Source organism: Lathyrus oleraceus, chromosome 7 (genome assembly GCF_024323335.1).
Source record: "Lathyrus oleraceus cultivar Zhongwan6 chromosome 7, CAAS_Psat_ZW6_1.0, whole genome shotgun sequence".
In the NCBI taxonomy this organism is placed as follows: domain Eukaryota; kingdom Viridiplantae; phylum Streptophyta; class Magnoliopsida; order Fabales; family Fabaceae; genus Lathyrus; species Lathyrus oleraceus.
In genome coordinates this window covers 517,614,689-517,686,777 of record NC_066585.1, presented here as the reverse complement: position 1 = coordinate 517,686,777, position 72,089 = coordinate 517,614,689, and positions in this window count along the sequence as shown.

Sequence of the window (72,089 nt, the reverse complement as noted above, 5' to 3'; positions counted from 1 at the left end):
GTATCAGAGTCTGGTTACGAAACCATGAATCTGATATTTGTTTTTGTTCTGTAAAATATGATTAAAGACAGAATGAATCAAAGGTTAAATTGAGATCGATCAAGTTACATATATGTGATATATGTAACCCTGATGCAAAATACATTATATATGATATAGTGTTCTTGTTTCGTTCATTCAAACCCTCAATGATTGTTTTCCTTTGAGCGATCAATGGTCGTTTGCTTCTTGATCCGACATTAGTATGGTGAAGCAATGACGTGTTGATCAATCATACTGAATTAACAATCGAGATGTGTTTGACGGTCTGAAATTGGTGCATCAGGGTTAGTGACGGCACAAGGGTTGTGTTGTCAGAGAGTTATGCGATTGGGGTTTGAACGCACAAGAGTTGTGCTTCCTAAACACTTTTTGGAACAGTGTTAACCGGTTAACGTGTATGGTTAACCGGTTAACGGAATGCGAAATAATTTTTTTTTTTGAGTTTTTTAACAGTGTTAACCGGTTAACGCATTTGGTTAACCGGTTAACGCAAGGCGGAAAACAGTTTTCCAAGACATTTTCAAACAGTGTTAACCGGTTAACGCATATGGTTAACCGGTTAACGCAAGGCAGAAAACAATTTTTTTTCAGATTTCAAGCAGTGTTAACCGGTTAACGCATATGGTTAACCGGTTAACGCAAGGAAATTTTCACCCGTTCGGCTAACTCAGTGCTTTAAAAGTGTCAAGTGTTGATACGAAAAGCGACATCGATTTTAAATGAATTGTTCATTAAAATGTGATGATCGGTCATCGAAATTTAATTTGATTTTAATTAATTAAAGGAATTAATAATAATAATAATAAAGTGTTTATTATTGTCTTGTGGTGATCGGTTATGGCCTTAGTTTTCCTTTGTTCTGTTTTGGGTTTTTTTTAAAATATGACCTGCGTGTCGTGCCTCTCTCTTAATCTCCTAAATGTAACTTCTTTTCTCATCTCACTCCCTCGTATGTAAAACGAGTTTCTTTCATGTAATGTAATGATATGAAGAAAGCAAAGAAGTCAGTGCCAAAGGAGGACAACCTTGAAGATCTTGCTTGGAGAAGCTTAGATCGTTGTAGGTTAGCTTAGGTTCTCTCATTGGCTTGGGAGAACAATTGCGCTAGGGGCCATAACTGTTTCATTTTGTATGTTGATGCATGTGAATGTATGTTGATGCATGTGAGAGACGGTTTATATGATAAACAAGCCGGTGAGATCAGAAAAATTGCAATTCCCTCAAAATAAATATTAAGTTTTAAGCTTTCCAAGTTTTAACACTCATCAAGACTAGTATCGAATAATGTAGGTTTCGCTTACGCGAGGTGCATGTTCTATATTAGTAAGGTGCGATGGGATAATTGTAATATCCAACTGTTAAAACAATGGGTCAAACTTAACTAAACAAATTATAATAAGATTATATATATGTTTAGAAGCAAGAGTTGGGAATAATCCATATGATGGATTGGAATAAGGAGTTATTCACCCAATTGAAATTTTCAAGAGTTGTATGAGATACAATTGGAAGGAGTTCCTACCTAAATAACCTAGTTTTGTGTAATCCGCGTACGCGGACTTAGAACGAAGTGAAATATGGATCTCGACCCACTAGAAAATCTTCCAACGGGATTTTCCGAATCAAATGATGAGGGTCATTTGTTTTGAATAAAATAGTGGGAGCATGTTTAATTAAAGGCCTAATTAAATATGTAAATGATACTTATATTTTCATTAATCCTTGTGTAGATTACCATGACAACAAACACCTCTAACAACATATTGCGATCAAACCTTGACAAGGAAAAATTGTCTGGGACAAATTTTCTGGATTGGTACCGAGACATGAGGATTGTCCTCAAACATGATAAAGGGAAAGGCAAGGAAGTTGCCAAACCAAACCCACTAGTGCTGCTTTGAAGCCTAGTGGAAGCATAGAAAAGGAAGGCACCTGCTTCCATTGCGGTAAGACCGCACACTGGAAGAGGAACTGCCTATAGTACCTGGAAGATAGGAAGAATGGAGTAGAGACTCCAACTTCAGGTATTTTTGTTATTGAAATTTATTTATCTACTTCTGCATCATGGGTATTAGATACTGGATGCGGTTCTCACATTTGTACAAATGTGCATGGACTGAAATGGAGTAGAGATTTGGCAAAAGGTGAAGTCGACCTACGAGTTGGCAATGGAGCAAAGGTTGCTGCCTTAACCGTAGGAACTTATGAATTGACTTTACCTAGTGGTTTAATAATTCAGTTAGAGAACTGTTATTATGTACCAGCAATTAGCAGGAATATTATTTCCGTTTCTTGTTTGGACAAGTTCGGTTTTTCATTCATAATAAAGTACAATTGTTGTTCAATTTATTTAATTGATATATTCTATGCAACTGCACAAATGAACAATGGACTATATGTCATTGATCTTGAAATGCCTATTTATAACATTAATACTAAAAGGATGAAACCTAATGAGTTAAATCCAACTTACCTTTGGCATTGTCGATTAGGCCACATAAATGAGAAACGCATTTCCAAACTCCATAAAGATGGACTGTTGGACTCTTTTTTATTATGAATCATATGAGACATGCAAATCTTGTTTAATTGGAAAGATGACAAAGTCTCCATTCACAGGAAAAGGTGAAAGAGCTAATGATCTTTTGGCCCTCATACATACTGATGTATGTGGTCCACTGAACATATCAGCCAGAGGAGGTTTTCAGTACTTCATCACATTCACTGATGATTTCAGTAGATATGGTTATGTGTATTTAATGAAACACAAATCAGAGTCCTTTGAAAAGTTCAAAGAATTCAAGAATGAAGTACAAAACCAACTAGGTAAGAATATTAAAGCTCTTCGATCAGATCGAGGTGGTGAATATTTAAGCCTAGAGTTTGATGACCATCTGAAAGAGTGTGGGATCCTATCCCAACTTACTTCTCCTGGAACACCCCAATGGAATGGTGTGTCTGAGAGAAGAAATCGAACCCTATTGGACATGGTCCGATCCATGATGAGTCAAGCCGATCTTCCAAACTCCTTTTGGGGACATGCGCTGTTGACCGCAGCTTACACACTTACCCGTGTTCCATCCAAAAAGGTTGATAAGACACCATATGAGATATGGAGTGGTAAGAGACTGTCGCATCGCGCGAAAAACCGGCGGGAAAAGAAAGAACAACAGAGCCGCCACCGTGCGTTATTTATCCCAAAAGAGGGAAAGGAAACGCTCGAAGTAAACCTGGAAAGAACATGGTCTCGCGACCAAAGAGTATGGGTTCGGGAGTCGGTTATGCGAAGGGAAGGTATTAGCACCCCTACGCATCCGTCGTACTCGACGGGATCCACGCACAATAGGAAGGAAAATGGTTGCTAAAAACACTGCTCACACACACACACTGGCTGAAAGATACACAAGAAACTGACTGAAATTGACTCGGCAGGATATCGCATCCTGGGCCTACTTAGTCTATCAGGCATAGACATCAGAGTCGAAGTAGTTCGGACTGGGGAAACGACACATGCTCGCTAGGATATCGCATCCTATGCATACGTATCTTCTTGGACGAAGAAGAATCAGAGCATTCGTAGCTCGGCTGACACGCACACAAACAAACAAGCAGACACAGGCAAACGTGGAGCCCGACTGCCAATCTCTGGACTTATGTCAGCATCCGAACCAAAACGCACTCAGGAAGGCAAACATGGAGCCCAAATGCCAATCACTGGACTTACATTGACATCCGAACCTAAACAACACAACAGACCGGAACCCAAATGCCACTCGATGGACTTACATCGGCTTCCAAGCACACAACAACACAACAGGTTGATAGGGAGTCGGGGACTCAGCCTATAACTGTCAAGCACGCATTCAAACAAACAGACAACAAATTGCTAAGGAATCAGGCACTCGAGCCTAGCAACTGTCAGACAACACACACAAAAGAAAGAAAGGGCGCCCGGAGAGATCAGCTCAATCTCCTGCCTACATACTTCATCTGGTATGAAGATCAGGGCGATGTAGTTCCCCTACGCAGGGATAAAGGACTAGCCTAACCAGATAACAGAGGGAGACACAACTCTAGGGAGACTACGACTCGAGCCTAGATGTTGTCATGCAAAATCAACCCTAAGTTAAGGTTTCTAGCTAAATGGCACAAGGGCCAACCTATCTTGAGTATGGCTCACACAGGAAGCAAGCCACACACACTTAACTTGCACAGGAAGCAAGCCAAGCAAAACCTAACTTGCACAGGAAGCAAGTCTAAACTAATCCTAACTTGCACAGGAAGCAAGTCAAACTATCCTAACTTGCACAGGAAGCAAGTCAAACTATCCTAACTTGCACAGGAAGCAAGTCAAACAATCCTACAAGCACAGATAGCACACGCTATACACAAACAAGTGGCTCAAACACGGGTTAGGTTTTAGTCAAGGGGTCATATCAACCTCAACAAACAAACCTCTGGAATGGGGTGAGTGTTGCTCTTAACCTTGCCATTGAGGGGCTAAGGTGAAGCAGATGAAAGGATGAAGTGAGGATGAGACCTCACAGCTCTTATCCCTGGCCCTGGAGAGCTCAAGACAAGAATGTGTGGGTTCAGAAAGTGGGAACCCTTCTACACATTAAAACTGACTCAACTGTACAATTGTACAAGATCTTGGGTTTGTATCTGCAATGCATCAACACAGTGGTGTGAGCAAAGCAGATGACACACTGAATAGTGGGGGATAGATTGCATATCCCTACCTTCCACCAATTGCCTCTTCACTTAGGAGGACTTTGACTCTATGCAAGGACAAAAGTAAACAATCACAAACATTGCCTCTTAAGGAGGACTTCAGACAGTTGCCTGGCCAAGTAACAGGCCAGGTCTTCCAGACTACATGGAGTAAAAGAGGCATACCTCAATGCAAATTGCTTATACAAGCAAAGCAAAGTAAAAAGTTCACAAAGAACTAAGCAACTAAAGCACCTGAAACAGTCAAGCAAAGGTTAGTATGCAACTTCAAACAAAACAAACAGAAACAGACAACAACAGTCCATTAAAGGCACATGGATATGCAAGGCACAAGGCTTTAGGGCATGTGAGCCAAGCCACCTACAAAACAAAGAGGTTAGACAACAATATTCAAGCAAGCTCAGTCAAAAGAATTGGTCTCAATGGCCATTTGATGGTCAACCTGAAATCACAGACTCAAAGGTGAGTAACAGGACCACTAGGGCAAGCCTACGGTCAAAAGTGAATGAGAAAGTCCAAACAGCAAGGGGTAAGTATCCAAAATCATGTTCAAACAATTAGGAAACAAAACCAATTGGATTCACACTCATATCAATCATCATCATCATTTCATGAACCATTTAGGTCAAAACATGGCAAACAGAAGCTCATAGAAGTCAACAGCAAGACTTGCATAAAAAGCAATCTAAACATTTTCCAAAAATCATCAAATAAATCATGATCAAACCTAACACATAGCATGGTAAGCATGTCAAATTTCATCCCATTTGGACAAGTGGAAGGCAGTCAATGAAAATCAAAAAGTCAAAGCCAATTCAAGCATGCACAAAGAAGGTCAACAAGCATGGGTCAACTTCAAAAAATCATATCAAATTGAAAACAGATGAGAAATGAATGATATTAACACCAATGCCAAGCTTGAGATGTCTAGTTATCACATATCAAATTTCATGTCCATCTAATAAAGTATGAGAATTTCACAAATGAAATGGGAACATGTGTCACACAAAGTCAACTATTGACTAGGCAGAGAAGAAAAATCTCAAACAAATGGAAAATAGTTCAATTAAATCCAAGAAAAATTCTCATGTAAACTAGACATACAAGAGTAGGCTCATGCAAAAAATCAAGTCATTTGGAGGTTAAGAAGCATGGCAATGAAAATCATGAAGTTGGACATCAATGGTGTGACACAAATTGTCACACCCTAATTCAGAAAATCATATCTCACAAACCACAAATGGTAAATTCACAAACTTTATACCAAAATCACCATGAATGTGTCTAGTTTAAGCACAAAACATTTGGGAGCCATTGGATACATTCTCATCATTTCACAATTGATTTGGCAAGGTGTACAAAATTTGGTCACATGTCACAAACCCTAAAGCCATTTAAAAACCACTCATCCAAAAATTCTGGAAAAATTATGATAAAAAAGTAGAGATCATGATGAACACAACACAAAAAATCCCATTCAATTTGGATCAAAAATGAGCAAGTTATGAATTTTGGAAGATTGGTAATCAAAGTGAAGAAATTAATTGAATTAATGTGGAGAAAATGGCATTTTGGTAATATTCTGACTCACTTATCTAAACACTGCCGTTTTGGCCCTGAAAATAAAATGTTTTCATTGGTCAGTGGGGAATGGCACAGTACACGTGAGGAAAGAAGAAAAAACTGGAAAATGGCTTTGGGGTTTACTGTAGCAGCAACATCTTCTCAAATTCGACCCAACCAATTTAACCAGAAACAGAAATTGAGTATACCAATCTCATCAGCATGCAACATACATTAATAATCCAAGCATTGTTTTCCTTAAAACACAATAACCATCATGAATCGAAGACAAAATACATTCATACATCAGTTTTCAAAACAAGAAATCTCCCAGCATACTCAACCATTTTATGTGATTCAAATTTCAAAATGATTAGCATGGTGTGATCTAACTAAAGCATGCAATAGTTTCAGGAATGGTGGAACTCGAAAAACTCACCAAATTAACAGGGCAATGGTGATACAGTTGTCATTTGATGATTTGGGGCTCAAAACAGGTGTGCCTCAAGCTTCTAGGAGATGGATGATTGGATACTTTTAGTTCAATGATGTTTGGAGCAGTACAAATCGAAGTCTGCCATTAGTGAAGGTTGTTGTAACAGCAGCTTTTCTGGTGCTTACAGTTGATGTTTGGAGTCTTAAAACAGTTCACAATGTTGCTTGAATGAAGAAACAATCATGGCCGGGCTCGATTCCTTTAAAGTTTCTTGACTGGTTTTTTTTTTAGCTGAAGTGTAAAAGATGACCTTTTTAGAATGAGTGAATTCTGCAGTGTTATGGTTGCTACTGCTGTTTCTTTTGACAGAGAATGATTGTTCAAAAGTGCTGTTTGGTGTTGTTAGTGATAGGGCAAGGCTTGGTCAAGTTGGGAGTTTTTTCATGGCAGGGTTTTGAGATGCAAAACAAGGTTGAGGTTGGAAACTGAGTGAAGGTGTTTGTGGCCTGCTCCTGCTTGTTGGTTCACAATGCTGAGTGGAATGTGCAAGGCAAGGCAGGTTAGATCATGCTGCTTAGTTTGTTGGGTTTTTGACAGCACAATAGCCAAGTGAGCAAGGGCTTTGGTTGGAAAAAAATAAGTGAAGGTTTGCTTGTGGCCTGCTACTTGTGGCAGGGTTTTTTGGTCCTCTTGAAGCTATGTGTTTGGACAGCAAAATGGCCTTGGCCAACAAGTGAAGTGTGTGTAAATAGATTGTATGAAGTTGGTTAAGTTTTGTTGGTTTTTTTTTGAAGATGCAAAGCAGAATGGCCAAGGGTAGTTTGTTGTATTTGTAAGGTTTTGAAGATGCAGTGCCAAAAGCCAGGTCAAGTTTGAGAGTGTATGCTGCTAGCTGTTGGTTGATGTTGGTAAGGTTTTTTGGAAGAAAGGCCAAGGGTGTGTGGTTCATGGCTGTTTTTTGTGACAGTACCAGCCATGCTCTTTCTTGTGTTGCAATCTCTTGTTGTGGCTGCAATTGGATGGTGGAGCTGTTGGTTTTGTGGTTTTGTGTTTTACAGGTTTTGAAAAGAATCCCAAGTGAGGTCTGTTGGGCTTTTGGTTTTTGCTCCTTTTTGTTATGACAGCCAATGGTAAATGCAAGCAAGCAAGGATGATGTTGGAGAAAATGAGTGAGAAGTGTTTTGTTTGTGGTCTTGTGGCTGCTGTAGCAGGGTTTTGATTTTTAGCAATTGCCAAGGTTTCGTTTCTTCTTCTGCTGCAGGGTGTTGTTTTGGTTAGGTTGGACAAGTTTTGTAATGATGGACAAGGCTGCTGTTTAGAAGTTCTTCTGGTTTTTTCTGTTTTTTGACAGCCCTTGTGAAATGCAAGTAAGATGATCTTGAGAGAGAGTCAATGTCGTTTGTGGTAGGGTTGGCTTGAGTTATTTGGAAAAATATGACAGACAAATGAAAAAATGCATAAGATCTGTTTTTTCAGCCAAAGTGAGGGAATCAGTTCTGTCCTCTTTTTTTTTAGGCTGTGTTAGGTTGGCTTTTGTGCCTGCTATTAGGATTGGTTCTTACAGCAAATCAGGATCAAAGTCTGCTGTCTTGTGGCAGAGGCATGGCTCATGGATGTGGCTGGATGTTTTTGACAGCTATTTTCAAAATGGCCAAAGATTATGCTCCACAGAATGGAGTTTTTTCTCTTGTGTTATGCAGCCAAAATCCTCCAAATGACAGAAAAATCTCCATTAAATCTGCTATGTCATATGGTACAAGTATGGTTCATGGACTTGGTTGTTGAAAACAATGTCCTTTTTGCCAATGTTCAAATAAGCTAGTATGGCCATATGTACTATTGGAGTATGGCTGCACAATGAGGCTCACCATGACAGAAAAAATGATCAAGAATGCTGCATAATGATGCTGGTACAAGGCATGGTTGTGGAAAGCAAGGACAAGCATGGTGCATTTGTACCTTTCTTATAATTCAAGCAACCAAGTATAGATTCACATGTGCTGCATAATTTGACTTTGCAAACACACTTAAAATGATATTTATGAGCTGTCCCAATTGGCCAAATGCTGAAAAAATGTTTGAGTACACAAGTCAACTCTTGGTCAAACTTACATTTAAATGAAAAAGGTCAAAATATGCCATTTTGATTGGTGAAGCTTTGGCTCATGAAATTTATATTTTTGGAAAGAGGGGATCAAATGTGACTTGTAGGAAAAAACCCCACCAAAATTGGTCAAACGGTTTGAGAGATATGGCCTTCTGAAGTTCAAGATTTTCTGAAATCGATTCGATCATAACTTGCCAACCACACATGGGAATTGAGAGTTCTAGGACTTTTTGGAAATGGGAGAACAAGATCTTCAACTTTCATGTTGGGCAAAAATTCATTTGAGGCTTGTATCACAATGTAAGTTTGAGGATCAAGACTTTCCATTTATGGCAGGTTTCAGTTACAGGCCCAGTTTCCATTTTGGGAAATTCATGATCTGGCTTCGAATTCTTCCATGATGGTGTTTGGCATGATATATGATGACTATTTGGACATGAATGAACTCTCACAAACCAATTCCAATCATCAAATTACTGATTAAATGGACAGTTGACCAACAGTTGACTTTTAGGGTTTCTGCCTGATTGTGCATTGACTGATGACTTCCAAACCCTAATTCCTGGAGGACTTGACTTCAAATGATGTCTCAAGTTGTATGAACTCTTGATTATTGACCATGGTGCCCAAATTCCACAAGAATGACCACCATCCACTGCTTTGACTGACAGTTGACCTTTTTTAGGGTTTTTGACTGTCTAGGCATGAACTGCTGACCTCTGAGCCCTCAATCCTTGACCAAAATACTTCAAATAGACCTCCAAGCCATGTGAACTTGTTGGACAATCCCCAAGGCCTTGGTTCAATGAGGAGTTCCTTTGCTTGCTTGGTTGACTGATCAGGAGATTAGTTTGACCTAATTCTTGATTGCTTGCTCTTGAGGCAACTGGGGGACAATGCAAATGTTATGCAAATGGACCATGATATGTTATGATTTAATATGAAATTGTATGCATAATGATAGGTGCAAATTTGAGGTGCTACAGAGACCACATATGTCTTACATGAAGATTTGGGGTTGCGAAGTTTATGTGAAACGACAAATTTCAACTAAGCTTGAGCCCAAATCTGACCAATGCTTATTTGTGGGGTATCCTAAAGAAACAAGAGGATATTACTTCTACAATCCTTCTGAGGGCAAAGTGTTTGTCGCTCGAACATGAGTTTTCCTAGAAAGGGATTTTATTTCCAAAGGAATCAGTGGGAGGAAAGTAGAACTTGAAGAAATTCAAGAATCACAAAGTATCGATACACCTACGGAGGAATTAGAGCAGGAAACACAAGTAGTTGTGTAAGAGCAACCTGCTCAAGTAGAACAAGACCAGCGTAGGTCAGGCAGGATACGTCACCCACCTGAGATATATGGATATCTGATCTAGGTGATGTATTACTCATGGATCAAGATGAGCCTGTGACCTACTTATGGAATCTTCGTTTTGATGAAACAGTTAAACTGTATGGATTCATCAAGAACGAAGATGAGCCTTGTGTCTACAAGAAGGTTAGTGGGAGCATGATCGTATTCCTGGTATTATATGTAGGTGACATATTACTCATTGGAATCGATATCCCTACCCTGCAACAAGTAAAGTCTTGGTTGGGGAAATGCTTTTCTATGAAGGACCTAGGTGAAGCAGCCTATATATTAGGAATCAGAATCTATAGAGATAGATCACAAAACTGCTTGGCCTAAGTCAGAGTACATACATAGACAAAGTGCTGAGACGCTTTAATATGAATGATTCCAATCTGGTTATGTGTTTTGCTTAAATGGTGGCACTGTGAGCTTGAAAAGTTCAACGCAAGATGCAGTTGCTGATTCTACAACTGAGGCCGAGTATATTGCTGCCTTAAGTGTAGCAAAGGAAGTTGTTTGGATCAATAAACTTGGCATAGTCCCTAGCATTGTGGATCCCATTGATCTCTATTATGATAACAATGGTGTTATCGCACAAGCTAAGGAACCTAGATCTCACCAACGATCCAAACACATACTTAGGCGTTGTGCGAAAATATGTAAAGTACCTACACTTGACAATATAGTTGACCCACTGACAAAGCCTCTTGCGCAGCAGAAGCATGATGGCCATACTGGATCAATGGGCATACGAGGTATGTCTGATTGGCTCTAGTACTAGTGGGAGATTGTTGGTGTAAGCCCTAGAGGCCAATACTTTTGGTACTTGTATCGAATTATTTATTAATAATTAAAAGGCATTTTCTTTATTATGGTTGATTAATAAAGTCCCTAGAATAGACAGTCCGTTTAATGTATTAAATGTGACTTAATCATGAGAACACATTAAACATAAGGGCACTGTTCTTAAAGTATCCGTAGTCGAGCTTTAATGTGAAGTGGGATAACATTAAAGCATTAAGACTATTATGTTTGTAGACTGATGATCACATCTCATGGATCATGGATAAAGAGTTATCAAGTCTTAAACATAGGTATGAATATTAGGAGTAATATTTATACCGGATTGACCCGCTATGAGAATACTATATAGAAAGTTATGCAAAGTGTCATAAGTTATTCTCATGGTGATAGTAGTGTATATCACTCTTCGACCTGAAACCACTATGGATCCTAGATGTAGAGTCGAGTGCTTTATTGCTGATCCAACATTGTCCGTAACTGGATAACCATAAAGACAGTTGATGGGTACTCCACGAAGCATGCTGAGGGACATGAGTGTCCTAGATGGAATTTGCCAATCCTGCGTAACAGGATAAATGTCTATGGGCCCAATATTGAACTGGACAAGGGTGACACGGTCTATACCTTGTGTTCAATATAGACAAAAGGGCAAAGGGGTAATTATACACATAATTATTATCACAGGAGGTTTTGTCAGATCACATGACATTTTCGTGACTTGGGTAGCAGTGATGTGTTGCTAGATACCGCTCACTGTTTATTATGTTAAATGCGTGATTTAATATAATTGCCAACGTCGCGAAAACCTATAGGGTCACACACAAAGGACGGATTGATGAGAGATAGAATAATTAAGGAACATCGTAAGGTACGGTGCACTTAAGTGGAAACGAAATATGGTAAGGTACCAAATACTTAAGTGATTTTGGCATATTATGAGATATGGGCAAAATACACTTAAGTGGGATTTTTGGCTTGAAGCCCACACAAGTGGTTCTATAAATAGAACCCCTTGGGTTGAAGCATTGCCACTCCACTCAGAATGAAATTCAAGTAGAGACTTGGAATTTTGTTTCCCTCTTTCTCTCACTCAAAGCCTTCATTCATAACAGCTAGCACTGCGATTGAAGGAATCCGTTCGTGTGGACTGAGTAGAGACGTTGTCATCGTTCAACGTTCGTGATCGCCCCGTGGATCTGTATGAAAGGTTTTGATCATTATCAGAGATCTGCACCAAAGGTTTGAATCGCCACAAGAGGTAACGATTCTATCACTAATCATGCCCATTCGTAAGGATCACTAAATGGAGAAATTTTAAATTCCGCTGCGCCTTGGATGACGATTCTCCTACACTTCCTGGAAGCCATAGCCATACAAAACAGAGCAAAGTTAAATCCGTAAGTCCTCGAAATGGTTAGTACAATGCCATGATGTCATGATGTTATGATGTTATGATGTCAAGTAAGTAACAAGCACAAACAAGTCACACCACAATCATTCCTAGGTTTTAAGGCTTGCATGAGTTCCATAGGTAAGTACCCTCCCCACTGAAGTTTGGTTGGTTCAACCTGTCCTAGAATAGTAACCGGGTTCTAGAAGGATCTCAAATCATTGACCTTTCCTTAAGTCCACTTCAGTGCAACACCAAGCGGTTGACCAAAATTTCCCTAAAGTCCAATCTCAAAGAGTGTAGTATCGAGTATCAACCAACCCCAGTCGGAACCGAAGTCAATTATCTCACTACTTTCTAATGGCTAGGATGAGTCAATTAGGGTTCTAAAGATCTGGTTAATGTTTTGATGACACCACGCAGACGCCAAATTTTTCCTCAAGTAAACATGAGGAACATCAGGACATCCAAAGTGTCACATTAACAATAGCCATCATTTTAACCATTCCAGTATACGTCGGACAGTCGCGATGATCTCTTGCTACTTACCTAAGGTACACTAGATCCGGGTGTAGGATCTTTCACTCAAGCATAGAATACCCAAATAATCCCTTAAAAGTAAATCAGACAAAGAAACAATTCAAAAACATAAGTGATGTTATCTTTAAGGTAACCTCTCTTTTTAAGATTCCCCAGCAGAGTCGCCAGTTCTGTGATACGGTGAACTGACTTTGTGTTTTTGGTTTGAAAAGCTATGTTGCGGATAGCAAGAGTCGCCACCGACTTTTCTTTTATCCAATAAGGAAATACGGAAAAGAACAGGAAAAACCTTGATTAGATTTTGAGTTCGGGAGGTACATTATACAAAGGGAAGGTGTTAGCACCCTTTGTATCCATGGTTATCCATGGGCTCTTAATTGCTTAAATCACTTATGTTTTCCTTGTTTGAGAAAGTGTTTGAGAAATGTGGTGTGTTTAGAAAATATTTTGAAAGGAGAGTTTAACTTTGTAATGATTCTTGTACGAATGTATACAAAGTGTTTATCTCGTTTGATTTTAAAAGATGTTTAGAAAAATATAACTCGGCGATGATTCTGGTGCGAATGTATACCAAGTGGTGATTTTCTAAAAGATGTTTTGAAAAGTGTGAGGTGTGAAAAGTATTTTAAGCTATGAGCAAGCATTTAAGAGTTATACCTAACCAAGGTCTTTATAGGTATTTGGTATCCTTAGGAGGGTAAAACTGTCCTTACTATTGAGAAGTAAGTAGTCTTATCCTTTGGATGTAAAGAGACATCGTGGGGTCGTCGATTGGTCATTGAAGGCAGCATTTGTAAGGATACCTTATCATTCTAAGAGTCGATAATCATTTAATCGTAGGCTACAACGAAGGGTCATCGAGGGACAAAGTCATATATTCGAAGGCAACGTTCGAGGGACAAGGTCATATATTCGAATGCAACGTTCGAAGGACTATGATTTATCTTGTAGGGACATTAACCTTTTGATCGAGGGGACTATGACTTATCTGTTTAGGGATGATGATGATTTAATCGAAAGGGTCTTTGCTAAGGGTATCCCCACATTCGCGGGACATGACCGTAATATCGTAAGACAACAAAGAGAGGGTTACCCAAGAGGTGTAAGTGTGGAAATGATTGGATTCGGATATGTTATCTTGAATTAATTTATCTAAGTTCGATTATTTATCTTTCCATGCAATCCTATTAGCATACATCTAGACAATTATATTCACAGTATGGAAAAATTAAAGTGCGAAAAATAAGACTACGCTATTACATGGCTTCGGGATGAGGGGTACATAATTTAAAAGGGGATATAAAATATCTAAATCTTAATTAACGAGTACAAAATTAAAAGGGCATAGAAAGTTCATGACAAATGAAATAAATAAACTAAATTTAAGAATGAATTAAGAATATTTTTAGTCTATAATAATAGAAACTTTTTTTTATGAATTTATGGAAAAACTTAGACTAAATTGATAGAAATTTTAAAAGAAAAGAGAAAAAAAATATAATTAGATTTTTATTATTCAAAATAGCCCATTTTAATTAATTAAGTGATATATGAAAATTTAATTAATAAACTAGATTAAATTATATCCTAGTTTAAATAACCACTATAATATATTAATTAGAAAATTAATTAATGAGTTTTATTTTAATAATAGAAAAATAGTGGTGAATTAATTATAGTGGAAAGGGAGTAAACATAGTAAAAAAACTGAAAAGCTAAAAAATAGGTCATGGGGGCCCAAACCCAGGACCTCTACGTTGCAGTGAGGGGGGAGCTACCAACGAGCCATGTTGGTCCATTCGTTATTTATTCGCCTTCATTAAAACATATATTAATTCTACACGCCACCATGCATGTTACAGCTTTCTCTCTTACGACAAGCTACTTTATTTTTTCTCATGCTGTTTCTTTCATGTGAATACAACAAACCTGTAACTTCATCTTATATCAAACCACACACATAAAATAAGATCATATGTAATCACCAGGCAATAAATAGCCATGCACAAATCAAGAAGCTTATATTATTTTACTCATGTATTAGTTCTCTTTACTGCAAGTGATAATGATAAAACAAACCTTACACATACATGTTAAAGACAACCAAGGATTTATATTATCACCATTATATCATCATCATCATTATTATGTAATAACAGCATGTGAAATAAACATAATCATGCTAGAAACAACACTCATATAATAATAATTAAATGGCAGATATAATTCTTTAATCATGCAAACAGAATTTCTCCAACATGCTATGACGTATCAAGAATAGATGCATATTTGAATAAAGCAATATCAACATCCACCAAACCATGAATACATCATCTCAATAATATATATATATATATATATATATATATATATATATATATTATATATATATATATATATAATATATATATATATTATATATATATATATATATATATATATATATATATATATACCAATATTATTCATGCATGAATTAAGGAGTATTGCAAGGTAATCATGCTGGATGCAAATTCCCTAATGAACACTTACTGGGGATTTGATTCTTCTGGCTTGCTCACTGTATGTGTGTTGTTCTTATTCAGGCTATGAGTGCTTTATGGTTGCTTCTCTTTTCCCTGCCCGTGAATCTTCTTGCTTCTGCCTTGCCTTGTGTAACTTCTTCTGCTGTATCTCTCCTCTTTTCCTCCTTTTTTTTTCTTTTTTTTCTTCCTCTTTCTCGCTGCCGCCATATGAAGTATTTATAATGGTGTGGATTAGGGTTTAACCTTGCTAAATATTTGGATCCCTTCCTATACTTTAGGGTTTAACCTTGCTAAATATTTGGATCCCTTCCTATACTTTAGGAGAGTTAGGGTTTAACCTTGTTAAATATTTGGATCCCTTCCTATACTTTAGGAGAGTTAGGGTTTAACCTTGCTAAATGACTTTTAACAAATAAAAATTAATTTAAATTTTAGTTACATAATTGAATTAAAATTTAAACCTATTTCTATTTTTACTTTCATCATAAAAAAAAATCAAAATTATTCTTACTTATATCAACCAAAATTATTTTATAATTTATGGGCTTTTAAAAAAATGTTACTCTCATAAATAAATTTTATTAAGTAAAAAACGTGAATTACTAAATAAATACTATTTATAAATAATGAATAAATGGAACATGAGTCACTAAATTATAAAAAATAGTTATTATAATTTAATGAGCTTTAACGAATAAAATTAATTTAAAATTTTAATTATACCATTAAAATTCAAATCTATTTTTATTTATCATTAAATTAAAACTATTTTATTTATATATATAAAATTTATTTATATCATACAGATAACCAAAATTATTATTATTTTTTATATCTGTATCACATAATAAATAAATTAAAATTTATAATTTATATGAGAATGTATGCTAATGAATGAATGCAAAATGTGAAATGAATGCCATGCATGAATCAATTTATCATAAAAATTAACAGGCAAATTTTGGGGTATGACACATTCGCACCTTCAACCACTTGGGAGAGGCTTTTGTCAAGCAGTATAAGTAAAACATGGATATGGCGCCTGATAGAGACCAGTTGAGGTCTATGTCTCAGAAGGATAAGGAGACATTTAAAGGGTACGCGCTAAGATGGAGGGAATTGGCTGCTCAGATCACTCCTCCCTTGGAGGAAAAAGAGATGACAAAAATCTTTCTGAAAACCCTGAGTTCATTTTATTATGAACGTATGATTGCTAGTGCCCCCAGTGACTTTACCGAAATGGTAAACATGGGGATGAGGCTTGAGGAACGAGTCCGAGAAGGACGATTATCAAAAGATGAAGCATCGTCAAGTAAGAGGTATGGCAGTAGTTTTGGGAAGAAAAAGGACAACGAAGCTAATGCAGTAATTAGTGGGAGACAGAGGAGGTCTCAGATCAGGAGGAGTCAACCACCCCATCAACATCATCACCAAGTATCTTCAGTCATTCCAGTATTCTCTAATAATCAATCAACATCAGTTCAACAACAACAACCGCAACAACGAACAAACACCTACAACAACAATACCAACAAGAATCATCATTGTAACACCCCAAAATTTGCCCTCCTCATTCATGCATTCATTTTTAGGTCATTTAACATTTCATATTGCATTTCATCATGTCAATCAGAGTCAGATCCAAGAAACTTTTTTTTTAGCAAAAAAAAACGAAAAAAAAACGAAAAAAAAGAAAAAAATTAATTAAATAAATAAATTAAAAAATAAATAATAAAAAAGTAAATAAAATATAATAGAAAAATCTTGGACTTGGACCTCTGTCATTTGAGCCCACAAAACCATGAAAATCAGGTTATAAAAGAGGGAGAACAGACAGAAAAAGGAAGAGAAGCAAAATACTCTGAGGTTTCCTTGGAACTAAATCCTGGAGGAAAAAGATAGTGAGAGAAGAGCTAACAGAGTTCAGAGCAACCTCCAAACCCTGAAGGGAACTCAACTGCACAGAATCACCTCTGCCTCACATAAACCCTAAAGATTGTTTTGTAAACCTCACGGGTGCAACTCAATTTCAATCAAGCTCTCCAATGAGGTTTGCCCTATTCCCATTACTTTACGCCTTCAATTTGAAATTTCTAAATGTACGAGGTATCATGGGTGAATTTGATACCCTTTTGATGCATGTGTTTGACAAGAGGTTTAGGCCTCCTACCCTTGGTTTCTTTTTGTGAACTTTTTGTGAATTTTAATGGCATGATTCATGTGGTTACATTTTGATTTGGGGGCAACTCTTGGTTACCCTATTTTGTTTCTCTAACCTGTTTGTTGAGTTTTGTTTTGTGAGGGCTCATATGACTCTTGCAGAGATGGTTTGCCTGGTGTTCCACTTTATTTGTGGGATACCGCCTGGAGGTTTCATTCCGATTACCTGTACTGACTCACTTTCTTTGATGGTGTTAGCTTGGGAGGATCTCAGGGTTTATCGTTCCTTTAATTGATGTTACCTCGGATCTTCATCCGTGTGGTACTTTTACATTTTTCCCGCATTTTACTGCTTTCCTAGCTGGAAGACCTCGATAGGAGGCAATGTTTTCTTTTGTTTATTTACTTTTGTGCCCAAAGACCTCCCTGAAGAGGCAATTGACGGATAAAAGGGATTAGTAATCAATCCCCCGTTATTCAGTGCGTCGTTCTTTAAGATCACACTACGTGTCGATGCCTTCAGAACAAAAGCCAAAGATCTTTTGTCCGGTCAGTCAGTGGAGAGGGTTCCACCTTTCTGAAACCCCACTTTTTGTCATGAGCTCACCCTGTCTAGGGTTAAGAGCTATGAGGTCTTATCCTTATTACCCTTTTTGCATGAGCATCCCTAACCCTACTAACTCATTGATTTTTCTTCTCCTAAGAACACGTTAACTCCTTCTACTACAGGCGAGTAAGTCTCCAAAGGTCGAGCATCCGGTAGATTGTGTAGTAACATCGTTCGTCCAAAACCCTATCCATAACCCTATAGTTAGCCGAACTACGACTTGCTCTGATTCTCATTCCAGATGGGATACGTAGGCATAAGACGCGATGTCTTAGCGAGCACACTCCCCCCTAACCCTTAGGAAGCCAAGTTACGAAGACTTTGATTCTCATATTCAGATGAGATACGTATGTAGTGGATGCGACATCCGTGCGAGTCATTTTCTTTTGACCCCCTTTTTTTAGTAAATAACAACACAAGATAAACCCACACCCTTTAGACAAGAACTACAAAAGTGGATCCCGTAGAGTACTACAGATGCGTAGGGGTGCTAATACCTTCCCTTCGCATAATCGACTCCCGAACCCAAGATTTGGTTGCGAGACCCTGTCTTGTCCTTTCCTTTTTCCAGGTTTACTTCGAGCGTTTCCTTTCCCTTTTTTTGGGATAAATAACGCACGGTGGCGACTCTCCTGTCTTTCTTCGCCGGTTGTTTTTTTTCGCATTCCATTTTTCAGGTTGCGACAGCTGGCGACTCTGCTAGGGACCCGGTTTCCCTAAGCGAGTCCCTCCTAGCTTTTGTAGGTTGTTTGTTTATTGGGTGTTTATTCTTTTGTACAGTTATTTATCTTTCAGCATTTACCTGCTTTATTGCATTGTGTACATATGATTGCCGTATCTGCTGGTTCTCTTTGTGAGATGAGTTCTATACCCGAACTCGAGTGCACTTAGGATAGGAGAATGGCATAGTCTTGTTGACTTGTGTGGAGTTATTCCTTAGAAAGTTGACTTGTAAGCCCATTCACTTGGCGGAGGTCATGTTGGGATCAATAATGTCACACAAGTAAGTTGTGGTTAGATATTACTTTTTCCAATATAGACCTTAGAAGCCAAGGACCTTAGTTTACCAAACCCATCTTGGCCTATTCGTAGGACGTAGTGTGAAAGTCGTTCAAGTGTAAGATTTGATACGATTGTTACGCGATACTACACTCATAAGAGTCTCTCTTGAGAATATTTTTGGAATACGAGTAGTTGTTCCTCCGATAATATCCGAAAGATGGGATTATGACTATGGGAACCTTTTGTAGAACATGTTTGGCATGTTTAAACCTTAGTACACTCCCTTTGGGTGGTTCTTAACCTAAACTCCATGCTCGTGACTTGCAACAAACCCTTGATTCATGGTTGATCCATTCAGGTATCCTTAATATCAATGAAACTTGGGTGTTGATAAGGTGTAAACCATAATCCACCAAAAATGGATGGTTGATATTAAGGATAACATGATCCATCCCATGACCTTTGTTTGGTGTGCTTTGGTTGATCCTCTTAATTTCTCTCCAGGCAGTGCAACCTGCCAGATGTTCAAGCGGATCCAACAATTCTGATTGACATGCCATTGCATTGCATAACATCATCTGCATATTTGCATCCGACATCTCATGCTTATTCATTTGCAGGGTATTCCTTTTTTAAGGGGGGGCCTTAAAATCGAATAAGCAGTGCATCGCATACCATGCATACTAACCCTTGTTTGTTTTGCAGGTGTCACCGCAGTGTCTAATGTTTGTTCCCTGTTTCAGGCAGTTGTTGGTCCCAAGCGAGTTCACAGGTACCCGACAAAGGAAAACCGTCCACGACTAGCAATGGACCAGATACAGAAAGAACTGGCTGATATGCATGAATGGATGGATCAGTTCATGACATTGATGACTGGTATGTGTCGCATCCGCGAAAAACAACCGGCGGGCTAAAACAAAAACAACACAGAGCCGCCACCGTGCGTTATTTATCCCAAAAGAGGGAAAGGAAACGCTCGAAGTAAACCTGGAGAAAGCATGGTCTTGCGACCAAAGAGAATGGGATCGGGAGTCGGTTACGCAAGGGGAAGGTATTAGCACCCCTCACGTCCGTCGTACTCGACGGGACCCACGCTCAAAAGATAGAAAAAGGTTGCTAAAACAAACATCACACACACACACACTGAAGATAACACAGTTGGGAAAAGGGGGAAGAGGGCTCGATAGGACATCGCATCCTATGCCTACGTATCTCGTCTGGAACGAGAATCAGAGCTACCGTAGTTCGACTCACGCACGCCGAAACAAACACACGCACAAAAAGGCAAACATGGAACCCGAACGCCAATAGCTGGACTTACATCAGCTTCCGAACCAAACAACCCACACTGGAAACCAGATGCCACTTGATGGACTTACACCGGACTCCAAGCACACAACAAGAGGATACGGAATGCCAATGGCTGGGCTTACATCCATCTCCTACACACACAAGAAGAAACAACCAACAAGTTACTAAGGAGTCGGGAACTCGATCCTAGCAACTGTCAAGCAAACGCACACAAGAAGAAAACAAAGGGTTTGCCCGGAGAGATCTCGCACGATCTCATGCCTACGTACCTCATCTGGTATGAGGATCAGGGCAACGTAGTTCCCCTCAACAGGGGAGAAAGACTAGCCTAACCAGATAACAGAGGGAGACACAACTAGGGAGACTAACTCGAGCCTAGATGTTATCATGCATAATCATCCTTAAGTTAAGGTTCGCTATCTACTTGTACAACAGCAAGCTAATCCTAACCAGGAAAAAGCAAAGCACGCAAGCATAATCAAAACAAATCAAACATTCACAGTTAGCACACACTATATACTGACAGATGTGGCTCAATCAAGGGTTAGACTGCCAAAGCAAGTCAACTGTATCAGGGTAAAGGTAGCTCTTAACCTTGACATTGAGCTTCAGGGTGAAGCCAGATGAAAGGTGAGTGAAGATGGGACTTCACAGCTCTTATCCCTGGCCAGGGAGAGCTCCAGACAATGAAGTGTGGGTCCAAAAAGTGGGAACCCTTCTACACTCAGGACTCTGACTCAACTGTACAACTGTACATGGATCTTGGGTTAATATCCCAATGCATCAACACAGTGGTGTGAGCAGAGGGACGACTCAACAAGAATAGCAGGGGATGGATTGCACATCCCTTGGGTTCTGCCAATTGCCTTAATCAAGGTCTTTTCCTGCTTGGGGACAAAGGTAAACAAGCACAATCATTGCCTCTTAAGGAGGACTTCAGACAGTTGCCTGGCCAAGTAACAGGCCAGGTCTTCCAGACTACATGGAGAAAAGAAATTCTACCTCAATTGGTTTATACAACCAAGCAGCAGCACAGCAAGTTCTCAAAGAACTATTAGCAACTAATGTACCTGAAATCAATCAAATACAATCAGTATACCAATCACAAAGTCAAAACAGACAAGATAAGAATCAACAAACAATGTATAATCAGACAATGCACTATGCCAAGCACAATCAACTCAAGTGAGCCAAGCATCCTACAAAATAAACCAAGTTAGTTCATAACAAGCATATAAACCAAACTCAATCAACTTGCATTAATCTCCTTAAAGCATTTGCTTCTTCAACCTGAAAATCACATTCAAACATGAGAAACAAGACCACTAGGACAAGCCTAGGGTCCAAAGGAGGTGAAAAATTCAAAACAGCAAGTGAAAATTAATCAAAACCAAGTTTTATCAAGCAAAAAAGAGAATCCAATTGGTCTCACATCAAAACTATGCACCAAATCCATTTCATATACAAAACATGTCAAACTATGCACTTTGGAATCACATTGGAGCAAACAGAATGATCACAATCAAATCAATACCAAAACAGCTCAATAAATTTCACAAAAATTCAAGCCTAAACAGAACACATTGAAAGAGTAACATATCAAATTTCATGCTATTTGGACAAGTGGAAGTAGGGAAATTAAAATCAGGAAATCATGGTATGCAAATACAACTTCAAATAAGGCCACAAATCATGTGTCAACTTCAAATGAATGCCAAACAGAATTGGTGCAAGATAAATGAACCACTCCAAAGCCAAAATAACATTAAGCATGTTAAGAATCAATTCTCCATATTTCAGCTCCATATGATATAGCATGAGAATTTCACAAGTCATGTAAGTTGAACACCCAAGAAAGATTCACAAATGGCTAAACAGCAAAGAAAATTATCAATCAAATAGGAAATGGATCAACAAATCCTACAAAAAATCATGGTTAAACCTAACATACAGATGGAATCACATGCAAAAATTCAGGGCAAATGGCATTCAATAAGCATGGAAACAAAATTCAAGAAGTGGACATAACATAGTGTGACACACATTGTCACACTCAATTTGATCACATCATATCTCTCTAACCAGGAACTCAAAATTAGCAAACTATATACCAAAATCACCAGGAAAGAGTCAAGAACATGCATGTAAAATTTCACACATTTTGGATAAGGCATCATTATTTCATGAAGGAAATGGTAAAACATACACATGAAGCATACATGATCAAAGGCATTAGGCAAAGTCAAAAAATCAGCCAGGCACAACTTTGACTATCATACCTAAAAAAAAGTAGAGAAAATTTGGAGATGAACACAAAAATCCTCACTCAAATTGGATCATCCATGAATATTCTATGAATTTTTTAAGATTAGTGATGAAATAAAATAAACATTTAAACAATTAAAATGAATTAAAGACTGCAATGGCAGTTTTGTAAATATTGAGCGCTAGCGTTGAAACGCAACGTTTCATTAAACGCCGTGGCGCGCTCTGACTGGCTGGAACCCGCGGGAAACAAGAATTCAAACGAAAGCCAGGCGGAAACGGATCAAACAAGCATTTGGACGCGTTCTTGAGACATTCATCATGTTCATCATTTCCAGAAATCAACACGAACAAATTTCAACCAAATTCAACAATCTTTATATCAATGGAATCCTCATTCAATGTACATCATGGATATGAACTTAATTTGACCTAATTCTAACTACACAGCATGAATCGATCAAAACAACATTTGAACATCAAACTTTAATTCCAGATTTCTTCCTTAATACTCAACCAAAACGCACGATTCAAGTTTTATTCTACTCTACACTAGGAGATCTATCAAAGCCATGTGTTAATTTCAAGAATTGGAGAATTCAAGATCTCACCTTATGAATGTGCAGAAGCTGCAATCGCGTGTTTCAAGGTCCAAAAGATGAAAACAGATGTTGATTGAAGCTTAGGAAGGTGATTGAAGGAGGTCTTGTAGCTCAATTGTGCACCAGTTCCAAAATCCTTCAAGATGCCATGGATGAACTTGATGATGACAGTTCCAATTCTTCAAGCTTGGCCACGATTTTGCTCCAAACAGATGATCAACACTACCTGTAGATGATGGATCACACAAAAGCAAGCACGATAGATGATGAATTTCAATGAAAAAAGTGAAAAAAGTTTGAAAAATTGTTGAAGAAAATTGAGAGAATTTGGTGATTTTTGAGTTTAGATCTGAAAAGTGAATTGTGATTATCATTTTCTGTTATGATTATCATCTTATACCATGTCTTAATCCAAGTGTTAATCACAATTAGGCAAATTGGAAGTGAATTAGCAAAATGAGATTTCAAGTGTTTTGGCCAAAATGTCCTTTTCCAATTCAGCCAATGTAACAGTACAAAACCAGTTGGAGCAAGTCACATTTGATGTTTATGATGTGTTGGAATGAGTTTTGTATGGAAATCACATGTATTTTTCAAATTGGCTATTTTTCCCACCAAAATACAAAATGAACACTTGAAAAATGGACTTTTGCTATGATGATTTTTGATGAAATGTGATGATGCATCATGAAAGTACATGTCAAATGGAGTTTGCTCAAAGAAAGATCACCCAATTTGGCCATTCCATTCAAAAGTTATGCCACTTTGAAATTCAACATTTTCTGAAAATGATTTGATCACAACTTGCCGACCACACATGAGAAATTCATGTTCTTGGACTTTTTGGAAAGGTGAGAGCAAGATCTACAACTTTCATGTTGGACAAAATTTCATCTGAAGCATTTTTGGAAATGTAATCTTGAGGTGAAAAAATTTCCATTTTTGGCAGTTTCCAATTACAGGTCACCTGCTATTTTTGGAAACTTTTCATCTGACTTTATTTTCTTCATTCTTGATATCTGAAATGTCAAATGAAACTTGTTTAGACATGAATGAAGTGTCTCTAACCCTCTCCCACCTCCAAATCCATCATTTCAAGCACAGTTGACCACAGTTGACTTTTTTGACTGATAGATGAATTTGGCTATGGACTGATCAAGTTGAGCCTCAAACTCCTGATGACATGGCTCAATGATGTAACCCTAGCTTCCATAAGCTCCATATAATCATGAAATGATCCCCATATCCATTCTAGACCCCATCTCCTTGCCAAGCCCTGATTGGCCCAATGCAGATGATTAGGGTTGACTAGTGGTCAAAACCCTAATCTCAAGGCATCTGATCAATCTCTTGGTGATGACAAAACCATGATGATGATGATGTACCATTTCAACCAAGATGATTCTCAACCTCCTTGAGGAACCATGAAACCCTAATTGATGCCACACATCCTCAGATGATTAGTGATCAGTCCAATGAAACCCTAGCTTGCATCTTAACCTCTCTTATCTTCTGATCAAGACTTAGGAGGATGACTTGCTTGTGTTGCCACATGATATGCAAATATGAAATTCCTAATGACCTACAAAATGATATGCAATATGTTAAGCTAGTCCTAAGAGAGGAGGGCAAATTTTGAGGTGTTACAGTATGGCAGAAGGCCAAGAAAAGCTGAGGGAATTGGTTGAGCAACCGAGGCCCGATCCAGAGGTGGAAATACCAAGTGCTGAGGGGAACCATGGTAACCCTGGGAACGCTGATAACCCTGTGAACACTGGAAACGCGGGTAACGCAAATGTTGATGGAAACCCGGGTAATGTTGGCAACACGGGACATGTTGGGAATGGTATTGGCGGAAGGTACAATGTGAACCAAGGGATTCGGATTAACGGGCGCCCCGTTACTGAAGATTGTCAGTATGATCAATTTTCTTTGCACGACGAAGCTCACGAGACCACTCGCCGTATGGATGAGCTTGCTGAGAAGCTCAAATCTTTGGAGTCTCAAAATTCCTTAGGTTTTGATGTCACCAATCTTGGTCTGGTTCAGGGAGTAAGGATCCCTCACAAGTTCAAACCCCATACTTTTGAGAAATACAACGGGGCTTCTTGCCCTCGCACTCATCTCCAATCTTATTTGGGAAGGTTGGGAGCTCACACTAAAGATGAAAAGCTGTGGATGTACTATTTTGAAGACAGTCTAACTGGAGCTTCTCGTGAATGGTATTCTCATTTGTCTCGCACTACCATCAAGAGCTGGAAAGACTTGGCAGAGGCTTTTATCAAGCAATATCAATACAACTTGGACATGGCTCCAAATCGGACCTTGTTGCAAGGAATGTCTCAGACTACCAAGGAAACCTTTAGAGAATATGCTCAGCGTTGGAGACAGATTGCTGCATCCGTCCAACCCCCTATGTATGAAAGGTAGATGGCGGACATGTTCATGAACACTCTTCAAGGCAATTATATCGAGAGATTGGCTGCTTGCCCGTCAATCAGCTTTGCAGAGATAGTGATTGCTGGAGAAAGGATCGAGAGTCTGTTGAAGATGGGCCGAATTCAAGACAACAGTGCTTCCAACTCATCAGTTCCCAAGAAACCGTTTGCTGGTAACGATCAGCGAAGAAGAGAAGGTGAGACGAGCATTGTATATGCCGACAGAGGCAGGGGTAGAGGACGCCCTAATTATTATCAAGATCAAGTGGCCGCAATCACTATTCCAACACCTGCTCCTCAATAGCAACAACAACCGCAGTATCATCCGCAACAGCAACCCAGGTACAACAATCAACAACAAGGAGGTAATCCGGGTCAGCAGAGACCCTATCAACAACGTCCAAGGCAGGCGGACCGGGTCATTGAGCCAATCCCAATGCCTTATTCTGTATTACTTCCCAAGCTGATTGACATGAATCTGGTTACGTTGAGAACTCTGGCCCCACCGGTCGATCCCAACAATCTGCCTAGAGGTTATGATGTCAACGCCAGATGTGCTTTTCACTCCAACGCACCTGGCCATACTAAAGATAATTGCAAGGCTCTCCAGCTAAAGGTTCAAGATTTGAGAGATGCCTAAGCCATCAATTTTTCTCCGGTGTCTAATGTTATCCAAAACCCGATGCCAGCTCACGGCGGGCAGAGGATTAATGCTGTTGATAGTGGGGAAACTTTGAATTCGGTTTCTGATGTGACTAAAGTGAAGACTTCGCTATCGGTGGTCAAAGACCGACTCTTGAAAGGACGGATTTTCCCGGGCTGCGGGGAAGAGTGCAAAAATTATCAAGATGCCGAGAACGGATGTGACAGTTTGAGAAGAGGTATTCGGCAACTGATAGATGAAGGTTGTCTTCAGTTCGATCAGACTCGTCCAGTGAAGAATGATGTGTCGACAGTAACATTTTATTTCACTCTTGAAGAAATATATGTTCCTGAGAGACCCGCTCCGATTACAATATATTTCCCAGAAAGTCCAACACCAATTAACTCTGACAACCCTCAACTGACTTTGATTGGTCCGATCACCATCACGGTACCAGGACCTGTTCCGTATGAGAAAGATAGTGCTATCCCGTGGCACTATGGGGCTGATATCTACTTCCAGGGGCAGAAAGTTAACGAAGAAGACTTTGACATTGGTAACTCCGCTGTAGACAATATTGGAGGAATTGGTGGCTTCACTCGCAGTGGACGCCTATTTGCACCATCTACATTGCACACGAATACTGAAGCTGATGCGGCTGCCAAGGCTAAAGGAAAACAGGTAGCCACCGAAGAGGTTACTACTGAAGAAGCTCCTCCTAAGACCGCATTCGAGAAGGAAGTGGACGAGTTTATGAGGATTATCAAGAAAAGTGACTACAAGGTAGTCGACCAGCTAAATCAGACACCCTCAAAGATCTCCATTCTCTCATTATTGATGTGCTCTGAGGCACACAGAGCAGCCTTGTTGAAAGTACTGAATATGGCCTATGTTCCACCAGAGATAACTGTTAACCAACTGGAGTCGGTAGTTTCAAATGTACACACTAGCCATGCGCTAGATTTCACCGATTATGACCTAACATCTGATGGCAGGAATCATAACAAAGCCTTGCATATCACAATGGAATGCAAAGGGACGGTGCTTTCCCATGTTTTGGTTGATACAGGTTCTTCTCTGAATGTTCTCCCAAAGAAAGCCTTAATGAAGTTGGATTGCGATGACGCCACCCTGAGGCCGAGTAATTTAGTTGTAAGGGCTTTTGATGGCTCTAAGCGAGCTGTTTGTGGCGAAGTTGAGTTGCCAGTTAAGATTGGACCGCAGGTATTCAAAAGTACCTTTTATGTGATGGATATCCAGCCTGCCTATCGATGTCTGCTAGGTCGACCCTGGATTCATGCTGCCGGTGCTGTTACTTCTACTTTCCACCAGAAGCTCAAATATGGACTAGAAGGTCAGATCGTCACCGTCTGTGGTGAAGAGGATATTTTTGTTAGCCACCTGTCTACATTTAAGTATGTGGAGATTGATGGCGAGATGCATGAGATGCTGTGTCAGGGCTTCGAAGCCATAAACATCAGTGAGGTCGCGCCCGAAAATGTCTTTTTACCTGAGTTTGAGAAGGTCGGGACTTCTATCTCTTCATACAAGCAAGTTGTTGAAGTAGTTAAGGCTGGTAATGCCCAAGGCTGGGGCAAATTTGTGGAGCCAATCATAAAAGAAGACAAGTTTGGATTGGGGTATACTCCGGGGTCTCAGAAGAATGAAGCCAGTACTTTCTCCAGCGGGGGTTTGGTTTCTCCCCACACCGTCAATGCTGCAGATGAAGACAAGGCTGACAGCGATTGTGACTTAGATAGCTGGATTCGCCCGTGTGTCCCAGGAGAAAAGCTCGACAGTAGGTCGTTTGAAAAAGTCGTCCGGTTTACTCTACTGAAGGAGTAATTTTTATTGTTTTCCTTTTATCACATGCATAACAAAGTCTTACACTTTGACCAAGGTGTAATGACTCATCTGTAGAGCCATCCATTTAGTTACATTTCGCAATTATTTTCATCATCAATAAAGGACAGCTTTTGCAAACAATTTTGTGTTCTCTTTCTTTCAATTATTTTTACTTTACAAAAACGGCACTGTTTCTTTTTCATGTTTCTTTTTCGTTTTCTTTCCAAAAATCCTCCATCATGATCACCCGGATCTCACTGCTAACGACACTGCTATGGCCAAGTATGACTTCGACAATCCTATCTATCAAGCCGAAGAAGGGGTTAAGGAAGATTGTGAATTGCCTGAGGAGTTAGCCAGGTTGTTGAAACAGGAGGACCGAGCTATCACACCTTATCAGAAGCTGGTTGAGACCATCAACATTGGTACCGAAGACGACAAGAAAGAGATCAAGATCGGGGCCAGTCTACAGGCCGAGAGGGAAAGACCGTTGATCATGTACTTGACAGTGTTAGAAAGGTCAATGGGTTGTGTGCTCGGTCAGCATGACGAGTCAGGTCGAAAAGAGCATGCAATATACTACCTTAGCAAAAAGTTTACCGACTGTGAACTAAGATACTCACTGTTCGGAAAAACTTGCCGCGCTTTGGCATGGGCTGCTCGCCAACTAAGACAGTATATGTTGACTCACACGACTCTATTGATATCAAAGATGGATCATGTCAAGTATATTTTTGAAAAGCCAGCAGGGTTGCTAGGTGGCAAATGATGCTGAGAGAGTATGACATCCAATACATTTCACAAAAAGCCATCAAAGGAAGTGTCTTGTTAGACTATCTTGCCGCGCAACCGATTGATGATTACCAACCTATGAGGTTCGACTTTCCTGATGAGGACATCATGTTTCTCAAATCGAAAGATTGCGAGGAACCACTCCCGGAGGAGGGGCCTGACCCTGAATCCAAATGGATTATGATGTTTCATGGGGCGCTTAACGTCAATGGTCGCGGAGTTGGTGTAGTGTTGATAACACCGGAGGGGGTTCATATGCCATTTTGTGCCAGAATAACTTTTCCCTGCACCAACAATGAAGCCGGACGAAGCAGAATGGGTCCGTTCTCGATACAATCAGCTAAGCCTAGTTGAGGAAAAGAGACTAGCAGCTATATGCCATGGCCAGCTATATCAGAGACGGACGAAGAGAGCGTTTGATCAGAAAGTGCGCCCTCGGGAGTATCGAGTCGGTGAATTGGTACTCAAAAGAATTCTTCCTCCTAACACAGATCACAGGGGCAAATGGACACCGAACAACGAGGGTCCATACGTGGTTAAAAGAGTTTTCTCTGGCGGAGCTCTGATGCTAACAACCATGGATGGCGAAGACTTCCTGTCCCCTGTCAACTCAGACGCAGTTAAAAAATATTTCGCATAGAATAGACCCGCTGGACAGTAAAAATAATAGTCCAGGCAAAAAAGGGGCATCCCGACGAACCAAAAAAAAGAATGAAGAGGTTCGGGCAAAAATTAGGGATATAAAAAAAATATTGTACACCCGGTGAGTCGAAAAACCGAAAGGCGGCTCAGGCAAAAAAGGGTATCCCGATGGATTGAAAACCCAAAAGGGAGGTCCATGCAAAAGTTAGGGAATAAGCGAATAACTGCAATCTGAGTTCATCCGTGTTATATCACCGTTTCATTCAATCCGGCAATCTTCGAAGGTTAAAGATCGTCTAACCATCCACTTCAGAAAGCAAGATGAGAAGAGCGTCTTGAGGACATACGAGCCATAGCAGAGTCGAAACTCAGTGGGACCCCATTTCCACATTGCCATTAGGATAGTTTCTCTTGTTCAATTTATAGCGATCACCTCTTTTCAGGGATCAACTTCTGATATACTCGCCTATTCCTGGCACAAATTTTTCAACCAACAAAATTCGAATAATTCAGTTAAAAAGCCTCTTTATTTTTCATTTATCAGTTTGTTTGCAAAAGATGTCTGAATTCTTGAGGAAACATATTGCATCTGAATATAATGGTGGCTTTTACAGGTGATTTGCACAGGAAAACATTTAAAATTGCTTTGAATGTGCTTAATCCCGGACGGTGAATTCAAACCGAGTAATCCCCCGGGGCATACGTGTATTTTTTGGTTACAGGTCACAGGAACCGGATGCCAAGCCGTGAATCCTCATCCCCAAGCGGTTGACAAAGTCTCTCCTCAGCAGAGCAGGCTCCCCAGTAGAGTTGACAGTATCCAGACTGTATATCCCCAGCGGAGTTGACAGTGCCAAACTGTATCTTCCCAGCAACATCGGAGTAGTTGCATACCCAACAGACAAGAGGGTGGTGTTCCCAGTGTTCATCTCATTCCCCAGCAGATTATTTCTAACAGATTTGTTCTAATCCCCAGCTTGAGGACGATTAGCAAGTTCATTTTCCTAGGAAGTGCCTTCCTCACAGACTCTCCTCACAGAGCCTCGCCAAGAAAAGTTTCCATAGTTGATACTTCCCCAGCAAGGTCAACTTTTCAAAAAAAATGCCGATTTATTTTCGGTGGCTCCCCGGTCCCGGCAGACGGATCGTTCCCCACAGAGCATTCAAGGATTGTCACCAGACATGTGGTTGCCCGTTTCATCAAGAAAGAAATCATTTGTCGCTATGGGATTCCCGAAAGAATCATTACTGATAATGGTTCTAATCTCAACAACAAAATGATGAAGGAGTTGTGTCAGAACTTCAACATTCAGCATCACAATTCTTCCCCTTACCGCCCTAAGATGAACGGCGCTGTTGAGGCGGCAAATAAGAACATAAAGAAGATTGTGCAGAAGATGGTCGTCACGTACAGAGATTGGCATGAGATGCTACCCTTCGCTTTGCATGGGTACCGCACTTCAGTACGTACATCGATCGGGGCAACCCCTTACTCCCTTGTGTATGGTATGGAAGCAGTCCTACCTGTTGAAGTGGAGATTCCTTCTCTAAGAGTCTTGTTGGATGTCAAGCTAGACGAAGCTGAATGGATTCGGACAAGGTTCAATGAGTTGAGTCTTATCGAAGAGAAGCGAATGGCAGCCATTTGTCATGGGCAGTTGTATTAGAGTCGGATGAAGAGAGCCTTTGATCAGAAAGTGCGTCCTCGTTGTTTCCAAGTCGGAGATTTAGTTTTGAAAAGGATCCTTCCTCCTCAGACAGATCACAGGGGCAAGTGGACTCCTAACTATGATGGACCGTATATTGTCACCAAGGTTTTTGATGGTAGGGCTTTAATGCTTGCAACTATGGATGGTGAAAACTTCACTTCCCCTGTGAACTCAGACGCAGTTAAAAAATACTTCGCATAAAATAGACCCGCTGGACAGTAAAAAGAATAGTCCAGGCAAAAATGGGCGTCCCGGCGAACCAAGAAAATGAAAGGGTTCGGGCAAAAATTAGGGATTAAAAATGAAAAGATCGTACACCCGGTAAGTTGAAAACCTGAAAAGGCAACTTAGGCAAAAATGGGTATCCCGGTGGATTGAAAACCCGAAAAGGGCGATCCAGGCAGAAGTTAGGGATTAAGCGAATGACTGCGTTTTGAGTTAGTTCTGAATCTCATCTCATGTCGATGACTGGAAATTTTCGAAAGGTAGGAAACAGTCCGATCACCTTTTCAGAAGGCTGATCATCTGGAGGATCTTGAAGACGGGCAAGTCATAGCAGAATTGGAACCCAATAGAAATCCATTTCATATTGCCATTAGATTAATTTCTGTTTTTATCTTTTGTGCGATTACCTCTTTCCAGGGATTGCTTCCTAATGTAAATGCCTATTCAGAGGCCATTCAATCAATAAAATCATGTTATTCAGTATATCTCTGTTTTCATTTTCATTTTACTGTTTTGTTTGCAAAAATGACGTCCGAATTTTTGATAAACATTGCATCATGACACATAAGGGCTTTACAGGTACAGGCTTAATAAACATTTAAAATTGCTGTAAATTTTAAGTGCTTTGGATCGTCTATTCAGAACAGATACCCCCGGGGCATTTCCTTAAAATCCCCTGCAGATGATCGTGAATATCTTCCCCAGTGAAGTCGCCAATAGACGAATTCGGTGTCTTGACCCTGCAGAGCTGATCAGAGTGTTGGATTCTTCAATCCCCAGCAGTTTCTCACCACCGTACTTCCCCAAGCGGTTGTTTCAGGACATACACTCCCCAGCGGAGTTGACAGTGTCAGACTGTATCTTCCCAGCAGAAGTGGTTGCTCCTTAGAGTTCGATGCCAGATCGATAATCCCAATGCCAGATCCATGGTTTCTTTCCTTGAAGCAGAACCTCGGTACCGTATCAGTGTTTGCTCCCCCTGCTGAGTCATCTCTCGCAAATCGTGGTTGCCAGAATCATTGTAGCTTTCCTCAGTAGCAGGCTTCCAATGCCATTCTTTCCCCGATCAGAGTCTCGGAATGGCTAGTCATCTCCCCACAGAGTTCATTATGGTGTGTATCTCCAGCAGCCTGGCCAGGGCCCAGAGGATGGTGATCATTTCCCCAGCAAATCCCCCTGCCTCAGCTTGGCATTCTACCCAGCATTTCGCATCCCTGCATGTAGAATCATATGTCATTGCATCCTTCCAAATCGCGTAGCATTTCCATTTTCATGGAGCATTACGCCATTGAAAAATTCAAACATACGCATGTAAGCATAAAACATTCTCGGTATCCCAAGTGATTAGCCAGAAGTTGTTTCCAGTGCTCAGACTGAAGATTGCTCATGACTTACCTTTGTTATCTCCAGCAAGTGTCATTGGCCCATGCGCCGCCTCTATCATCTTTCCCTATTTCTGCCGATGCCGACAGGCATGAAGTTTTTCGGTATTCAGACCGAAGTGGCATTCAGGCCAATTTTCCGATGTTCAGATCGAAGTGGCATTCAGGCCAGTTTTCCGATATTCAGGTCGAAGTGGCGTTCAGGCCAGTTTTCCGGTATCCAGACCGAAGTGGCGTTCAGGCCAATTTTCCGATGTTCAGATCGAAGTGGCGTACGGGCCAATTTTCCGATATTCAGGTCGAAGTGGCGTTCAGGCCAGTTTTCCGGTATCCAGACCGAAGTGGCGTTCAGGCCAATTTTCCGATGTTCAGATCGAAGTGGCACTTAGGCCAGTTTTCCGATATTCAGATCGAAGTGGCATACGGGCCAGTTTTCCGATATTCAGATCGAAGTGGCATTTAGGCCAGTGTTCCGGTATCCAGACCGAAGTGGCGTTCATGCCAGTTTTCCGATGTTCAGATCGAAGAAGTTTCCGACGATCAGGTCGATGCAACTTGTGGCATTCAGGCCAGTTTTCCCGGTATCCAGACCGAAGTGGCATTCAGGCCAATGTTCAGGTATTCAGACCGAAGTGGCATTCAGGCCAGTTTTCACGATGTTCAGATCGAAGTCATCTCCAGTATTCAGACTGATGAGCGGCATTCAGGCCATGGTTATTTCTGTGTTACCATTTATTTTGGTATCCAAGTTAGCATTCTTTTTCGGTATTCGGACTGACTCTCACCGTACCAGACGGATTCTTCTTTCAAGGAATTGTTACTTCACTTCACTTCAGTGCAAATTTTTGGGCTTTTATTGTATTCAATCCCTTGATACCTCGAAAGTGCGAAAGTCGCAACTATCTTCTTTTCGGGTTCCCAGTTGATTGAATAGGGGCAGCTGTAACACCCCAAAATTTGCCCTCCTCACTCATGCATTCATTTTTTTAGGTCATTTAGCATTTCATACCACATTGCATCATGTCAATCGGGATTAGCTCCAAGAAGCTCGGACATCATCCAGGACACTTTGTGAGTTTTATTCAAATGGTCAGTCAACACAAGGAAAAGACTTGAGGTACTACCAACAGGGCCAGATGAGGCCTATTCACCGTGCAAATCGCCAAGCTGGAAGAAGCGAGAATCTGCTGCTGAGCTGTCATGCTCGCTAGGCGAGCAGATACTTCACCTAGCGAAGAGTACTGTCATGCTCGCTAGGTGAGCAAATCCTTCGCTAGGCGAAGGACGCGCATTTCAGAAAATATCAAAAAGTTTTGGGCCTGAGCTTTCCTCATTCAAAGCCCATAAGCTGCGAAATTTGGCCTATAAATACCAGAGTAGTCAATGAAATAAAGGGGAACACTGGCTGAACAGAAAAGACCAGAGACTGGAGAAAGAGACCTAGGAACTACTCTGCAGCAACCTTCAGGCAGCTCTGAGAAGTTCACTCCGCCTCACACGAACCCTAGTGCTACTTTGCAGATTCGGCCGCACCATTCAATCCTAATCAGTCTCTCTCATCAGGTATGCCTTTGTTCCTACTACTTTACGCCTCGAATTTGAATATTGTGAATATATGAGGTAACATCTGGTTTTGCCCACGGGTTTACATTTGTGTATGAATATGTATAACAATATCTTGAATGTTTTAATCATTTTCGTTTATGAGTTGGATACCACAGGGTTTCGGATCATAGAGATCGAACTGTTATCAAGGAGGAATCCAAAACCCGCAGGCCTTTGCTAGCCGCTTCGCTAGGCGAGCCTGTAGCGAAGCTTCGCTAGGCGAAGCAGTCGCGAACGTGACAGTATCTGCTTTTTGTTCTGTTTTGTTCTAACCTGTTTTTGGTGTTGCCATGCCATTGTTTTCCCGGGATCTCACCTTGTTTGTCTAACCTTTTTGTCGAGTTTTCGTGAGGACTCATACACTCTTGCAGGGATACCATTCGGAGGTTTATTCTGACTACTCGTATTGACTGATTTTCTTTGATGGTCTAGCTGGAGAGATCTCAGGGTTGCTAATCTCTTAGTTGCTGAAACTTCGGATCTTTATCCGTGTGGTAATTTTTTCCCTTTCTCGTACTTTATCGCTTTCTTAGCTGGAAGACCTAGATAGGAGGCAATGTTTGAGCCCCTTGGTGGCATTTTACTTTGAGATACATGTTTTGTGTTTTGTATTCGTATCCCCACAGGTAGCGCGGTTCCTTCATCAAGGACTGCCTGTTTGCCCTCGAGCATCCCAAACCCTAAAACCCATAACACACGTTTACTCCTTCTACTACAGGTGAGTAAGTCTCCAAAGGTCGAGCATCCGGTAGATTGCGTAGTGACGTTGTTCGTCCAAAACCCAATCCATAACCCCGTAGTTAGCCGAACTACGGCTTGCTCTGATTCTCATTCCAGATGAGATACGTAGGCATAAGACGCGATGTCTTAGCGAGCACACATCCCCCAACCCATAGGTCAGCCGAGCTACGAAGACTCTGATTCTCATATTCAGATGAGATACGTATGCAGTGGATGCGACATCCGCGCGAGTCATTTCTCTTAACCTTTTTAGTAAATAAACACATTAGGTAAACCCACACCCTTTAGACGAAAACCACAAAAGTGGATCCCGTAGAGTACTACGGATGCGTAGGGGTGCTAATACCTTCCCTTCGCATAACCGACTCCCGAACCCAAGATTTGGTTGCGAGACCTTGTCTTTTCCTTTCCTCTTTTCAGGTTTACTTCGAGCGTTTCCTTTCCCTCCTTTGGGATAAATAACGCACGGTGGCGACTCTTCTGTCATTTTTCTTTCGCCGGTTGTTTTTTTTCGCACTGTGTTTTTCAGGTTGCGACAATACCGCCTGGAGGTTTCATTCCGATTACCTGTACTGACTCACTTTCTTTGATGGTGTTAGCTTGGAAGGATCTCAGGGTTTATCGTTCCTTTAATTGCTGTTACCTCGGATCTTCATCTGTGTGGTACATTTACATTTTTCCCGCATTTTACTGCTTTCCTAGCTGGAAGACCTCGATAGGAGGCAATGTTTTCTTTTGTTTATTTACTTTTTTGCCCAAAGACCTCCCTGAAGAGGCAATTGACGGATAAAAGGGATTAGTAATCAATCCCCCGTTATTCAGTGCATCGTTCTTTAAGATCACACTACGTGTCGATGCCTTCAGAACAAAAGCCGAAGATCTTTTGTCCGGTCAGTCAGTGGAGAGGGTTCCACCTTTCTGAAACCCCACTTTTTGTCATGAGCTTACCCTGTCCAGGGTTAAGAGCTATGAGGTCTTATCCTCATTACCCTTTTTGCATGAGCATCCCTAACCCTACTAACTCATTGATTTTTCTTCTCCTAAGAACACGTTAACTCCTTCTACTACAGGCGAGTAAGTCTCCAAAGGTCGAGCATCCGGTAGATGGCGTAGTAACATCGTTCATCCAAAACCCAATCCATAACCCCGTAGTTAGCCGAACTACGGCTTGCTCTGATTCTCATTCCAGATGGGATACGTAGGCATAAGACGCGATGTCTTAGCGAGCACACTCCCCCCTAACCCTTAGGCAGCCAAGCTACGAAGACTTTGATTCTCATATTCAGATGAGATACGTATGCAGTGGATGCGACATCCGTGCGAGTCATTTTATTTTGACCCCCTTTTTTTAGTAAATAACAACACAAGATAAACCCACACCCTTTAGACAAGAACTACAAAAGTGGATCCCGTAGAGTACTACAGATGCGTAGGGGTGCTAATACCTTCCCTTCGCATAATCGACTCCCGAACCCAAGATTTGGTTGCGAGACCCTGTCTTGTCCTTTCCTTTTTCCAGGTTTACTTCGAGCGTTTCCTTTCCCTTTTTTGGGATAAATAACGCACGGTGGCGACTCTCCTGTCTTTCTTCGCCGGTTGTTTTTTTTCGCATTCCATTTTTCAGGTTGCGACAGCTGGCGACTCTGTTGGGGACCCGGTTTCCCTAAGCGAGTCCCTCCTAGCTTTTGTAGGTTGTTTGTTTATTGGGTGTTTATTCTTTTGTACAGTTATTTATCTTTCAGCATTTACCTGATTTATTGCATTGTGTACATATGATTGCCGTATCTGCTGGTTCTCTTTGTGAGATGAGTTCTATACCCGAACTCGAGTGCACTTAGGATAGGAGAATGGCATAGTCTTGTTGACTTGTGTGGAGTTATTCCTTAGCAAGTTGACTTGCAAGCCCATTCACTTGGCGGAGGTCATGTTGGGATCAATAATGTCACACAAGTAAGTTGTGGTTAGATATTACTTTTTCCAATATAGACCTTAGAAGCCAAGGACCTTAGTTTACCAAACCCATCTTGGCCTATTCGTAGGACGTAGTGCGAAAGTCGTTCAAGTATAAGATTTGATACGATTGTTATGCGATACTACGCTCATAAGAGTCTCTCTTGAGAATATTTTTGGAATACGAGTAGTTGTTCCTCTGATAATATCCGAAAGATGGGATTATGACTATGGGAACCTTTTGTAGAACATGTTTGGCAGGTTTAAACCTTAGTACACTCCTTTTTGGTGGTTCTTAACCTAAACTCCATGCTCGTGACTTGCAACAAACCCTTGATTCATGGTTGATCCATTCAGGTATCCTTAATATCAATGAAACTTGGGTGTTGATAAGGTGTAAACCATAATCCACCAAAAATGGATGGTTGATATTAAGGATAACATGATCCATCCCATGACCTTTGTTTGGTGTGCTTTGCTTGATCCTCTTAATTTCTCTCCAGGCAGTGCAACCTGACAGATGTTCAAGCGGATCCAATAATTCTGATTGACATGCCATTGCATTGCATAACATCATCTGCATATTTGCATCCGAAATCTCATGCTTATTCATTTGCAGGGTATTCCTTTTTTAAGGGGGGCCTTAAAATCGAATAAGCAGTGCATCGCATACCATGCATACTAACCCTTGTTTGTTTTGCAGGTGTCACCGCAGTGTCTAATGTTTGTTCCCTGTTTCAGGTAGTTATTGGTCCCAAGCGAGTTCACAGGTACCCGACAAAGGAAAACCGTCCACGACTAGCAATGGACCAGATACAGAAAGAACTGGCTGATATGCGTGAAAGGATGGATTAGTTCATGACATTGATGACTGGTATGGCAGAAGGCCAAGAAAAGCTGAGGGAATTGGTTGAGCAACCGAGGCCTGATCCAGAGGTGGAAATACCAAGTGCTAAGGGGAACCCTGGTAACCCTGGGAACGCTGATAACCCTGTGAACACTGGAAACGCGGGTAACGCAAATGTTGATGGAAACCCGGGTAATGTTGGCAACACGGGACATGTTGGGAATGGTATTGGCGGAAGGTACAATGTGAACCAAGGGATTCGGATTAGCGGGCGCCCCGTTACTGAAGATTGTCAGTATGATCAATTTTCTTTGCACGACAAAGCTCACGAGACCACTCGCCGTATGGATGAGCTTGCTGAGAAGCTCAAATCTTTGGAGTCTCAAAATTCCTTAGGTTTTGATGTCACCAATCTTGGTCTGGTTCAGGGAGTAAGGATCCCTCACAAGTTCAAACCCCATACTTTTGAGAAATACAACGGGGCTTCTTGCCCTCGCACTCATCTCCAATCTTATTTGGGAAGGTTGGGAGCTCACACTAAAGATGAAAAGCTGTGGATGTACTATTTTGAAGACAGTCTAACTAGAGCTTCTCGTGAATGGTATTCTCATTTGTCTCGCACTACCATCAAGAGCTGGAAAGACTTGGCAGAGGCTTTTATCAAGCAATATCAATACAACTTGGACATGGCTCCAAATCGGACCTTGTTGCAAGGAATGTCTCAGACTGCCAAGGAAACCTTTAGAGAATATGCTCAGCGTTGGAGACAGATTGCTGCATCCGTCCAACCCCCTATGTATGAAAGGTAGATGGCGGACATGTTCATGAACACTCTTCAAGGCAATTATATCGAGAGATTGGTTGCTTGCCCGTCAATCAGCTTTGCAGAGATAGTGATTGCTGGAGAAAGGATCGAGAGTCTGTTGAAGATGGGCCGAATTCAAGACAACAGTGCTTCCAACTCATCAGTTCCCAAGAAACCGTTTGCTGGTAACGATCAGCGAAGAAGAGAAGGTGAGACGAGCATTGTATATGCCGGTAGAGGCAGGGGTAGAGGACGCCCTAATTATTATCAAGATCAAGTGGCCGCAATCACTATTCCAACACCTGCTCCTCAACAGCAACAACAACCGCAGTATCATCCGCAACAACAACCCAGGTACAACAATCAACAACAAGGAGGTAATCCGGGTCAGCAGAGACCCTATCAACAACGTCCAAGGCAGGCGGACCGGGTCATCGAGCCAATCCCAATGCCTTATTCTGTATTACTTCCCAAGCTGATTGACATGAATCTGGTTACGTTGAGAACTCTGGCCCCACCGGTTGATCCCAACAATCTGCCTAGAGGTTATGATGTCAACGCCAGATGTGCTTTTCACTCCAACGCACCTGGCCATACTACAGATAATTGCAAGGCTCTCCAGCTAAAGGTGCAAGATTTGAGAGATGTCCAAGCCATCAATTTTTCTCCGGTGCCTAATGTTATCCAAAACCCGATGCCAGCTCACGGCGGGCAGAGGATTAATGCTGTTGATAGTGGGGAAACTTTGAATTCGGTTTCTGATGTGACTAAAGTGAAGACTTCGCTATCGGTGGTCAAAGACCGACTCTTGAAAGGAAGGATTTTCCCGGGCTGTGGGGAAGAGTGCAGAAATTATCAAGATGCCGAGAACGGATGTGACAGTTTGAGAAGAGGTATTCAGCAACTGATAGATGAAGGTTGTCTTCAGTTCGATCAGACTCGTCCAGTGAAGAATGATGTGTCGACAGTAACATTTTATTTCACTCTTGAAGAAATATATGTTCCTGAGAGACCCGCTCCGATTACAATATATTTCCCAGAAAGTCCAACACCAATTAACTCTGACAACCCTCAACTGACTTTGATTGGTCCGATCACCATCACGGTACCAGGACCTATTCCGTATGAGAAAGACAGTGCTATCCCGTGGCACTATGGGGCTGATATCTACTTCCAGGGGCAGAAAGTTAACGAAGAAGACTTTGACATTGGTAACTCCGCTGTAGACAATATTGGAGGAATTGGTGGCTTCACTCGCAGTGGACGCCTATTTGCACCATCTACATTGCACACGAATACTGAAGCTGATGCGGCTGCCAAGGCTAAAGGAAAACAGGTAGCCACCGAAGAGGTTACTACTGAAGAAGCTCCTCCTAAGACCGCATTCGAGAAGGAAGTGGACGAGTTTATGAGGATTATCAAGAAAAGTGACTACAAGGTAGTCGACCAGCTAAATCAGACACCCTCAAAGATCTCCATTCTCTCATTATTGATGTGCTCTGAGGCACACAGAGCAACCTTGTTGAAAGTAATGAATATGGCCTATGTTCCACCAGAGATAACTGTTAACCAACTGGAGTCGGTAGTTTCAAATGTACACACTAGCCATGCGCTAGGTTTCACCGATTATGACCTAACATCTGAGGGCAGGAATCATAACAAAGCCTTGCATATCACAATGGAATGCAAAGGGACGGTGCTTTCCCATGTTTTGGTTGATACAGGTTCTTCTCTGAATGTTCTCCCAAAGAAAGCCTTAACGAAGTTGGATTGCGATGACGCCACCCTGAGGCCGAGTAATTTAGTTGTAAGGGCTTTTGATGGCTCTAAGCGAGCTGTTTGTGGCGAAGTTGAGTTGCCAGTTAAGATCGGACCGCAGGTATTCAAAAGTACCTTTTATGTGATGGATATCCAGCCTGCCTATAACTGTCTGCTAGGTCGACCCTGGATTCGTGCTGCCGGTGCTGTTACTTCTACTTTCCACCAGAAGCTCAAATATGGACTAGAAGGTCAGATCGTCACCGTCTGTGGTGAAGGGGATATTTTTGTTAGCCACCTGTCTACATTTAAGTATGTGGAGATGGATGGCGAGATGCATGAGATGCTGTGTCAGGGCTTCGAAGCCATAAACATCAGTGAGGTCGCGCCCAAAAATGTCTTTTCACCTGAGTCTGAGATGGTCGGGACTTCTATCTCTTCATACAAGCAAGTTGTTGAAGTGGTTAATGTAACACCCTTCTAAAATACCCCAAATATTTAATTAAAATAACAATATATATATATATATATATATATATATATATATATATCAATCAGAGTAATATGCAATTAAGGGTGTCACACAATCACTTCACACCATTATCCATAATATTTAGTCATGCTCATTATTTAACTCAAAACATAAAGTATTGCACAATACGCAGCGGATAGAGATCAAATCGATCATTCAAAACATGTAACACACTCCATGTAAAATTATTCAACAAGGTAAAACATCCCGTCCCGATGTTACATCTATCAGAGCATGACCCACTAAGGAGACTACACTAGACTCCAAGCACTAGCTTCTACTCAATCACTGCTCGTTACCTGAAAAATAGTTGTAAGGGTGAGTTCCTCAATCGATATAATAAGCATTATAAAATATCATGTCATGTTAAGTAATTTAACACATTAATCACCCTAATCACATCACACATTCAGTAACGGCACATCAACTCAAATATCATACTCGATACCAATGCAACTCATACTCAATATCAACACAAACACACGTATAACATTGGAATACATCCATTCATATTATACGCCATACATATATTATGCAATGAGACTCCATGCATGCGGTACCGACTATTCGTGAACATATAGTTCAACTTCACCGACCAAATCCAGGTACGGCTACCAAGCTCACTAGTCCCACTCATTTGAGACCTAGTGACTCACATCACTAATTCCTCACCATGGGAATTAGCTACCACCCCAAGGGCCATGCTATGCACGTTAATCACCTAGCATGCAAACATCAACAACAATCTACAATGATTTACTCACTAATTCCTCACCATGGGAATTAGCTACCACCATAAAGGCCACAATATGCATGCTAATTCACCTAGCAATGCAACATCATCAACAATAATCCACAATGGACATATGCTCACACTCTAAGCCATAAAATAGTCCATTCACAAACACATGCATAATATATACACTCATAGCATTATGCATACCATCATACATCATCAACACATTCATCAAAACATCATATCGTGTCAAATAATTAATCACAGTATTAGCACAATCTACTAATACCTATACTGCTCAAAACAGCGGGAATAATCCCTACTATATCACACACCGATATAGGCCACCCATCACATATACACATAACATTTAAAATATCCATTTTTCTTCTTTTTGACAGTGTTAACCGGTTAACGCCCTGGGTTAACCGGTTAACGCAACACAGAACACACTTTCTGGCAAAACGCAATAGTGTTAACCGGTTAACGCCCTGGGTAAACCGGTTAACGCAGCACAAACACGCTTCCTGCCCAAAACTTAACAGTGTTAACCGGTTAACGCCCTGGGTTAACCGGTTAACGCAGACAGAACAGCAATATCTCAGCAATCACAACAGTGTTAACCGGTTAACGCCCTGGGTTAACCGGTTAACGCAGACAAAACAGCAATTTTTCACAATTCAACACAGTGTTAACCGGTTAACACCCTGGGTTAACCGGTTAACGCAAGACAGAAAGCTGTTCCTGCGCTAACACAAAGCAAAATGCAGAATTCTCCGCATTTTCCGCTGTTGGAGGACTTCCGGACCTCCGATTCCAATTCCGTAACAAGCTATACGTCCAGCAAATTACGACTCACACGACTATCGATTCGATTACAGTTTTTAACTTAGTTTATCCAACGTAATTTTCAGCATTCACGATCCCAATTAGGGTCAATTCAACGGTTTATCACTACCCATTACATGCTAATCCACAATACCCATTAAACGACGATAAACCCCCCTTACCTGAGTTAATCCGGCGAATCTTTTAGCTTCAAGCTCTTCCTTCTTCAACCTTCTTCCTCTTGTTCTACCTCTTTGCCCTTTCTCCACTTTCCACTTTTCAGCCGTGTAGGTGTTTAATTGGCTGCATTATATGGTAAAACACTAATGTCTTGATTGATGTCATGACATGCATATGTGACTACTTTGTAGTTACTGCAGGACTAGCTAACACAGGATTTATTGAATGTCAAACTGGACGTTGTGACATTCATACCTGTCAACAGATACTAAGGAATAGAACATCAGGAGTTCTGTTAGAACTTAGTATTCACTTGCAGTCTGGTTATCAAGGAAGAACCAGACCTGGCATAAGGCCTACTGACTGAATGTCAAACTGGATGTTGTGACATTCATCATTGACAGCAGCTACTGAAGATTGGGCAGAGTGGTGTTCTGCTATACTTCAGCATTTTACTTAGTTTGTTCTTCAAGAGAATAACAGAACTAACTTAAGGCCAACTGTGTAAATGTTAAGTTGGACACTTTGACATTTACTAATGTAAGCTGGTATTGTAGTATGGTCATTTTGATCATGTACAGGTCAGCAGATTTGTACAGTCTGTTTTCTGGAAAAACAGACTCAGCATATGGACCTTGATGTCAAGCTGAATGTCGTGACATTCATTCCTGACAGCATATGCTAAATTGTAGGTTGTTCAGTTTTCTGTTACAGCTTTCTCAGGCTATTCTTTAGGAAGTCAACAGCTTAGAGAAAATCCAGGAAATCAACAACCAAGCTACATTCAATGAACCTAACAAATAGCCTATTTGTTAGCAACCTAAATATTGAATTTGTGGGAACTTATGTGACCTAAAATTCAGGAAAATACAGGTGCAAAAGCCCAGGTGCTGCAATATAAAAAGGAAGGCATTCCTCCATTCAGTTTCAGTGGGACAAGGAGCAAGAGGCACTAGCTCTTGGAAATTCCAAGGCCTTGAATGCTTTGTTCAATGGAATCAGCAAGAACATCTTCAGGCTAGTTCACCACTGTGAGCTAGCTAAGGAAGTTTGGGATACTCTCAAGGTAACTCATGAAGGTACTTCCAAGGTGAAGATGTCCAAACTTCAGATGCTGACAACCAAGTTTGAAAATCTGAAGATGAAGGAGGAAGAGACTATTCATGACTTTCACATGAATATTCTTGAAATTGCAAACACCTCTGGTGGACTAGGTGAGAAAATGACTGAAGAGAAACTTGTAAGAAAGATTCTCAGGTCCTTACCTAAGAGGTTTGCTATGAAGGTCACTGCCATAGAGGAGGCTCAGGACATCAGCAATATGAAGGTAGATGAGCTCATTGGTTCTCTCCAAACCTTTGAAATGGGCTTAGGTGAGTATGCTGAGAAGAAGAAAAGCATAGCCTTTATAACAAATGCTGAAGAGGAGTCAGAAGAAGGATATACAGGAGGTGATGAAAGTATATCAGAAGCCCTAGCCATGCTTGGGAGGCAATTCAACAAGTTCATGAAGAAGATTGATCAAAGAGGCAGACCTAATGTCAAGAACATCCCGTCTGACATTAAGAAAAGATCAACTTCTGAGGAGAAGTTCAACCATGGGAAGGGAATCCAGTGTCATGGCTGTGAAGGGTATGGACACGTCAGAGCTGAATGCCCTACTTACCTCAAATTGCAAAGTAAGGGGCTAGCTATCACATGGTCTGAAGGAGATTCTGAAAGTGAGTCTGAAGGAGAATCTGCCAAACATGTCACTGCACTAACCAGTATGTGTGTCTCTGAAGATGACACAAGTGCAGATGAGCTGACAATTGATGAACTTGCTGCAGCATATCAAAAGCTGTGTACCACCAATGCAGAAGTGCGTGCACAAGGAGAAAAACAGAAGAAACTCATCAAGGAACTGGAAGATGAGAGACAGAAACAACTGTCTGCCATAGAGGGGCTAAAAGATGAGATAGCCCTGCTGACCTCCAAGCTGAACCAGATGACCAAATCCATCAGAATGATGAATAAGGGAACTGATACCTTGGAAGAAATTCTAAAGGTGGGTCAGCAGTCTGGAACCAAATCTGGGCTAGGATTTGAAAAAAGAGCTGAACACAAACGCCCAAAGGCTAGAGTTCAGAAGTTCAAGCCGATGTCAAAGCCAATGTCTCAACATCGAGGAGCTAGGATGAATGATCATCAGAAGAGAATATACCAGAATTGGAGGTGTCACCACTGTGGCAGGCTTGGACATATAAAAGCCTTCTGCTACTGGATTCATGGCTTCCCTAACAGAGCCTCACATGTCAGACCTAAGCATAACACACGTAAGCGATGTGTTCCCATTAAGAAGCAACAATGGTATGCTAGGATAGCTCACACTGCCCTAAGGGCCTCTTCCAGAGAAGACTGGTACTTTGACAGTGGATGTTCAAGACATATGACTGGTATGGAAAATCTACTGGTAGACATTCAACCTCACACCACCAGCTATGTGACTTTTGGTGATGGGGCCAAAGGAAAAATAAGAGGTGTGGGCACACTGGACTGTTCTGGAGTGCCAAAACTGAACAATGTGCTGTTAGTAAGAGGACTAACTGCAAACCTCATCAGCATAAGTCAGCTGTGTGATCAAGGGTTTCATGTTCAGTTCACTAAGGAGCTGTGCATCGTGACAAGTGGTGACAATCAGGAAGTTATGAGAGGAACCAGGTCCAAAGACAACTGCTACCTGTGGGAACCTGATCTCTCTAACTTTTCCACAACATGTTCCTCAGCCAAGGAAGAACAGGAGGTAAAGCTGTGGCATAGAAGACTTGGACATCTCCACTTACGGGGAATGAAGAAGATCATATCCAAGGAAGCAGTCAGAGGAATGCCAAAGCTTCTGATTGATGAAGGAAGAGTCTGTGGAGAATGCCAAGTGGGCAAGCAAACCAAGATGTCACACCCAAAGCTGGGATATTCCACAACCTCCAGAGTTCTGGAGCTGCTGCACATGGACCTAATGGGACCTATGCAGGTTGAAAGTCTTGGTGGGAAGACGTATGCCTACGTGGTGGTTGATGACCATTCCAGATACACGTGGATAAGCTTCATCAGAGAGAAGTCAGATGCATTTGATGTCTTCAAAGATCTGTGCATAAGACTTCAAAGGGAAAAGGACAGTTGTGTGGTCCGGATTAGAAGTGATCATGGTACTGAATTCAAGAACTCCAAGTTTGGTGAGTTCTGCTCGTCTGAAGGAATAAGCCATGAGTTCTCCTCACCTATAACTCCTCAGCAGAATGGAATAGTTGAAAGAAAAAATAGAACTATTCAAGAATCTGCCAGAGCAATGATTCATGCAAAGAAGCTCCCTATGCACTTTTGGGCTGAAGCAATGAATACCGCGTGCTATGTTCACAACAGAGTCACCTTGAGAAAAGGAACCTCCTCCACTCTGTATGAAATATGGAAGGGTAGAAAACCCACTGTGAAGTACTTTCATATTTTTGGAAGTAAATACTACATCCTCACAGATCGTGAACAGAGAAGGAAGCTAGATCCCAAAAGTGATGAAGGCGTATTTCTGGGATACTCCACTAACAGCAGAGCCTATAGAGTGTTCAACTACAGGACCAATGTCCTGATGGAGTCCATAAATGTCATTGTGGATGATAAAGAGGAAGGAACCGATGTCATGGAGGATGTTGAAACATTCCTTGATAGTCCAACTGACAGTCCAGTCAAGCCTGAAGAAGTACAGGAACCTCCTCCTGAATGTGAAGTAGAAGCACCCACCAAAGTGCCATCTATCAGAATTCAGAAAGACCACCCTAAGGATCTTATCATAGGGGATCCCACCAGTGGTGTAACCACCAGGTCAAGAGGAATAAACTTAAATTCCTGCTTTGTTTCCAAGGTTGAACCAAAGAATGTGAAAGATGCCCTGACTGATGAATACTGGATCATTGCCATGCAAGAGGAACTCGAGCAGTTCACAAGGCATGAAGTATGGGAGCTGGTTCCAAGACCTGAAGGGTCCAACATCATTGGTACCAAGTGGATCTACAAAAACAAATCTGATGAGAAAGGAGTAATTACTAGAAATAAAGCAAGACTAGTAGCTCAAGGATACACTCAAGTTGAAGGAGTAGACTTTGATGAGACATTTGCTCCTGTGGCTAGACTTGAGTCCATCAGATTGCTGTTGGGTGTAGCATGCATCCTGAAGTTTAAGCTATTCCAAATGGATGTGAAGAGTGCATTCTTGAATGGCTACCTGAATGAAGAAGTCTATGTGGAACAACCCAAAGGGTTCTGTGATCCTAACCAACCTGAGCATGTATACAAGTTGAAGAAAGCCTTGTATGGGTTGAAGCAAGCACCCAGAGCTTGGTATGAAAGGTTAACTGAATTTCTGACCTCAAATGGATACAGAAAGGGTGGCATAGATAAAACCTTGTTTGTGAAGGATGAAGAAGGCAAAATCATGATAGCCCAAATCTATGTGGATGATATAGTCTTTGGTGGAATGTCAGAACAAATGGTTAAAAAATTTGTTCACCAGATGCAATCTGAGTTTGAAATGAGTCTAGTGGGAGAACTGACCTATTTCCTTGGAATGCAAGTAAACCAAATGGAGGACTCTATGTTTCTCTCCCAAAGCAAGTATGCCAAGAACATAGTTAAGAAGTTTGGTATGGATCATGCCAGGCACAAGAGGACTCCAGCTCCTACTCATCTGAAGCTAACCAAAGATGATGGAGGACCTAGTGTTGATCAATGCCTGTACAGAAGCATGATAGGCAGTCTGCTGTATCTAACTGCAAGTAGACCTGACATTTCCTATGCAGTTGGAGTGTGTGCCAGATATCAAGCAGAGCCCAAGGTGAGTCACTTGAATCAAGTCAAAAGGATCCTCAAGTACATCAATGGGACATGTGACTATGGGATGCTGTACTCACATGGGTCTGAGCCTGTCCTATCTGGATACTGTGATGCTGATTGGGCTGGAAGTGCTGATGACAGAAAAAGCACATCAGGTGGATGTTTCTTCTTAGGAGAGAACCTCATATCGTGGTTCAGCAAGAAGCAGAACTGTGTCTCTCTGTCGACTGCAGAGGCTGAATAGATAGCTGCTGGAAGCAGCTGCTCCCAATTGGTGTGGATGAAACAAATGCTCACTGAGTACAATGTCACTCAAAATGTCATGACATTGTTCTGTGATAATCTCAGTGCCATCAACATCTCCAAGAATCCCATCCAACACAGCAGGACCAAACATATTGACATTAGGCACCACTTCATCAGAGATCTGGTGGAAGACAAGGTGATCACTTTGGAACATGTAGCCACGGATCTCCAACTGGCTGACATATTTACAAAGGCTCTGGATGCTAATCAGTTTGAAAACTTAAGGAGCAAACTGGGAATATGTCTCTCTGAGACCTTATAGCAACCACTGATGTTTGGGATAAATTGTTTGATACCTCTGCCTATTGAACAATTTGTACTAGGCTATGATTGGTCAACAGATCATAGCTATGCTGCTTGCAACAAGGGTGGATACAAGAAGGTAAGGAGACACCCTACAGAGAGAAGGTCACTGTACCTGCAGGAGTTCAAGGATGCTGTTCATGCAGGAGTGGTTCTGGATGTCAGAAACAAAATCATGGCATCTGATATGGTGGTACCTACTGTTAAGCAAAAGTGGGTGATCACTTGATCGAAGCTGTGAAGCAAGATCAAGTGGAAGTTAACTTGGTTGAAACTGTGAAGTAAAACCAAGTCTGGGACTCTGTCATTGTGCTCTGACAATGTTGTTGGCTTTGGCAACATTTGTGACAAAAAGGGGGAGTAATAACCATCCATCCCTGACAAACAGAGTAAGTCTCTACAACAGACTCTCATGACAGATCTGAAGATTCCCCCCCCTGCAGCAGATATTGAAGTTTAGGTGCAACTTCTAATATGTGTGTGCTGCTAACTGAAGTTTTTATTTAACTTCCATGTGTGTGAGTGTGCTGCCACTCTGAGTGTTTTAGCTAGTATTATTTCCTGCTAGGTGAGTGTTTCCGCTGCTATGAACTCTGTTATGGGGATCAAAGTGTTTTAGCCAAAAATTTGCCAAAGGGGGAGTTTGTAGGTGTTTAATTGGCTGCATTATATGGTAAAACACTAATGTCTTGACTGATGTCATGACATGCATATGTGACTACTTTGTAGTTACTGCAGGACTAGCTAACACAGGATTTATTGAATGTCAAACTGGACGTTGTGACATTCATACCTGTCAACAGATACTAAGGAATAGAACATCAGGAGTTCTGTTAGAACTTAGTATTCACTTGCAGTCTGGTTATCAAGGAAGAACCAGACCTGGCATAAGGCCTACTGACTGAATGTCAAACTGGATGTTGTGACATTCATCATTGACAGCAGCTACTGAAGATTGGGCAGAGTGGTGTTCTGCTATACTTCAGCATTTTACTTAGTTTGTTCTTCAAGAGAATAACAGAACTAACTTAAGGCCAACTGTGTAAATGTTAAGTTGGACACTTTGACATTTACTAATGTAAGCTGGTACTGTAGTATGGTCATTTTGATCATGTACAGGTCAGCAGATTTGTACAGTCTGTTTTCTGGAAAAACAGACTCAGCATATGGACCTTGATGTCAAGCTGAATGTCGTGACATTCATTCCTGACAGCATATGCTAAATTGTAAGTTGTTCAGTTTTCTGTTACAGCTTTCTCAGGCTATTCTTTAGGAAGTCAACAGCTTAGAGAAAATCCAGGAAATCAACAACCAAGCTACATTCAATGAACCTAACAAATAGCCTATTTGTTAGCAACCTAAATATTGAATTTGTGGGAACTTATGTGACCTAAAATTCAGGAAAATACAGGTGCAAAAGCCCAGGTGCTGCAATATAAAAAGGAAGGCATTCCTCCATTCAGTTTCAGGGATTTTGAGGCGTGAAGATTTAGTGTGTCCATCTTACTTCACTGCTGTATTTTTGTGAGTCTAGAATTAGACGTATCTTGTAAGCCAAGTCATTATCAAGTAGATGATTGCTTTGGCATAGGGTGTTCATTGAGTTGTAAGTGTTGTGTCACTCGAAGCTTTTAAGCGTGAGTGCTGTGTATCTTGGTTTAAGCTGTGAAGCATAACCAAGAGTTGTTTTTGAAGTGTGACTTCAAAGTGTTTTTAATATCACTGAGGTGATTGAGGGGGAGTGAGTAGGAACTCTGATCTTAGGTTAAGATTGAAATTGCATTGGGTAGGGATTAAGTGATAAGTTGTAAACGGGTGAGTTTAGCTTTGAATTGATACTACTAATAGTGGATTTCCTCCTTGGCTTGGTAGCCCCCAAATGTAGGTCATGTTGGACTGAACTGGGTGAACAATTACTTGTGTTATTTACTGCACTTACTGTTAAGTTCTGCATAATCCCTGTCTGTGCAGAATTGGATGTCATAACAACCAGTGTGACATCCAAAGTCTGATAACTAGAATTTCAAGCCGCTTCTCTGTTTCACGTAAAAACTCTTTTTACCAAATGGGATTCTTTTTCCTTATTTCACACTTATATATTTTCCAATAATTATTATTCCAAAATAATAATAATAATAATCCCATAATTCCAATTATTTAATTAAATTAATAAATATAATATTAATTTAAATCAAATAATTATCTTATTTTTATTGGGGTGTTACAACTCTCCCCCACTAAAAGAGTTTTCGTCCTCGAAAACATACCTCAAGCGAATAACTCCGGATAAGACTCCTTCATCTGACTCTCAAGTTCCCAAGTCACATTGCCACCTGCTGGTCCTCCCCAAGCTACCTTCACCAAGGCAATCTCTTTACCCCGCAACTGCTTCAACTCTCGATCCTCTATCCTCATAGGTGATGTTTCAACAGTCAGGTTATCTCTCACCTGTACATCATCTACTTGGACCACATGCGACGGATCAGGAATGTACCTCCTCAACTGAGAAACATGAAAAACCTCATGCAAATTCGCAAGTGACGGTGGTAAAGCGATACGATAGGCTACCTCCCCTATCCTCTCCAAAATCTGATAAGGACCAATAAATCGAGGTGTCAACTTCTTCGACTTCAAAGCTCGACCAACCCCAGTTATCGGAGTAACACGAAGAAACACATGATCTCCCTCTTGAAACTCAAGTGACTTCCTCCTCTTGTCGTGATAACTCTTCTGACGACTCTGAGCAATTCTCATCTTCTCCTGAATCATCTTAATCTTTTCCGTAGTCTGTTGAACAATCTCCGGTCCAACCACAACACTCTCACCGGACTCATACCAACATTAAGGCGTCCGACATCTCCTACCATACAAAGCTTCAAACGGTGCCATACCAATGCTCGAATGAAAACTATTGTTGTAGGTAAACTCAATCAAAGGCAAATAACAATCCCAAACACCTCCCTTTTCCAAAACACAAGCCCTCAAAAGATCCTCTAGGGACTGAATCGTCCTCTCAGTCTGACCATCAGTCTGCGGATGATATGCAGAACTCAATCTCAGCTTAGTTCCCATAGCCTTCTGCAAACCTTCCCAGAACTTCGATGTAAATCTAGGATCTCTGTCCGAAACAATACTCGACGGAATACCATGCAAACTTACAATCTTCTCAATATACAACTCAGCTAATTTCTCTAACGGATAATCCATTCTGATCGGAATGAAATGAGCCGACTTTGTCAATCTGTCAACAATCACCCAAATAGCTTCACAATTCTTATTTGTCCTCGGCAAACCAGACACAAAATCCATACTGATACTATCCCACTTCCACTCTGGAATAGTCAACGGTTGCATTAGCCCAGACGGCTTCTGATGCTCAATCTTTGACTTCTGACAAGTCAAACAGGAATAAACAAAACTCGCAATTTCTCTTTTCATTCCTGGCCACCAAAATAACTTTTTCAAATCATGATACATCTTTGTAGCTCCAGGATGAATACTCAGGCCACTACGATGTCCTTCCTCCAGAATACTCTTCTTAAGTTCGGTAACATCCGGAATACACACCCGATTACCAAATTTCAAAACATCATTCTCATCAACTCTGAATTCACCACCTTGACCTTGATTCACTAGAGTCAACTTATCAACCAAAAGCACATCGGATTTCTGACCCTCTCTAATCTCATCCAGAATACCACTCGTTAACTTCAACATTCCCAATTTAACACTATTGTGAGTACTCTCACACACCAAACTCAAGTCTCTAAACTGCTCAATTAAATCCAATTCCTTAACCATTAACATAGACATATGTAATGATTTCCGACTCAATGCATCAGCCACTACGTTTGCTTTACCCGGATGGTAATTCAAACCAAAGTCATAATCCTTCAGAAATTCTAACCATCTCCTCTGTCTCATATTTAGCTCTTTCTGATCAAACAAATACTTTAAACTTTTATGGTCACTGAAAACCTCAAATCTTGATCCATACAAGTAATGCCTCCATAACTTCAGAACAAATACCACAACTGCCAACTCTAAGTCGTGTGTCGGATAGTTCCTCTCATGAACCCTCAGTTGTCTCGAAGCATAAGCTATAACCTGCTTATTCTGCATCAACACACCACCCAAACCCAACAATGAAGCATCACAGTAAACCTCAAATGGTTCCGACGAACTCGGTAATATCAGAATAGGAGCAGTAGTTAACCTTCTCTTTAACTCTTGGAAACCTTCTTCACATCTTGAGTCCCAAACAAACGCTTGCCCCTTTCTGGTCAACATCGTCAACGGTAACGCCAACTTAGAAAATCCCTCAATGAACTTCCTATAATAACCAGCCAATCCAAGGAAACTTCGAATCTCAGCAACAGACTTAGGAGCTTCCCACTTAGACACCGCTTCTATCTTAGAAGGATCAACAGCAACACCACCTCTCGAAATCACATGACCAAGAAAACTAACCTCTTCTAACCAAAATTCACATTTCGACAGTTTAGCAAATAACTTCTTTCTTCGTAGAACTCCTAAAACCATTCTCAAATGCTCAGCATGCTCTTCTTCAGATTTCGAATACACCAAAATATCGTCAATAAACACCACAACAAACTGATCTAGGTACGGATGGAAAATCCTATTCATATACTCCATAAACACTCCAGGCGCATTAGTCACACCAAAAGGCATTACAGAATACTCATAATGTCCATACCTTGTTCTGAAAGCAGTCTTCTGAATATCCTCAGTTTTCACACGTATCTGATGATACCCAGATCTCAAATCTATCTTGCTGAACACACTCGCACCAACCAATTGATCCATCAAAACATCAATCCTCGACAAAGGATACCGATTCTTGATCGTCACTTTATTCAGTTGCCTGTAGTCCACACACAACCTCATAGTACCTTCTTTCTTCTTAACCAATAACACTGGTGCACCCCACGGTGACACACTCGGACGAATAAATTTCTTATCCAACAGATCTTCCAACTGACTCTTCAATTCAGTTAACTCAACAGCAGACATACGGTACGGAGCCATCGATATCGGTCTAGTACCAGGTACCAAATCAATCGAGAACTCAACTTCACGCTCTGGCGGTAATTCATTCACTTCTTCTGGAAACACATCAGGAAAATCACACACCACTGCTAGATCACAAATCGCCAGTTTATCTTTAGCCTCCAAAGTCGCTAACAGCATAAACAACTCTGCCCCATCTGCTACTGCCTCATTCACCTGCCTCGCTGATAGAACCAAACTCTCTCCTTCCTCAATCTCAGGAAAGATCACAGTCTTATCAAAACAGTTGATAGAAACCCGGTTAGACACCAACCAGTTCATACCCAAGATAACGTCAATCTGCACTAGTGGAAGACACACAAGGTCCATCCCAAAGTCTCTACCAAAAATACTCAAAGGACAATTTAAACAAACTGAAGTAGTAGTCACTGAACCCTTCGCATGAGTATCAATCACCATACTACCATGCATCTCAGATATCTCTAACTTAAGTTTCACAGCACAATCCAAAGATATAAAGGAATGAGTCGCACCTGTGTCAATAATAGCTACAAGAGGAAAGCCATTAATATAACACGTACCTCGGATCAAACGATCATCTGCAAAAGTCTCAGAACCCGATAACGCAAAGACCTTGCCTCCCGACTGATTCTCCTTCTTCGGCTTAGGACACTGTGGACTGATATGGCCCACTTCTCCACAGTTAAAACAAGTCACAGTCTTCAACCGGCACTCTGCAGCCAAATGACCACCTTTGCCACACTTGAAACACTTCTTCTCAACACTAGCACACTCATGGAAACGATGTCCAGCCTGACCACATCTGTAACACTTAGCAGGGGCACTGGAGTCTCCCCCACTAGGCCTCTTCATCCCACTCTGTCTCTGGAAACCTTTGCCAGCTGCATACGGTTTCCCACGATCATTCTGATTCTTGCCTCTCCTATCAACCCTCTGCTGATAGCTCTCCGCCCTGGCTTTGGTATCCTGATCAAAAATCCTGCAACAGTCAACCAAATCAGAAAACACTCTAATCCGTTGATACCCAATAGCCTGCTTAATCTCGGGACGTAACCCGTTCTCAAACTTCACACATTTCGAGAATTCCCTAGTAGCCTCATCATAGGGAGTGTAATACTTCGACAGTTCTGTGAACTTAGCAGCATACTCAGTAACAGACCGATTGCCCTGCTTCAATTCCAAGAACTCTATCTCTTTCTTTCCTCTGACATCCTCTGGAAAGTACTTCCTCAGAAATCTCCCTCTGAATACAGCCCAAGTGATCTCAGCATTCCCAGCAGTTTCCAACTCAGTGCGGGTAGCAACCCACCAATCATCTGCTTCTTCTGACAGCATATGCGTACCGAACCTGACCTTCTGGTTATCGGCACACTCAGTCACTCGGAAGATTCTCTCTATCTCCTTCAACCACTTCTGAGCGCCATCTGGATCGTATGCTCCCTTGAACATTGGAGGGTTGTTCTTCTGGAACTCACTCAATTGACGAGCAGCTCCCATTCCCACAACATTCGGATTTCCCCCAAGTACTCCAGCTAGCATACCCAGAGCCTCAGCAATCGCATCATCGTCTCTACCTCTTCCAGCCATCTCTATTCTGAAAACCCAACAAGCTAAAACAATAAGTACTGATAGGGTTACACAACACCTATCCCGTACAGGGGAAACAGAATAATTACGACTCGACTCGACCGACTATGCTCTGATACCACTAATGTAACACCCTTCTAAAATACCCCAATATTTAATAAAATAAAATATATTTATATATATATATATATATTATTAATATATATATATATATATATCAATCAGAGTAATATGCAATTAAGGGTGTCACACAATCACTTCACACCATTATCCATAATATTTAGTCATGCTCATTATTTAACTCAAAACATAAAGTATTGCACAATACGCAGCGGATAGAGATCAAATCGATCATTCAAAACATGTAACACACTCCATGTAAAATTATTCAACAAGGTAAAACATCCCGTCCCGATGTTACATCTATCAGAGCATGACCCACTAAGGAGACTACACTAGACTCCAAGCACTAGCTTCTACTCAATCACTGCTCGTTACCTGAAAAATAGTTGTAAGGGTGAGTTCCTCAATCGATATAATAAGCATTATAAAATATCATGTCATGTTAAGTAATTTAACACATTAATCACCCTAATCACATCACACATTCAGTAACGGCACATCAACTCAAATATCATACTCGATACCAATGCAACTCATACTCAATATCAACACAAACACACGTATAACATTGGAATACATCCATTCATATTATACGCCATACATATATTATGGAATGAGACTCCATGCATGCGGTACCGACTATTCGTGAACATATAGTTCAACTTCACCGACCAAATCCAGGTACGGCTACCAAGCTCACTAGTCCCACTCATTTGAGACCTAGTGACTCACATCACTAATTCCTCACCATGGGAATTAGCTACCACCCCAAGGGCCATGCTATGCACGCTAATCACCTAGCATGCAAACATCAACAACAATCTACAATGATTTACTCACTAATTCCTCACCATGGGAATTAGCTACCACCATAAAGGCCACAATATGCATGCTAATTCACCTAGCAATGCAACATCATCAACAATAATCCACAATGAACATATGCTCACACTCTAAGCCATAAAATAGTCCATTCACAAACACATGCATAATATATACACTCATAGCATTATGCATACCATCATACATCATCAACACATTCATCAAAACATCATATCGTGTCAAATAATTAATCACAGTATTAGCACAATCTACTAATACCTATACTGCTCAAAACAGCGGGAATAATCCCTACTATATCACACACCGATATAGGCCACCCATCACATATACACATAACATTTAAAATATCCATTTTTCTTCTTTTTGACAGTGTTAACCGGTTAACGCCCTGGGTTAACCGGTTAACGCAACACAGAACACACTTTCTGGCAAAACGCAACAGTGTTAACCGGTTAACGCCCTGGGTTAACCGGTTAACGCAGCACAAACACGCTTCCTGCCCAAAACTTAACAGTGTTAACCGGTTAACGCCCTGGGTTAACCGGTTAACGCAGACAGAACAACAATATCTCAGCAATCACAACAGTGTTAACCGGTTAACGCCCTGGGTTAACCGGTTAACGCAGACAAAACAGCAATTTTTCACAATTCAACACAGTGTTAACCGGTTAACACCCTGGGTTAACCGGTTAACGCAAGACAGAAAGCTGTTCCTGCGCTAACACAAAGCAAAATGCAGAATTCTCCGCATTTTCCGCCGTTGGAGGACTTCCGGACCTCCGATTCCAATTCCGTAACAAGCTATACGTCCAGCAAATTACGACTCACACGACTATCGATTCGATTACAGTTTTTAACTTAGTTTATCCAACGTAATTTTCAGCATTCACGATCCCAATTAGGGTCAATTCAACGGTTTATCACTACCCATTACATGCTAATCCATAATACCCATTAAACGACGATAAACCCCCCTTACCTGAGTTAATCCGGCGAATCTTTTAGCTTCAAGCTCTTCCTTCTTCAACCTTCTTCCTCTTGTTCTGCCTCTTTGCCCTTTCTCCACTTTCCACTTTTCAGCCGCTTCTCTGTTTCACGTAAAAACTCTTTTTACCAAATGGGATTCTTTTTCCTTATTTCACACTTATATATTTTCCAATAATTATTATTCCAAAATGATAATAATAATAATCCCATAATTCCAATTATTTAATTAAATTAATAAATATAATATCAATTTAAATCAAATAATTATCTTATTTTTATTGGGGTGTTACAGTTAAGGCTGGTAATGCCCAAGGCTGGGGCAAAATTGTGGAGCCAATCATAAAAGAAGACACGTTTGGATTGGGGTATACTCCGGGGTCTCAGAAGAATGAAGCCGGTACTTTCTCCAGCGGGGGTTTGGTTTCTCCCCACACCGTCAATGCTGCAGACGAAGACAAGGCTGACAGCGACTGTGACTTAGATAGCTGGATTCGCCCGTGTGTCCCAGGAGAAAAGCTCGACAGTTGGTCGTTTGAAAAAGTCGTCCGGTTTACTCTACTGAAGGAGTAATTTTTATTGTTTTCCTTTTATCACATGCATAACAAAGTCTTACACTTTGACCAAGGTGTAATGACTCATCTGTAGGGCCATCCATTTAGTTACATTTCGCAATTATTTTCATCATCAATAAAGGACAGCTTTTGCAAACAATTTTGTGTTCTCTTTCTTTCAATTATTTTTACTTTACAAAAACGGCAATGTTTCTTTTTCATGTTTCTTTTTCGTTTTCTTTACAAAAATCCTCCATCATGATCACCCGGATCTCACTGCTAACGACACTGCTATGGCTAAGTATGACTTCGACAACCCTATCTATCAAGCCGAAGAAGGGGTTAAGGAAGATTGTGAATTGCCTGAGGAGTTAGCCAGGTTGTTGAAACAGGATAACCGAGCTATCACACCTTATCAGGAGCTGGTTGAGACCATCAACATTGGTACCGAAGACGACAAGAAAGAGATCAAGATCGGGGCCAGTCTACAGGCCGAGAGGGAAAGACCGTTGATCATGTACTTGACTGTGTTAGAAAGGTCAATGGGTTGTGTGCTCGGTCAGCATGACGAGTCAGGTCGAAAAGAGCATGCAATATACTACCTTAGCAAAAAGTTTACCGACTGTGAACAAAGATACTCACTGTTCGAGAAAACTTGCCGCGCTTTGGCATGGGCTGCTCACCGACTAAGATAGTATATGTTGACTCACACGACTCTATTGATATCAAAGATGGATCAAGTCAAGTATATTTTTGAAAAGCCAGCAGGGTTGCTAGGTGGCAAATGATGCTGAGAGAGTATGACATCCAATACACTTCACAAAAAGCCATCAAAGGAAGTGTCTTATTAGACTATCTTGTCGCGCAACCGATTGATGATTACCAACCTATGAGGTTTGACTTTCCTGATGAGGACATCATGTTCCTCAAATCGAAAGATTGCGAGGAACCACTCCCGGAGAAGGGGCCTGACCCTGAATCCAAATGGATTATGATGTTTGATGGGGCGCTTAACGTCAATGGTCGCGGAGTTGGTGTAGTGTTGATAACACCGGAGGGGGTTCATATGCCATTTTGTGCCAGAATAACTTTTCCCTGCACCAACAATGAAGCCGGACGAAGCAGAATGGGTCCGTTCTCGATACAATCAGCTAAGCCTAGTTGAGGAAAAGAGACTAGCAGCTATATGCCATGGCCAGCTATATCAGAGACGGACGAAGAGAGCGTTTGATCAGAAAGTGCGCCCTCGGAAGTATTGAGTCGGTGAATTGGTACTCAAAAGAATTCTTCCTCCCAACACAGATCACAGGGGCAAATGGACACCGGACAACGAGGGTCCATACGTGGTTAAAAGAGTTTTCTCTGGCGGAGCTCTGATGCTAACAACTATGGATGGCGAAGACTTCCTGTCCCCTGTCAACTCAGACGCAGTTAAAAAATATTTCGCATAGAATAGACCCGCTGGACAGTAAAAAGAATAGTCCAGGCAAAAAAGGGGCATCCCGACGAACAAAAAAAAGAATGAAGAGGTTCGGGCAAAAATTTGGAATAAAAAAAAAATAATGTACACCCGGTGAGTCGAAAACCCGAAAGGGCGGCTCAGGCAAAAAAGGGTATCCCGGTGGATTGAAAACCCAAAAGGGAGGTCCATGCAAAAGTTAGGGAATAAGCGAATAACTGCGATCTGAGTTCATTCGTGTTGTATCACCGTTTCATTCAATCCGGCAATCTTCGAAGGTTAAAGATCGTCTAACCATCCACTTCAGAAAGCAAGATGAGAATAGCGTCTTGAGGACATACGAGCCATAGCAGAGTCGAAACTCAGTGGGACCCCATTTCCACATTGCCATTAGGATAGTTTCTCTTGTTCAATTTATAGCAATCACCTCTTTTCAGGGATCAACTTCTGATATACTCGCCTATTCCTGGCACAAATTTTTCAACCAACAAAATTCGAATAATTCAGTTAAAAAGCCTCTTTATTTTTCATTTATCAGTTTGTTTGCAAAAGATGTCTGAATTCTTGAGGAAACATATTGCATCTGAATATAATGGTGGCTTTTACAGGTGATTTGCACAGGAAAACATTTAAAATTGCTTTGAATGTGCTTAATCCCGGACGGTGAATTCAAACCGAGTAATCCCCCGGGGCATACGTGTATTTTTTGGTTACAGGTCACAGGAACCGGATGCCAAGCCGTGAATCCTCATCCCCAAGCGGTTGACAAAGTCTCTCCTCAGCAGAGCAGGCTCCCCAGTAGAGTTGACAGTATCCAGACTGTATATCCCCAGTGGAGTTGACAGTGCCAGACTGTATCTTCCCAGCAACATCGGAGTAGTCGCATACCCAACAGACAAGAGGGTGGTGTTCCCAGTGTTCATCTCATTCCCCAGTAGATTATTTCTAACAGATTTGTTCTAATCCCCAGCTTGAGGACGATTAGCAAGTTCATATCCCCAGCAAAGGTCGATTCCTACGACATTTCCCCAGGAAGTGCCTTCCTCACAGACTCTCCTCACAGAGCCTCGCCAAGCAAAGTTTCCATAGTTGATACTTCCCCAGCAAGGTCAACTTTTCAAAAAAAATGCCGATTTATTTTCGGTGGCTCCCCGGTCCCGGCAGACGGATCGTTCCCCACAGAGCATTCAAGGATTGATACAGCGATCCTCTCCCTACCAGAGTTGCTTCCCCAAGCAGATTTCTTTTTTCTTTTGCACCATGCATAACATTTGCATTTGCATTTGCATGCATATCAAACATACACATAAGTTGATAAACAGGTCCTTCAAAGTGTCGCATTACACGAAAAACCGGCGGGAAAACAAAACAACAGAGCTGCCACCGTGCGTTATTTATCCCAAAAGAGGGAAAGGAAACGCTCAGAGTAAACCTGGAAAGAACATGGTCTCGCGACGAAAGAGAATGGGATCGGGAGTCGGTTATGCGAAGGGAAGGTATTAGCACCCCTACGCATCCGTCGTACTCGACGGGATCCACGCACAATAGGAAGGAAAATGGTTGCTAAAACACTGCTCAAACAAACACACACACTGGCTGAAAGAGACACAAGAAAACAAACAAGACTGACTCGGCAGGATATCGCATCCTGGGCCTACTTAGTCTATCAGGCATAGACATCAGAGTCAAAGTAGTTCGGACCGGGGAAACAACACATGCTCGCTAGGATGTCACATCCTATGCATACGTATCTTCTTGGACGAAGAAGAATCAGAGCATTCGTAGCTCGGCTAACACGCACACAAAACCACATAAACACGGGCAAACATGGAACCCGAATGCCAATCGCTGGACTTACATCAGCTTCCGAACCAAAACGCACCCACACCGGAAACCAGATGCCACTTGATGGACTTATACCAGACTCCACGCACACAACAAGAGGATACGGAATGCCAATCGCTGGGCTTACATCCATCTCCTGACACACGCAAAACAAAACAAAACAGGCGCCCGGAGAGATTTGCTCATCTCCTGCCTACGTACCTCATCTGGTATGAGGATCAGGGCGACGTAGTTCCCCTCCGAAGGGACACAGGACTAGCCTAACCAGATAACAGAGGGAGATACAACTAGGGAGAGTGACTCGAGCCTAGATGTTATCATGCAAAATCATCCCTAAGTCAAGGTTTCTAGCTAACTTGCACAGGGAGCAAGCCTATCCTAATCAGCTCAAATAGCAAAGCAAACAATCACAAATAGCACACACTATATACACACAAGTGGGGCTCAATCAATGGGTTAGGCTGCAAGAGCAAGCCATCTGTATCTGGGTCATGGTAGCTCTTAACCTTGACATTGAGAGTCAAGGTGAAGCCAGATGAAAGGTGAGTGAAGATGAGACTTCACAGCTCTTATCCCTGGTCAGGGAGAGCTTCAGACAATGAAGTGTGGGTCCAGAAAGTGGGAACCCTTCTACACTTGTGACACTGACTCAACTGATCTTGGGTTAATGTCCACAAGGCATCAACATGTGATGTGAGCCAAGGGACGACTCAACAGAATAGCAGGAGGTGGACTACATACCTCTTGTGTCTGCCAATTGCCTTAACAAAGGTCTTTACCTGCTTGGGGACAAAAATAAACAAGCACAAACATTGCCTCTTAAGGAGGACTTCAGACAGGTGCCTGGCTAGGTAACAAGCCAGGTCTTCTAGACTACATGGAGACAAGAGATTCTACCTCAATGCAAATGCTATCAAGAAAAGCAATGCAAGTTCTCAAAGAACTATTAGCAACTATGGTACCTGAAATCAATCAAATATAATCAGTATACCAATCACAAAGTCAAACAGACAACATAAGAATCAACAGTCACACAATCATTCACATGTGCAAAGCACAAGCCCAAAGCAAGTGAGCTAAGCATCCTACAAAATAGAACAAGTTAGTTCATAACAATCAACCAAATTTAATCAATTTGCATTAATCTCCTTAAAGCATTTGCTTCCTAACCTGAAAAGGAAACTCAAGCATGAGAAACAAGACCACTAGGACAAGCCTAGGGTCAAAAGGAGGTGAAAAATCCAAAACAGCAAGTGAAAATTATCCAAAATCAAGATCAAACAATCAAGAACCCAACCCAAGTGGTTCCACATTCATATCATTCATCATTATCATGTCATGAAAGAAAAAGTACAAAACATGCAATTTAGAACCTCAAAGGACCAAACAGAATGATCACAATTAAATCAATACCAAAACATTTCAATAAATCTTCAAAAAAATCATGATCAAACAGCATCAATAACATGTCAATCATACCAAATTTCAGCTTATTTGGATCAAGGGAAGTAAATCAATGAAATTCAAAAAGTTCAAACAAGTTCAAGCAATCTCATACATGGCATCAAAACAAGCATCAACTTCCATCAATCATAAAACAGAGACAAAACATGATAAATGAATGGGACTAAAACCATGATGAACCTCAAAGTGTCTACCATACACATATCAAATTTCAAATCCATCCAATTAATCACCAGAATTTCACAAATCAAATACAAACATGTCTCACAAATGGTCAACAATTGGTCAAGCAGAAAATAAAATTCCAATCAAATAGGAAATGCCTTCCAAAAATCCAGAAAAATTCACATGTATTCTCAACATTCACAAGTATTCTCATGCAAAAGTCCAGCTCAATTCAAGTTCAACAAGCATAGAAAATAAAATCAAGAAGATGCACAAAGCATGGCATGGCACAAAATGTAACACTCCAAAGATCATGTCATAACTCTCAATCCAGGAACTCAAAAATTACAAACCACATATCAAAATGACCAGGAACATGCCTAGAATATGCACAAAAAATTTCAAGAATTTCTAATGAAGTATCATCATTTCATGAATGAAAGAGTGAGCATGGTGCACAAAAGACACATTCAATCAAACCCTAGGCAAATATTTTTTCCACACGTGCACTGATCGCTCGACTGTGTGAGTCGAGAATGGGATACAAACTGCAAGTGCACAGTTCTATCGCGTAGTTTTAAAAGATATCGATCCCACAGGGACTTATGAATCGATATACCGTTATCTAAGGTTACTACGTAAATCTAAGGTGAAAATGTTTGATTGTTTGGGGAAAAACTAAGAGCTAAACTAAGATCTAGATTAAATATTAATAAAACGGATATCGGTATGTAGTTCGTCAAAACTAGGGAATCAAGTCTTTGTCGGTTTCTTGGTTTTAAAATGAATCGTTTCGGTTAACTTTATTGGTTAAAGGTTTTATCTCAAACTCTCGCTCTGTTGAATAAACCATGATCTTATATTAATGTAGCTGTCACTTATAATTAAGTCAAAAATCATATTTTGAAAACAATAAAGTTGCAGAAACTCCTTTTAAGAAAATACTGACCGTTTTTAACACCCTTATCTCAAACTCTCGCTCTGTTGACTTAGGTTATATAATCAAATCCAAATGCTTAACTCTCGTCCTCACATTCAATCTTTAAAAATACTTTTTGGAAAAGGTCAGAATTTAATTAACTCTAAAACTTGCTCTCGCCCTGATCTAGAATTAATGCCTAACTTACACTGTCCAGTTAAAATCTCAAACTCTCGCTCTATTGGTTTTAACTTCTTTATGTCTTTTACTTTTGTAAAAAATCTTGTTATTAAACCTGTAAGTTGAGACCGTAAAAAGATTGATTTTGATTTTAAGTTTAGATAGACCGACTCAGTCTTGATCCCTTATTCTGCTTACTTTACGTACCGATACCTGGGCAAATTAGCCAGACATGCTAAATAAATAAGAATTTATATCATGCATAAACAGACTCATTCCAGGCAGATAATATAGATAAATAATAAAACAAAATATTAAATAATGATTAAAGAACCTGAATGCGTAATACAATAGTCTTGAACACACCACCACAAGCCGGTAGGATTTGTTCTTGGATTCTTCAATTAAACAGTAAATTAAATCAAGGAAATAAAACTGGAATATAACGTAAGGTTAAATCCGGTATAAAGTTGCACAATAGTTTCCGGTGTAGAAACTATTATGCGAAAAATATCTAAAAGCTAAAATGGGAAAGGTAAATTTGCAAGGGAAAAAGAATGTAAAGCTTGCAAAAGAAATAAATAAAATAAACAATGCTGGAAAAGAAAAAATAAGCAAAAGCGTGAAAAGAAAATTTGGCAGAGCTTCGGCAATATGAGCGTGGAAAAACCGAGAGACCTTTAGGTTTTTGAGATGGCTATTTATAATAGTGTTGGCAACTGCTTTCCGTTTCTCCCATTCTTCAACGTGGCTACATGCACGGCGTGGATATAGGAGACCAACTTCTCAACGTTCTTCTTCCAGTCTTTCTGAGGGCGTTACTTGCGCCAAAAAGGTAGTGGAATTGTGTGACGCCCGTCACACTATGTGTGACGTCCGTCACAAGGCTGTTTTGTGTGACGCTCGTCACGCACCCTGTGACGTCCGTCACAGGCACAGCGTTGGTGACTTGTACGCTTTGGGCTGGGCTTTGGCATTTGGTCCCTTTTCTCTCCTTTTTGCACCTCCTTTTCTTCCCTTTTTCACTTTTGCTTCAAAATGGATACCTGACATAAATAGCAAGGAAATACTGCATAATATCTGATAAAATGAGATAAACTAAAGTGAATGATAATATAATCTAATTGAATTAAGTCTTAAAATGTGATATAATTTCGTGTTATCAAACTCCCCCATACTTAAATCTTTGCTTGTCCTCAAGCAAAATTCAGTATAGAACTTGTTAAAAGTTTTAGCCAGATGAAATTTCAAAGCACACATCAATTCGTACTAGGTTGCAAATGGATTTTCGTTTAGGAGGACTTGAGTTTAATCTTGACATCAACAACTACCGTTATAACTTAGATAACCCTACCTTATGCAAATCAGTTCAAGTACCCTATGATAGCTATCCTGGTTCCTTTAGTCTTATTTTACCCGTTTTCATTCTAGCGAAATCACATTAAGCCCTTTATCTTTTCGCGCACATAGTGGAGTAACCGGTTAGTGATTATGATCCGCTTTTAGCTAGAAGTTCTGGTACATAAGTCGGATAACTTCATTATTCAGTCCATTGCAAATTGCGGGGGATCGAACCGTAGTCCGCCCTACCAAGTTCAGTACCAGATACCTACTGAACCAACTCATAATGGATTTTTCATATTGTGTTTTTGCATGATCTGCAACTTTTAGATTAAATGATCTGGTAAGGATCACCTAATTTAATCAGTGCATTTCCTGATATATTCATATATTTTATGTTACTTTGGGGATCATTCACTTATATTCATCGGCTCTCCACGTAGTTTGCTATTAAGACGGTGTTGACTTCTCGTATAAACTACTCGGGGTTGTTATAAAACTAAAAGTTCGAGGAATCGGTATAATAGGTACTTATCCTGATCTAACATATTGAGGTTCTCAGAGCGTTGTTATGGTAATGATTTTGTTTTGATTTCACTAAAGTTTTATAAAGTAAGCAACCTTTATACTTATTGGGTGTGTTAAAAATTTTTTTGTTATGGCTCAAAAAAATTGAGGGAATGGATAATAGAAATTTTCACACTCGGACTTAACTTAAAATGAATTTTTTTTTTTTTTTTTTTTTTTTTTTTTTTTTTTTTTTTTTTTTTTTTTTAGATAATAAGAAAGGGAAATAACAATGAAAGGGAAGGTAACATACTTGAAAAATGGAAATAGGAAGAATATTGTTTCCCCCCCATACTTAAACTAAACATTGTCCTCAATGTTTTAAGGAAATGAAATACAAGATGGAAAGGAAAAAGAAACTACAACTAAGGTTGTCTTCCGCCTCTGGTTCTTGGACCTGGTGATCTCTGGCGTAAGTCTAAGTTGTCGAACCTGCTGAACAACTCAGTAAACCGCTGGTCGGTTATGGCATTCCGAGCATCCTGTTGCTGTTGCATTTGATGCATCATCTACATCATTTCGACATTCTGTGCCTGCATACCATCGATAGCATCCATAATGTCGTTGTTGGTTGCAGGCCTTCTTCGTCGACGACGTTGGGAGGATGGGTTAGTTGCATTACCGGAAGGGTTGAGCGGCACTGACTGTTGTGTAGGAGGATGATCACCTTGCTCCATTGCTTCAAACTCGTCTGTGGGCGGGTTTGTTTGTGAAGGCTCGGTGGCTTCGGGAGCGTTTAGATCATAGAGGTGGCGGTCGGGGTTTGTGACATCAGTTAGGGCGATATTTGGTAGAACAACGCTTGGGACTGCCTGGTTGTTCACCATAAGATAATATCCTCCGCCTACTCTGTTCTTAATCAGGCGGCTGGATCGACAGTAGCTGATATCCATAGATAGGGGAGGTAGAGATTCTAAAGTTTGGAGTTTATCCCCTAGGTTTAGGCCAAGTGCTATGGTGGTTATTAATCCACCAATCATAAAAGGTTGCCGGCCTCTAGCACATAAGGTGCGGATATGATGAAATAGAAAGGAGGCGGCGTTTACCTTAGTATTTGGTTCGAAGACGCATTGGAGGAAAAATAGCTCCTTTGAGTTGACCTTGTTGTTGCTTGGTCGTCCAAAAACTGTGTTTTGCAAGATGCGGATAAAGTACCGGATAGTTGGGTTATGTATATGGGAAGAAGGAGCTCTTCCCAGTTGTAGGCATCTATACCGGTAATTTTCTTAAAAAGGCCAAAAACGTCAACTGTGTTCCAGTTTGAGTTTGGAGGGATTCTGGGGTGTACCTGACCTTCTATGGGAAATTGTAACATGGTACTCAATTGGTTTTGGGTTAGAGAGTACTCGGTGTTAAACATACGGAAGGTTGCCGTACCGGTTAGAAATTCGTCTTCACCGGCGGGAGTGGTGTAGTCGTATGAACTTAAGAATTCTAAGGTTAGGGATGGGTAGGTGGGTTGATTATGAGTGCAAAGGAAGGTTAAGTCGGCTAGGCGGAGCATCCATTCGATACCTTGGAGTAGGCCTAATTGTTGTAAACAAGGTAAATCGGGGTACCTGGTGGAAACGACGCCTCGCTGTTGGAAACGCTCGAATTGCTCTTGCTGATAGTTGTCATCTCCGGATCGGAAGATGATATTTCCGAAATTTTGATTTCCCGCCATTGTGATGAATTTTGAAGGAGTGATTTGGAGTGGAAAAGAATTGTATATTTGATATGAGAGAATTGTTTGTGGTGAATGAAGGAGGTTTTGGTAGGTATTTATAGGAGAAGGATTGGAAGGTAGAAAGAAAAAGTGGTTGAAGAGTAATTAAGTGTGGTTAAATGAAAAGTGAATGGGGAATGTAAAAGGTAAGGGGTGTAACGTTCGTCTCCAACGGCTCCCTAACGTTCACATGTCTGAGGGGCGTTACGCTCGTCACAAGGGTGTGACGTTCGTAACAGGAGTTATGCGTGCCGTTCGTCATGGAGTGTGTGACGCTCGTCACACAGTTCTTTTTGGCAGGGCATTCAGCAGCGCTTCACATAATTAATCTGGAGATGAATTTATTTTGATTATTTTGTTTTTTTGGTTTTTAGATTGTTCTATTTAATTTAGCTAATTAATTTGTGTTGCCTGCTATTCTATTTCACATAATAATAATTCATTCTGAGTAACAGTAGAACAGTAGAGAACATAGCCATTGCATAAATTGAATAAAAGCTTTAATAAAATTAACATAATGTAATACAGGAAGGGAAAACAATGAAATGAAAGGAAATAAATGCGAATCATGAATTCAAATAACATTAATGAAAAATCTAGCCTAAAACTAAATAACTTAGAAAGAAATAACTAAATTCCATCTATCTTCGGATCTCTGGCCGGAGGAGCAAAAGAGTTAACACGATGCCGCAACATACGTAACTGACTTGCCGTGCTGCTCATGTATTCTAGGACTTCATGCCTCAAGTTGTGGAAATCTTCCCTGAGGGCGTGATGTTCTGACATCAAGGCTTCAATGACGGTTTTAATATCTGTTCCTGGCATATGATGTCGGAGATCAGGCATGGCTGATTCTTCGGTCAGGACAGGCTGAGGAGGAGGATCAATATCATAGTAGCCGGAGGTGTCTGAGGGTCAGATTCAGCATGAGAGATATGGTCAACATAGTGCTCATAGTCATCACAAATCTCATAGTCCTGGATGGATTCAGTGGATCCAGCAGGAGTTGGGGTTTCATTCAGGTTATAGAGCCAGTTCCTTTGGTTATGAACACTAGTCCTAGGATCGGGCATGGTGAATAGGCAGAGAACCTGGTTATCAATAATAAGCTCAAACTCATCAGACCCTAAGTTCGCTATGAACATAGTGTTGAAGAGGAAAGGTATACTCATAGTAGTAATGCCACAAAAAGGGTAAGGTCAAGCATAGGCTGACGCAATCCAATAGCATTACCTATCATGGTTATCAAACCGCCTATTCTAATGGGTGCTCGCTCATCCTGGATAAGGTGGTCCAAATTAGCTAACATAAAAGTAGCACCGTTTACTGGACGGTTCTGGGAAGCACAAAATATGATGAAGAGTTCATCACGTGAAACTGAAGTACTATTTGGCTTCTTCCCAAATAAAGTGTGTGTCAGGATCTTATGGAAATAGCGAAAGCTGGGTTGTGTATGCTTCCAGAGAGAAACTCATGTTCTTCGGGCTCATCATTTCCAGTCAGCTTACCCCAAAAGTGTTCAAGCTCTCTATATTCAAAAAGTTCTTCCTGGCTTACAGTGAATGTATCAAAGGAGGTAGGAAAACCCAAAAGGTTGGTAAAGTCTCTAATATTAAATTGGTACTCCATATTGAACATTCTGAACTGGATAAAACCTCTGCTAATTCCTTTTCCATGGCTGGGTAGATAGATTAATGAACTAAGGAATTCTAGTGTGAGTCTCCGGTAGGTGGTGAAATGTCTCAGGATAGGGGATGTCTCCCATCCTATCTGATTCAGCAAATACAGGACACTCTGTCTCAGTCCAAGGGCAGTCATAGCCCATTCATCAGCATATAAACTAGGTAGCATCTCTCTAGCGGCTAATTCTTCAAACTTTTGCTTCTGAGCCATTCCTCTGAACTTGATACCCATACGATCAAAATGTCCCATCTGGTTAGTGTTAGCTAGAGAAAAGAAAACATGAGTTTAAGTCAGGATTTGGCCAAATGCCGAAAGAAGGAAAAAAAATATATTATAATTTTTTTTCTTTTTAAATAAATCAAGAATGAATACTAAACAGAAATTAAAAGAATAATTAAGAAAGAAATAGGGAAATGATAATAATAGAATAATAAAATAACAAATTAATTTGTGGGTTGTCTCCCACTAAGCGCTTTGTTTAAATGTCGCAAGCTCGACAAAGAAACTGTTAAATATAGTCTATGAGTCCTGGGGGCGTTTCGTCTAAGTGTAGAATTTGCGAATCCTCGTTGGTTTCCGCATAGTGATAGTGTTTCAGACGTTGCCCGTTTACGGTGAACGGTTCTGTAGATTGTCCTTTTATTTCTACCGCTCCACTGGGAAAGATTTTAGTGATATGAAAAGGTCCTGACCATCTGGATCGTAGTTTTCCCGGGAATAACTTTAGTCTAGAGTTAAATAAAAGTACTGCGTCGCCTTGCTTGAAGATTTTCCTTGATATACGCTTGTCATGCCATTGTTTTGTTCTTTCTTTATAGATTTTGGCATTTTCATAGGCGTCTCTTCTGAGTTCCTCTAATTCGTTTATGTCAAGGATTCTCTTTTCACCGGCGGCTTTATAATTCAAATTTAAATTTCTAATAGCCCAATAGGCTTTATGTTCTAATTCTACCGGGAGGTGACAGGATTTTCCATAAATGAGCTTAAATGGGGTCGTCCCTATGGGGTTTTATAAGCAGTTCGGTATGCCCACAAAGCTTCTGGTAATTTCAATGACCAATCTTTCCTTGAAGTGGCGACCGTTTTTTCTAGAATTTGCTTGATTTCTCTGTTAGATACTTCCACTTGTCCACTGGTTTGAGGGTGGTAAGGTGTTGCTATCCTATGTCTCACTCCATATTTAAGTAGTAGTTTTTCGAGTACCTTGGATATAAAGTGCGATCCACCATCACTGACTACTATTCTTGGGATGCCAAATCTCGGAAATATTATATTTTTAAAGAGTCTAGTTACTACTCGGGTGTCATTTGTTGGAGAAGCTATAGCTTCGATCCACTTTGATACGTAGTCAACTGCCACGAGTATGTATTTGTTACCGAAAGAGGATGGGAAAGGTCCCATGAAGTCTATCCCCCACACGTCAAAAATCTCTACTTCCAAAATACCTTTTTGTGGCATCTCGTCACGTCTAGATATGTTTCCCGTGCGTTGACATCTGTCACACTCCTTAATAGCCGCATGTACGTCCTTCCATATAGTTGGCCAATAAAAGCCAGCTTGTAGGATTTTAGAGCAGGTCTTGGATGTACTTGTGTGTCCACCATAAGGAGCGGAGTGACAGTGTTGGATTATATTTTCTACCTCTTCTTCGGGTATACATCGACGGAAAATACCATCGGGGCCTCTTTTGAAAAGTAAGGGATCATCCCAGTAATAGTGTTTTATGTCGTGGAAGAATCGTTTCTTCTGCTGGTAAGATAAAGTAGGTGGAACTATTCCGGCAGCTAAATAATTGACTAGATCAGCGTACCATGGTGTGACAGATATAGCTAAGGTGGTTTCTACTTGCATGTCGGAGTTGTTCTCTTCCAAAGTAGCTATGAGTTTGTCATACGAGAAATCATCATTAATGGATGTTCTTTCCGGTTCAAGGTTCTCAAGTCTAGAGAGGTGGTCTGCTACTACGTTGTCAGTTCCTTTCTTGTCCTTGATTTCTAAGTCGAATTCTTGTAGTAACAAGATCCATCTTAGGAGTCTAGGTTTAGCATCCTTTTTTGTTAAAAGGTACCTGATAGCAGCGTGATCGGTGTAAACTATTATTTTGGCTCCTACCAAGTAAGAACGAAATTTATCTAGCGCAAATACCACTGCTAGGAGTTCTTTCTCGGTTGTGGCATAATTCATCTGTGCTTCATCCAGGGTTCTGCTAGCGTAATATATAACGTGAAGCTTTTTATCCTTTCTTTGTCCTAGAACAGCACCTACAGCATAATCACTGGCATCGCACATTATTTCGAATGGTTCATTCCAGTCTGGTGTCTGCATAATGGGTGCGGAGATCAATGCTTGTTTAAGAGTTTGAAATGCTTTTAAACAGTTATCGTCGAATATGAATTCAGCATCTTTCATCAACAGTCCGGTTAAGGGTTTAGTTATCTTAGAGAAGTCTTTGATGAATCGTCGGTAAAAACCGGCGTGTCCTAAAAAGCTTCGTACTTCTCTCACGGTTCTTGGGGGTTGAAGATTTTCGATTACCTCTATTTTGGCTTTGTCTACTTCAATTCCTCTGTTCGAGATGATGTGTCCTAAAACAATTCCTTCTTGTACCATAAAGTGGCACTTTTCCCAATTAAGTACTAAGTTTACTTTTACACATCGCTCAAGAACTCTTTCCAGGTTTTCAAGGCATTCTTCGAAACTTTGTCCGTATACAGAAAAGTCATCCATAAATACTTCCATGATGTTTTCGAGAAAGTCGGCGAATATTGCCATCATGCATCTTTGAAAAGTTGCAGGGGCATTACACAGACCAAACGGCATTCGTCTATAAGCGAAGGTACCAAAAGGGCATGTGAATGTTGTCTTTTCTTGGTCATCAGGGTGAATTGGTATTTGAAAGAAGCCTGAATAACCGTCTAGATAACAGAAATGTGAATGTTTAGCTAATCGTTCTAACATTTGGTCAATGAATGGTAAAGGGAAATGATCTTTTCGGGTTGCTTTGTTTAGTTTCCTATAATCAATGCACATTCTCCATCCCGAT